The sequence below is a fragment of the Protopterus annectens genome, chromosome 4.part1 (assembly GCF_019279795.1).
Source record: "Protopterus annectens isolate FY-2018-M chromosome 4.part1, PAN1.0, whole genome shotgun sequence".
In the NCBI taxonomy this organism is placed as follows: domain Eukaryota; kingdom Metazoa; phylum Chordata; order Ceratodontiformes; family Protopteridae; genus Protopterus; species Protopterus annectens.
The window spans coordinates 575,950,497-576,022,585 of record NC_056734.1 but is presented as its reverse complement, the minus strand read 5'-3'; positions in this window follow the sequence as shown (position 1 = coordinate 576,022,585).

The following is a 72,089-nucleotide window of genomic DNA, read 5'->3' as shown; positions in this document are numbered from 1 at the left end:
GAGCGTATAAGGGAACATCTGAATGCAGTTAGAAACAGCGATCTTGATAGAATGCTTTAGCTAAACATGTCATTGAAAAAGGAGATGAACATGTGTTTGGTTTTATGGTGATTGAAACACTGGAAAATAATCCACAATTAGGTGATTTTAATAATCTATTAGAAAGACATGAGGTTAGGTGGATCATAAGGTTATGTGCAGATAGGTTTCCTGGATTAAATGATGATAGTGTCGCACTCAAGCTACACTTGCAAGCACATCCATTTAGATAAAAAAAATGTTATATATTTTTTATTTTTATTATTATGGCTTATGCTTGTTGGCGTTACATTATTTTAAATACAATCATATTTTATATAACCTATATAGTCATATCTTTGTGTATCAATAGTGATGTAATGGTGTATTACTAGATATTAATGATGTGTTTAAGCTGATTGGTCTGCTGGATGATTTACCTGCTGATGTATTCTATTTATGGTGATTGAAGTGTTTCTAAAATGGTCTGATGAAGAACCTTTGTACTGGTGCAAGAGCACTTACCAATAAAGTGTATTTATGGTTTATTCTATGCCATGTTTAGTCCTTTGCACTATTTTTTCATTTTATTGTCATTGAGACTTTGGAAGTGCTATAGGATGGTTATTCACAGAGGTATACCTTGTATTTTGTTTAGAGTTCAGTATTTGGTCATAGAATCATAAATGAGTATAATACTACTGATCAACAATGCAAGGCAATCAATCATAAAATATAATAGAATATAATCACTGATTAATTATAATAAAAAAAATCCACAAAATAATTGCAAATGTAAATAATACATATACAGATGTGATCATTATTTATCTCAAAATCTCTAACAAAAATGGCAATCACAATAAAAATAAAACATTTAAAATGACTACTTATACTACCTTAACATGGGAAGTTCTGCCCTCTCACACCACCCTTCCCAAACCTTTTTATATGTATTCCAGAGTCATTCAAATATAAAAAGAAAACATTTCAATATAATGTAATTCCATGAGCTGTACCACCAATGATTTGTCTCACTCAAAAAAAAAAAAAAAAAAAAAAAATATATATATATATATATATATATATATATATATACAGCTTAATGGTTCCACTACAAAATATACTGTAACTATAGATGGGAATGTAATTGTGTGTGTGTGTTTAGAAGAGCAATAAATTAAGCATCTCAGTTATTAAATGGAATTTAATTTCTTAGTTACTTTTATTTGAAGAGTAAATTATGTACAATACTAAACCTGACATTCAAACTTGCATCTTTATTAGCCTACAGTTTGCATGCTGTATTGACAGGAGGGATGCTGAGTATATTGGGGAAAAAATGCTAAGGATGAAGCTACCAGGTAACAGTGAAAGAGGAAGGCCTAATATAAGGTTTATGGATGTGGTGAGAGAGGACATGCGCGTGGTTGGTGTGACAGAGCAAGATGCAGAGGACAGGAATAAATGGAAACAGATGATCCACTGTGGCAACCCCTAATGGGAACAGCCGAAAGAAGATGATGATTATTATTATTATTATTATGCAAGGTGTCTTCAAAATACTACACACGATGTTATGTATCACAGCCTCTGGCCATGGATGTCTCCACAAGCTGTGGTCCTACTCTTTTATAAATTCTTCTAAGGTGTTTAATAGCTTTGCCCTCTTAAATTTTCTTTAAAATATTCCTAATAGTGTATGCCAGGTAAATAAGGGCATGATGCACTGAATTAGTATCACTAGCCTGGTGTATATGGGGGTAATCAAACTGCCATTACATTTAAATTTAACTTTCTGAAAATTAAACATGTGATTAAATTCCATAGCATCACACATATAATCCATGCACTTCACAAAAGCCAGTATTTCATTAAGTTTTCCCCTCTGAAAACAATTTATAAACCACAATATATTAATTAGCTATATTGTGCAAAATAAATTGAATTCATCCCCAGTGTAAGGTATAAATATATGGGCATTGGCCCCATTTACTGTACGACATGTTTGATGATAGATTTCCATTATTCATTTTAGTCAGGTCCATTTTCATTAAATTTAAACAAATCTATTAACAAATCCAAAATAAAAACAAATATTTTGATAACAAGTGTCTTAAATAGAAGACACCCAGAGAATGTGGGATGCAGGTATATAAATAAATCCTCCCTGTAAAACAAATATCTTACAAGAGGATCTAACACAGACAAATGAATAGTGCTGAACTCACAGAATAGAACTCAATGCCAAGAAATGCATTATAGTGCCTTTTGGGAGCACTACCACCCAGGCTAATTACGCCATCGATTAGACACCCCTAAGATTTGACCCGGTAGTCAGGGATCTGGGAACACATGTAGACAGTAATCTGGCATTTGACCAGCATGTGGCCAAGATAGTAAGGAAATCATTCTATATCTCCCAACTTATAAGTAATGGCATGGCATCCAGGCCCAGGGAAGTCATAGTGCCAATTTATTCAGCTCTTATCAGACCCATCATAGAGTATAATGCTTCCTTAGTCATGTATCTGACCAGCCATATAAAGGAGTTGGAATACCTGCAAAGGTTCCTTACCAGGAAAATCCAGGCTATATACACACTGTCTTATATGGATCATCTTAAAACCCTATTTCTGTACTCGGTCTCCTACTGGTTACTGAGCGACGATCTATGCCTGGCATACAAGGCATCATCTGATCCAGCTCTGATGGGTCTTTTGCACATCCACAAAATGAACCGCAAGATCTAAGAATTTAAATTTTTCTTGTGACATAAATAAGACATGTTAGCCAGACAAATATGTATCTCAGAAAATTCCCATGCTCTGGAGCAGACTTCCCATCCATGTGAAGCAGAGTCCAACCCTAACCCTATTTAGGTGTAACCTTGATCAGTGGATGGGAAATCAGAAATGTATCTTGGATATGGCCCCTCCATGCCTTTGACAGACAGAAGCAGACAGTAATTATGAAAGTAACACCCCCCCCCACATAAACTCTAGAAACATCCTAGCTAACATGCCCCTTCTAAGAAATGCCCATGATACATAAGGACACAATTGGTTTGAATCGCACGGCCAAGCTTATAAAGACATTGATGGTCATTAGCCTAGTATATACCTACAAACCTATAAGGCTCTAACATTGATACCTCAGAAATGTGATTATATGACCCCTATATTATTACTCAGTGCAGCAATATTAATGTATAAACTTAAAAAAAAAACTTACCTAAAACTTCGACTACTTTATAGAAATAAAAAATTCCTGAGTAATGAATCCAAATGCACCCTGGCTCAAGCTTGCTTACTACCCACCCTTCTATATGCAGCTGCTAACCTAATTAACCTTCAAACTAACCTATTGACTAAGTTGGAACTTACATATAGTAAAATTGCTAGGTTTGCTGCCAATTTACCATATCACTCATACCACTGCCTTTCATTAAAAAACTTACAGAGGCTTGAATTTCACAATCAACTGCTTTTGCCTCAACTTCACCTCACCCCACTTCATTCTTAACCAGCCCTACACCTGCCTGGTTTTCTTCCCTCATCACTCCCTGTGTCCCTAACTGTAAACTTCACAGCTCAGACCAACACCTCCTCCACATTTACAAACCTAACAGATTGATTGCAAACATCTTTCTAGCCACTCGGTGGCAACTGCCTTGAATAAACTGACCCAACATATAAGATTAATTTCTAACACAAATTGTTTTAAACAAACATTAAAAGACATTCTACTAAACTCTTGGACGTCCTCTTGTCTTGACCCAGCTTAATCTTCTGCTTTTCCCCTACTATGCTATTCACTAACCCCCCTTTCAAATGCTCCCCTTTACTCACTATTAACCCTTCTCTTATACTGTATCTTATCTCTGTTTACATCTCAGTGCTGATGCCTTCTGTCAATAAGAAAATATTACTGAACTCTGTACAGGATGAAATCTATATGTGCTTAGTATTTACAGTGTGTGTTATCTTATGTCAGTTTCACCACGTGTGTATTATAACTGTATGAAATCACTGTTTCACTGTATTGTGATTTCAAATATCATTTTCTTATGTCTACTTTATGGAGCTTTTCTTGTTGGGTCTCTGCTGAAAAAGAGCACATGCCCAGTCAGACCAACCCGGCCAACAAATGTCAAATAAATCAAATAAATTATATTAACAAGTTCATTTATTTAATTTTGTAAAGTGGACAGAGCTTACTAAAGCTAAAATCTTTCTACTGGGTCAACATAGGAAATCCTGGACTAAATACCAAAGGAGCAATTTAAAGGTCCTAATGCCCTACAGAGGATACATGAGGAGCAAAACATAAAAAAATAAATAAATCTTTTCTTCATTATAGTTCTGGGCTGCACTGCCCCACCCCACTCCACAGACTACAGCAGAATAAATACAGCATCCAGCCTTCCAAACATCTGAAGACTTGTATTTTATTCCGTGCAAGGAGAATTTACTTGTTCGTTCTGCTATCTTAGTTACGCTCCATTGAAAATGGTACCAGGTTTAGTGTCTCTTATCTGCTTGACCAGTATTTAGTGGTCTGCTTTTTGTCTGTTTTAACTAGAATCAAAAGTAGCCTCTACTGCACCTTAATTTTTCCCCTCCCCTTTCCTCTAATTAATAAAGTACACCCTACTCTTACTGGCAGCCTGCACTTTCTTAATTGCTCTTTCTAGATACTAGCTTTGTGACTCTCTCTCTCTCTCTCTCTCTCTCTCTCTCTCTTTGCCTGTCTAGGCAGTTCTGTGTTGGTTTGCTTCTTTCTTTTTTCCATGTCCTTAAGTTTTTTCACTCTAACTAATGAACAAATAGCTTCCACTTTTACCATTAAATGTGGTTACCTTTAAAAAATGTCCTTTTGCTAACTACCTCATTATACTGCCTATCTCACATACTTTTGTAATTCGCATAATCATAATACACTTAAAGCTCTTCTTTCACCTTAATAATTCAATACAATTTTATAGCCTATTCCTATATAACTTTCAGACTTACAGTTTTTTCCACCCATAGCAGCTGTACCACCTTTTCAGCCTGCTTTGTTCACATTCTCTATGCTTCAGCCACTCCTCTACCCCTATTCCCACTCAACACCATTTCATATAAACTTATACCATTCTATCCCCCACCCTCTGCAAAAAAAAATAAAAAAAAAAAAAACAACCAACCAACCAAATTTTCTGAGGCATCGAACTGGCCTAACTCCTTTGCTTGCAAACTCATATCACAGGCCCACCTAACTCATTTCTCTCAAGCTGCTCTAACAAAATACATGTAACTCTATCTGCCAGTAATATATCAGTAACAGACCTATGAGATAAATATAAACAATGGTACAACTTTTGTCACTACACTTCCACTTCCACACTGTATAGAGACATCCACACAAACCTTGGATCATCCCTTCAAACCAACCAAAATCCATCTAACCCATCAGCTCTCACCATTACCATGAGACAACCCACTAATTCTAACCACAACCTGTTATTAATGCACATAAACCTCAGAAGCATCTGTGATGTCCCCTCTCTGGGCCAGTAATAAAGGAGTCTGAATCCTCACCACTGACACTGGAGAAGGATATTCACTTGTAACAAAAAATATACAGTATCTCCAGATGCAGCTCTCTACATCAAGCACATTTTCCCTTAAGAACACACTTAGTCTGGGGTCTAGATTTCTCTCTCTGTCTCCCTCCAAGTTGCCAATAAGAATCCTCACTGACACAGCTATAGAGTTGAGTCCTCAGACGAGTGTCCAAGCCAAGTCATCCAGCACCCTCTCTGGGAAACCAGTGCTTCATGTCCCTGCGCCAAACAGCTGACGCACACTCTGAGATTTGATTTTCACACAAACACGCACACACACACACACAGACACACACACACACACACACACACATACACACACACACACACACACACACACACACACACACACCTGGAAAAGGTTAGCACATATTTGCTGGCTATGCTCCCTTCTGCCCTGACTATAAGGTAGTTATTGCCACCAGACTCCAAAGCCAGCTACACTAAGGCTCTTACAAAAATACCCAATTATACTGAGTTAAATTAATATTAGTACAAACACTAGTATTTTGACCAATGCAGTAAGGTTTCAGGAGAGACCACAGAGTCACCAAATAGATATGAGTGCTCTCAAAGGTTAAAATTTTCTTTTAAGGACTAGCCACAATGAACAGTTTAAATATATTTAGTAATAACACAGATGAATAGATTCACACAGATACAGAAAAAACAGTACTTAACTAATCTCACTATAATTTCCTGAGTGATCAAAATAATTACTATTCCCTGATCAATTACTACAGCTAGACAAGATGAAGTAGATGAGGGGGTCTTCCTTCTATGCTAGGTTTCAAAAACACACTGCTCTGAGACTTCTCTCTCATCTGTTATTAAATCATCATTTTTGTTCTAGATTACAGAATATCACACACATCTGGTCATCTGACTTCTGGTTCTCATCCTACTCCCATTGCAAGAAACTCCACCAGAATTTAGCACATATGTCTTACCATGTACTCAGCCAGAGCTTTGCTGAGATGCGTTATAGCATCTGGAACCTATAAAACACTTCCACACTTCCTACAGGAGCTAGTAAACCACTCTCTGGCACAGACATTTAGTCTATTACTGCAATCAGACTACAATCTTTATGGCCTAAGCCAGATAATTTAATTTCAGGATATTTTTCTAAAAGGTAGTTAGGGCTGAGCTTATCCTCTTCTCTTCCAGCATCCTCTGTTAAAACATATACATTTAATCAGTTACAATATAGTCAGGACCCACTGTTTGTACATTTTTAACACAAGCAGCTTTACAAATACATTTTTCAACACAAGCATCTGTACAAGTCAGTTTGATATAAAAAAGACATATAATTATTTACAAAATTCCAGCTAGCTATGCTGGCATATGTTACACATCCACTGCCCTACGTCTTCAGGCATAGCTGTCAGTACCTCACATCATCACAGCATCTATAACATAATTACATCTCCATGCATGCACTGCAGCACACAACACAGACATTCTATTCATCACTTACACTTGGCTAAAACCAAACACTAAAGATAAAGAAATTCTTCCACAGGATACAATATAACAAGAAATGATATAGTACACAAAAAAGCTGGAGGAGTTGAAATACTTTTTAAACACAGAGATCAATAGACACCCCACTGAGTCCCACCATTTATTCAAGCACAAAAATATCTGTTACTGTCCTACACCCAAAAAGCACAAAATTGTTTGCATTGCAGCCTTATAAATTCCCCCAGCCAACAACATCCCCATTATCAAAGACCTCCTTCAATGGTTTTCCACTAATATGAATAAAGAAACTATTACACTTGAAGATGTGAATAGAGACTATTTACTTGGACACACTGACTTTCCCACTCTCTCTATTAACCTGTTCAGTTTCACTCAAATAATAACCTCACCCACTAGAATCAACAAACACAGCAACAGGCACTCTCTGCTAGACTGGATCCTTACCATCTCACCCTTAAACATAAACACCTTTGGCTGTCTCCCAGGCGACATCATTGACCATCTCCCCACATTTATTACAAAAAAACTAATCACACCACAGAACATACAGTATTAAAATAAGCATATAGACTCTTTTAACATACACCTTTTTAAACTACCTTACCCATTACAACTGGAATACTCTGAAAACCTACCACATGAAAATGCTGTTGTCCATTTCAATAAAACATTCCTTGGCCTGCTAAATGACTTAGCTGCCATAAGAACAAAATGAACCAAAAGTATCACTGCTCCATTGTTCAACAAAGAAACTAAACCACTCATGCTAACTAGAGACAAAGCCTGGAAGACATGGTATAAACACAGAACACAACAAAAGTGGCAGTTTCTTAGACACTTAGAAATCAAAGTAAACAAGAGGTCACACTAGACAAAATTGCATTCTTTCACTCACTTCAAGGCAAACATCACCACACCCCCAAGTAAGTCTGGACAACCATAAAAACCTTAATATACCCTGGTCAAACAACCACCTCATCTGCTGCTACAAACAATGACACAGAGCCCATAGCCATCCAATCCAACACACACTTCATTCAATCTTTCCTTTCTCTGCTAGAATCTAATCCACCCTCCCATCTCTCCGTCCCCACCAACAATATTCACAGTACCCCTCCCTTTTCTTTCCACCAAATATCTACCTCAAATATCAAAAATTTACCTTCAAAACTGAAAACCACTACACTAGATGCAGACAAACTCCCACCCAAGTAATTTACTTTAGGTGCTGATGTCCTGGCATACCTCCTCTCAATACTCATAGATCTATCACATATTATACCACTTCACAAAGGTGAATTAGCCACAGACCTTTTCAACTAACTTCCCATAGCAATTCTCTCTCCTCTACCCAAACCCTTAGAAAGATGCATACACTCCTAACTTCAAACTATCTCATAAACAACAAACTACTCCCCACCACACAACATAGCTTTTGACCATACTACAGCACAACAACAGCTCTGCTTAGCTTCTCAGAAATCATAACCTGGATCTTTCAAAAACATTTGACACAGCATCCCAATAACTGCTGCTCAATGAACTGTCTTCCCTATCACTGTCACATTCAGCTCTTAATTGGTACTGTAGCTCTCTCTCCAACAGACAACATGCTGTAAATTGGAATCAGACCCTCTCCCCTTCCTTCCTGTTTCCATTAGTGCACCATAAGGATCAGTTCTAGGTCCAGTACTTTTCAATATTTTCACAAACAAGCTGAACAAAGCCAGCAAACCTGCAACCTTCATACAATATGCTGATGATGCCACCATCATTTGCACAGCCTTAGCCCTTCTGCTACTGCAACAAATGACTCAGGAGCCCTTCACTTCCATAGAATTATGGCTAACAGCTCATCAGCTAGTCCTAAATGCCAAAAAAAAATGAAGGCTTTTCACACCCAGATCTATTGAAACAGTATGTACACCCGTTAATATTACTGCAAAATACACCAGCACCATAGAAGCTGTAACAAATATCAAACTACTAGGAGTCATAATAGAAAACAAACAAAATGTTGACCTTCATATCACCCAGGCCATCAAGAAAATCCATCAAAAACTGGACTTCCTCTACCAAAACAGACCCTATCCCACAGACTCCTCAAGAAAATCCTTAGCATCATCCTACCTTCTCCCCTTCCTTCTCTATCCATCACCAATATTAAATGACATTCAATCCACCCTACTAAATAAATGAAAGGCATGCTTTAACAAAATAGTCAAGTCTTCAGCTAACACATCCTACAGTACACATTACTGCTTAACAGTAAAAAAGCTCAATGGACTAGAACTACCTATTCACCTTACATTCACTCAGCTTCAAATTGTCCACAAAATAATACACAAACTACACACATGACCTTCTCTACAAAACATTCTCAAGCACAGCTCTGCATCACATCACCTTCATTCAGGCAGTCAGAGCCTACTAATAGCTTCCAAATCCTGGAGACTCACTACACTTGTCCTATGTCACCAGACAGTGGAACTCCCTGCCTACATCACTAAAACAGGATAGCTGTGCATCTAGCTTTAAGCACAACCTAAAAGAACACGTAAACACCTGGATCTGTTCTTGCTCACACCCTGCCTGACTCTCTCTCTTTCTCAGATCTCTAGACTGTCACCAACTCCTAACTTTCCAGCTCTCCTACCTTATCCAGTAAATGTAAATAAATCATGTCTATATTTATATTTCATCTCTGCTTTGAAAACAAAATGAGTGTATTGATGTTTATGTAAATATGACCCGTGTGTTATTGCCACACATCTACAGAAATCAAATTGTATTAACCTCTACCTTGATTGTCCTACCCATTGGATGAGTCTAAAACTGCATTTCTACTGTTAAGAAACTGATTCTTTTTCTGTGTAAATTCCTGTAATTTCTGTAACTTTTTGTAACTCTAATGGAGCTTTTCTCCCCATGCCTCCTCTGAAAATGGGCCTGAGTGCCTAGTCGGACCAACCTGGTAAACAAAAAGCAATAGATAAATAAATAAACAAATGGATCTGCCGATTATGTCTCAAACACTTTGAGCCTAGGGCAGCTACCCACTTCTCTCCACCCTAGCCACACATTTATCCAGGTGCTAACTGATGCCCTATTCCAGGCCTTAAAATTCCAGTCTAAGGAAAACAATTGATAGGAACTTTCATAACTGCTTGCTTTAATAAGGAATGGACCAGCTGTTGATGTGTTTAGAAGCAGCCTTTGCTATTTTCTGTTATCATGATCAGTTTTTTTTCACCTTTTTACATTGGTTGGAAATCAAACTTTCCTAGAATGCTGTACATTAAAATAAATGTATCATGTCTTTTGAAAGCACTAACTGCTGAAGAAAGCTGTATTGTTAGTGAATCAGAGTCCTATGTATAGTCTTCATATGCTTTGTACTCAACAGGACCATAGGGTATTGGGAGCTGTAAAGCTTCCACACTCCTATACTCCTCCCCTTTCCTGGGGCTAAGACAAATTCCCACTTTTTTGTACTCATTTTTTGCTGTGCATATCCTAAATATGAACTTGAGATGCAGCGCATATACTGGAACTGTTAGATTAAAAGCTGTTAGATATAATATTAAAATTATGGCTATATCACTGACAGCACTGATCTGTCAATAAAACTATGTGCATATCTCTTTATAAGCAGCTAACTGTATAGTTTATATATGAGAATTTTCTTTTTGATACTGCTGATGCAGCCATGGCAACCAAGGATTTTGTTTAAGGACAGCTGACTCTTATAACCCAGATGTATATTTAACTTGACAGGTGTAGGTACAGCAGACAGATATGACTGGTATCAAACAGTATTTTTAGGAGTTGCCATAAAACACTAGTATCCTAAAAAGGAAGAAATAAAGTATTTTTTTAAATATTTGAAGTGTGCTGAATATATGATTACTGAAAGTAATTCTGTAAATGTTCTGAGGTAAATGCGTTTAACAGATAACTGCATTTTTTGTGAAGCAGAACACTTGATTTATCTGGTATATGGACTCACATTTCTAAAGAGCAAACAGCTACATTGACAGACTCACCTGATCTGTTTGCTGTTCTGCTGTGGAACAACACAGCTGAGGAGGTTTACATTGTTAGATCAACTTAATGGAGAGTTGCAAGGTTATGCTGAAAGGGTAGTTGGCAAGAAGTTGTATATCCATTGAGAAGTCAGACCAACAAGAAGGTTTCAAGGGCTAGTGGAACTGATGATGTTTGCAGAAGTTGAATGCAAAAAAAAAAAAAAAAAAAAAAGCTAATGGACAGTGCAGTCTGGAAAAAAGAATCCTACTGAAGAATGTGATGACGAAAAAAATACCACTTTTGCAAAGATGATGCAGGGAAATATTGACCCAAGGATTTATTAAATTGCTAACAAATTAACTTAAGGGTCACACTTTGTTAATGTTATGCAGTATTTTGCGATGTCCTTACATTCATCACTGCAGTATTCATCAAATATAGGATTGCTGGCCATGGAAGCCTGACATCCGTCCAGTCTACCATTGCTTTAAGATACATTGAACATCACCCATATGCTCTTCGCGTAGCGTAGGGAAGAAAGATGATGTTCAGGCGTACCATCCTCCAAACTTCTTTGCTGCCAGTCTGAATGCTGTTTCCAACCATCTGTCTTTTTGCCTATGTCCGTTTTCTGACATTTTTACTATATTTTTTTATTCCAATGATTACTCCTGTTTGCTGAAGTCCTCACCATTGCAGATAAGAAACCAGTTGGGGTTTTGCTCATTTCTTGATTTTTTTGTGCTCTTTGGGGTTAATGTCATCCAGGAAGGGTAAATGCCAGTGTGGGTGACAGATTTCCCATAAAGACTGCCACGATAAGTGCCTTTTTTGCCTTGGAGCTTCTCACAACCATACGTCTTGTTCAATTTGTCAGGTGTTCACCCCAAAAAACCCTTCATAGTAGTTTTTCTTCCCTTTCATTGCATTTTGAGAACCAGTGTCAAGCTTCTTGCTAAAGATACAATTGAAGGAACTTCCCACCCTAAGGGTCAGCCATCAGGGATGAAGAAGGTGAAAAAGGTAAGACCAGAATCTTCCACTGTCCAGCCTCTTCCAGGTGTTTCTCCTAGGATTGTTACAAACCCAGAAGCTCACCTGGCTGTGTTGTCAAATTTCTCTGCAGAGACCAGGTTGGAGGCCGGCAAGGATCTGATGAGCAGCATGTCTGACGAGGCTTTGCAGGTGTCCATTTAGGATGTTCAGGGGGAGCCATGGTTGATTGTTTCTGAGGGGTCAAGGGGGGGGGGGGTCCCACAGATTCTTCTTAATGAAGAAGTTCATACTACCTTTGTCGAATGCCATCCTGAGTCAGACCCTTCTCAGTTTTCTAGTGTGGATGTTCCCTTAAAAATGAAACAGAAAACTAAACATGTTACTTCTGATGCTAGGGATCCACAAAGCGAGTGGTAGGCCTTTACTCAGGGATATCCATAAGAGGTATTATGAGTTACTGTAGATGGAATCTCCTAATCCTGTGGCCATTCCTCCTGTTTTGGCTGCTTTACTGGATGTTTTTTCCAATGTTTCTAAAGCACCTGATTCTCTGCCCTCTGCTCCAAGAAGCCTGGTTTTATAGGGTGCCTGAGGATCGTACCTTTTTATTTAAATATCCTACTGCTGACCCCTCGATGGTGTCTGTAGCCTCTGATATGCCATCTCAATTGCTTTCTTTGTCCAAGTTACTGCCTTCTAACAAGGACAGCAGAACCATGGACAGCTTGGGTAAGAAGGTTTGTACTTCTGCTACCCTAGCTTTTAAGGCAATTAATTATCAGAACCATATGTATAGGTATGTGTTGGCTCTTCTTTCTCAGGCTTGTCAGCTTTTTACTGATGTTCCAGATGCCAAGAGTTAATCTTCTGCTTGTTCCTTGCTAGAGACTTCCTCTCAAGTAGTTTGTCATTCTATCAAATGTAGTTATGATGCAGCAGATGCCTTTTTTATGGCTGCTGCTTTTGGTTCAGTTCTGAGGAGATATTCTTGGCTTAGGCTTCAACCTTTACCTGATGATATTAAGGCTAAGTTGATGGATGCTCCTTTGGATAATAAACTGTTGTTTGGAGAAGCAGCTGCTGGCTTGTTTAATTCTCTTTAGGACAAAGAGAAGGCCTTACATGAGCTTAAACATGTGTCTGTGCCTAAATTTCAGAGAAACTACCCTTCTAAGCCAGCATTTGTTCATAGGCAATCTCGTCATCCTGCTAAAGGTAAAAAGGGTGGTAAACGGGCTCCTACTGCTAAGGCCACTCAAACTTTAGGGATTCAGAAGCCTTCTTTTCCTGACTAACCAGGTGCTCTCTGACTATCCACCTGTTACCAGCCACATTTCTCTTTCTCTTCACCTTTCTCTTTCTCTTCCTATTTGACTTTGAATCACTCAGGATTCTTGGGTTCTGTCAGAGGTTCATAGGTGTGTACTAGGCTAATGGCCCTGGAGCCTTTACAAGCCTAGCCCATAGAAGTAGCCTGGCATCATGCTGTCCAATGTTAGTTCCCAGTACCTCTATCAAGTAGAGTCACTGGAGTGATCCCCAAGGTGAACTTTCTATTTCCCATCCACTCATCAAGATTTCTCTTGAAGAGGGCCGGTAAGGTGCTTTGCTTGACATGTATGGGATGTCTATCATTTAACAGGGGTGCTTCATGGTGTGGATATCCCATCCTCCTTTTATGGGCATTCCTTAGCCTCCTTAGGAACAACTTCCTTTTTTTTCCCCATAGGTTCTTCAAGATCTCTTGTCTCAGGGTACTTTTCAAGAGGTGCCTGTGTCCCAAAGGGGGAAGGAGTTTTATTCAAGAATGTTTCTAGTGCCAACAAAAGAGAGTACTTGGAGACTGACTCTACACCTCTCTCATCTAAACACTTTTCTGAAGGTGCCTTCCTTTCAGATGTTGTCCTTTCAGACTCTGTTTCCTTTCTTGCTCCCTCAGGCCTTTCTGGTATCTCTGGATCTCAAGAATGCTTATTTCCATATTCTGATCCATCCTCTTTTTAGGAAGTTTTTGCATTTCTCTGTTGTTTCCTAACATTTTCAGTTCTGTGCTATGCCCTTTGGTCTTTTTACTGTCTCAAGGGTGTTCACTAAATGCATTGCTCCTGTGATTGCTTTTTGCAGTCTTCAAGGGATCCAAATATTTCCTTACTTGGATGACCTGCTGATTCAGGTATCGTCTCTGGAGATCCTTTTTCAAAATCTTTGTTTTGCATTTCTCTTCTTCAGAGTCTGGGGCTCATGATAAACTGCAAAAAGTCTTCTCTGACTCCTTCTCAGGATCACGTCTTTCTGGGTTGCAGGATTCAGACAGTGCCAATACTGACATCCCTGCCTCCTCCAAAGGCCTTAACTCTCATTTCTTACTTTCAAACTCTTCTTCGCCTGGCCTCCATTACAGCCAGGGAGTTCCTGAGGGTTCTGGGTTTCATGGCTTCCACCATTCTGATGCTTCCTCTGGCCAAACATTGAGGATGTTCCAGCGGTTTCTGAAGTCAGTGTGACTTCAACATGCGCATCCCCTAGACTTTGCAGTTCCTATTCTCCCTCCTTGTCTCAAGAAGGACTTCTCTGGTGGATTCAGCAGACTTCTCTGGTGGATTCAGGTTTTCATACCCCTCTTCCCTCTCAGGATCTGTTCACAGATGCTTAAGATGTTGGATGGGAAGCAACTTTTGGCTACTTGAAGGTACAGGGAGTGTGGTCGCCTCCTCAGCAGAAAGAGCACATCAGCATCAAAGAGATGAGAGCTCTTATGCAGGCTCTTCAGGCCTTTCATCCTCTTTTCTCTCCAGGGCCTCTCAAGGTATTCAAAGACAATACCACAGTTATGTGGTATATCAACAATCAGGGGGAACAAGCTCTTACCTTCTTTGCTTGTTGATACTTCTGGTATGGGATCTGGCTGTCAAGTATCAAGTGACTCTTCAGGCAGTTTATATCCCTTCAGATCAGAACATTGTGGCAGACACTTTGAGCAGGTCCTTCACTCAATCCCACAGATGAATGCTTCACAGGGATATGTTTCTGGACATTGCTCACCAGTGGGGTACTCCTCAAGTAGATCTCTATGCCTCCCCTCTGAACAGACAACTTCTTCTGTTTTGTGCCAGAGTCCCAGGTCCTTTGGTATGGAAGGTGGATGCCATCTCATTTTCTTGGAAGGGGAGGTTTCTTTATGCATTCCCTCCCCTTCCTCTCATTCAGAGAGAGCCCTCTTCAAGGTTCAACAGGATGCTCCCAAAACCTTGTTGGTGACTCCCTTTTGACCGCAATAGCACTGGTTCCCTCTATTTCTGCATCTAGCCAAGTGCAATCATCACAAGTTACCTCACAGGGTGGATCTCCTCACACAAGACAAGGGGTCTTATCCATCCCCACCTGTCCACGCTTCAAATGACACTGTGGGTGATAGGATTTTTATTCCTCATAACACCTTTTTTCTGAGGATATGCTGCTGGTCCTGCAGGAGGCCAGGAAACCTACTACTAGGAAATCTTACTTATCTAAATGGAAGAGGTTTTCTGTTTGGTGTCTGTCATGTAACCTGTACCCACTTACTATGGCTGTTCCTTTGGTTCTCTCTTATTTGTATGAGTTACTCAATGCTGGTTTGGCCTATTCTTCTATTAAGGCCCACTTATCAGCTCTTTCTGGTTGTCTTCTTTTAACTCCTCCTTTAGCTTCTAGATTTGAGGCTAAGTAATTTCTTAAAGGCATCCTTAATATTAGACCTCCCAAGAAGCCGGTCCATCCTCCCTGGGATCTTAATTTTGTTCTGGACAAATTGACTCAGGCTCCTTTTGAGCCTGCTGTTTCAGCTTCCTTGCAACATTGTTCTTGGAAGACAGTTCTTTTGTTAGCTCTTAGTTCTGCCAGATGGCTTGTCCACCTTTTTTTGATATTCCATGAGGACAGGGTGTCCTTGCATACTAATCCTTCTTTTATGCCTAAGGTGCTTAATGAGTTGTCACTTAATCAGTCTATTCATTGGCCTTCTTTTTCCCCTCTCCACAGTCTGACAGTGAGAGGGTGCTGAATACTTTGAACATGCATAGACAGCTCAGATTTTATTTGGGTAAGACTAAAGATTTCAGAAAATCTGATCAATTGTTTGTTTCCTTTCATCCTAGTTATTTTATTACCAAGCAAAAAATTTCTACTTAGATTTCAAAGGCCATTTCTTTTTATTGCACTTTTCATGGCAAGAGCCTTCCTTCTTCTGTGAAGACACACACACACACACACACACACACACACACACACACACACACACACACACACACACACACACACTTTGAGATAAGAGTTTATACAACAACACAGGCACTCTTGAGGAAGGCTGGCACAGGCTCTACAGCTGTGCCCCTTTTACCCAGACTATATGGTAGAAATCACTGCCACCACCCAGCTAATATTCATCAGCTACTCAAAGGCCTTTAAAAGGGTGTCCATTTATTACTGTGCAATATTATTATCCAAATGGTAAGTGCAACCTTACAGTCAAGACTTATTTGGAGTGACTTGGTACAGTCTCCCTATATACATGCAATGTACTCTTAGAACCTAAATTATCTCTACACAAAACAGCCACAGTTGAAAGGTTTAAAAATATTTAATAATAAATAATAAGACTCTAGACATTTCGGCTCCGAATTTTAACATCAAAGACAGTCATGAAATTCTTGACTTAGCTTTCTTACAGAAGAATGCACTGCTGTTACATTTTTGCAGTTCAATATCCAATGCAGTCTTGTCACATTTAAGAGAACAATCCTGTGGCTTACATTAATATTTACAAATGACAGACTTATCTACAAAAATTCTATCTGGCTATACCTATCTTCACAGTAGGATTTGGTAGACTGGCTGGACGTCGGGCTTCCATAGCAGGGAACCCCATATGTGATGAATACTGCAGCAGTGAAGGCAAGGACATCAACGGTTAGGTAAGATTTTACAAAACTGTACTATTCATAGACACATTAGCTGCAGTGAGGGAAGCCCTCATTATAGGCTCATTTGCATGGTTGTGATTTGCAGTTAATTATCACAAAGTGCAGATCAGCACTTTCTGCTATAGTTAACCATGGGGCCATATCGTGTAAGCACAAACGCCCACCCCCAGTCACTATCATACACTCACAAGCATATATTAAATTACACACATGCGTAGACACCATATACCATATACCTGTCCCTGTTGTAAGAATGTTCACAATTTCTCCTTTTCCCTGCCCAGATAATTAATGGATGATAAATAAAATAAAGAAATGCATAAGCTGCAGTCAGCCCTTATTGCCAGACATTCGAGTTTCATGCTTCATATCCTTCGGTAAATGCATACTAGGGTAAACATTGTTTAGAAATTTGAGAGACATGTGTAACATTTCCTGTCCCTCTCCTTGTATGTCACAACATGTTGCAGGCATTGCATGATGCCCAAGATTTTCCTTATATAACAAAAAAAAAAATGCCTGCTACACTAATTTCTTAGCCAGTTAAATGGGCTATTGTAGGGTTATATTGTGTTAAGGATATATTTATTGTTTTTTTTTTACTTACTCTGTATATGTCATTTGTTTATTATACTCTCAAGCAAACTATGATATTCACTTTGTATGTAATATATTTATGTATTGCCTTTTTTCAGTAACTCTGTATATAATGTTATGTAACTTTTATGTTTTCCCAGGGATGAAACTAAAACTGGTCTAATGGGATCAGTGCTCTACACCAGTTCACAAATTCAAAATAAATAAAATAAATGCATGGTTTCAATCCCTTTTTCCCACTATGCTTTTTTCATGCACGCATGTCTTAAATACGTCCCTGGTGTCTGGGGGTGTCAAAGTGGTGTAGCATGTTGCACTCTCACCTTACAGCAAGAGGCCCTTCAGTTCGATTCCTGGCTTGGGTGTCTTCTGTGTGGAGTCTGCATGTCCTGCCTGCATTTGTGTGTGTTTCCTCTGGGTGATCCAGTTCCTGCCACATTCCAAAGACATGCAGTAGGTGGACTGAACACACTAAATTTGCAGTAGGTGTGAGAGTGCATTCATATATGTGGTATGCAGGAACAGCTGTGGCAGGAGCTAGCCATCCGGCAGTGTAAACATTGACTCCAGTTGATTGTCACTTGTGATTTGACACCCTGACTACATGTGCAAAAATAGGAAAAAGGGATTGCAAATAGATGAATGATTCTAGTGCTGGTGGTAGTGCAGAATACTAATATCCTCTGTGGGATGTGCGGGGTCCAGTTTTTGAAGCTGGTGCAGTGCCTTTTTATGGTATCCACCATATCCCTGGTGTCTAGTAGCTCCCAGCATCTTTTTTCTCAATATGTGCCTTTAAGGCATTCATATTTAGAATCCCTGGTGACTAGTGTTCCCTTACACCCCCAATCCAAGTAGTAGTTAAATGTCACTCAGATATGAGTTTTCTGTGGTGACTAGTGTTTTCCAAGGATAACTGTACCCCTAAAAGTTATAAGTACATGCAACATCCAGGTAGTAAATGAATCACGTTGGGGTAATAAGGATAGGCAGAATGAAGGAAGTAATGTTTGTCTCTAGGAGGTGCATAGCACTACAGGAGGAGATATGGCTTTCCAAATTTGCACACACCTTTTCAAGCTGTGTTCTCCGGTTTACCTTTATAATCTCGAATCACACTTGTGCGGGTATTCATATATTTGCATCAAAAAAATGAAACTGGAAACAGCGACAGTTGTTAATGTTCAGAAAGCAGCAAATCAAACAGCCGATTCACTGAGTTTCGAACATAAATGTCGACAACAAAATTAGATAAAGTGTAATGCAGAGGGGCAAGCCCCCTGCACCCCCATGTGGGGGGCTGCACCCCCCACACCCCCCTACTTTATTATTCTAACTCTGAGATCGCACTACAGTGGGGAAAGGAACCATTTCCAACTCCCCACTATAGTGCAATCTGCCCCAGAATGTCGAATGTGCAATGAGTGAATCTCACTGTACATTCGCTCATTGCATATTCGAACCTTCTTCTGTTCAACGTTTGCAAACCTTGCAAACTGTCTTTCGAACAATTGTCGGCCGCCTGTGTGCAATACGCACATGTAAAGGTAAACCGTGTTCTCCACCATGTTAGTAGCATAGGCAGCAGACAGGGAGGGGAGGAGTAATTTTAGGTTTGTACACAGCACTGCATGTAATGCTGCCTCACATATTATAAGTCAGAATCCAGAGAAGATACATATTTAAACAACAGTGTAAGCTGTGCCCCCCCATGTTTTACATACAGGTAGCACCCAGGGAGGGGAATGTGTCATTATAAGTTTAAACATAGCACAGCAGGCTTGGTCCTCATATCATAAATACAAGCAGCATGGAGGGGGGCTCATTCCAGGTTTGTGTACAGCAGTGAAAATTTAGCTCTCCACTTGCCGTGAAAGAGGTTTGGGTTTTTTTTGTCGTCCCTACCTGGCTTGTTGGAAATCTGGCAACCCTGTCCCCAAGAGAACATGAGACAGTAGGCATTATGGTAGGCATCAGCAGCAGGTTGGCCAGAGGGCATGTCAGTGGCAGTAAAAATACAGTGCCCAATGAGCAGTCCCTTTATAATTGGAGTGTGTGGACCACTAACCCCTTCACAGTGTCTAGGGAACATTACCTAAAATGCATACTGGAGAATAAATGTGACTACAGTAGCCTGCAGGATTTCCTTCATGCTGTAGCACACTTCTACATGTTTTAGTTATATAAGTATATACTATACACTGAGCACAACACTCATTACTTCTTCTGTCTCCATGCATTTGGCTATTAAAGCTGTGAGCATGGCAGTGTGTGCTTCTCTTTTCCCACAGGGAATTTGCAAACAGCCATATTTCTCTACAGCTGAATGTCACTTCAGCCATGTGTCACCAGTCAAATGTACCACAGGGAAATGTATCGCTGTCTAGGTGCCTGAACCCCCTCACAGGTTTGTTCACAACAACTCAGCCTCTGTCTCCCATGTTTTAAGTACAGGTAGCTTTTTGGGTTTGTCATTCAAGGTTTACATACACACCAGTGCAAGCTTCCTCCACATGTTATAAGTGTATACAGGCAATGTTGAGAGAGTGTAATTCCATCTACACATGTTATAAATGTATACAGGCAATGCTGAGAGAGTGTAATTCCATCTACACATGTTATAAGTGTATACAGGCAATGTTGAGGGAGTGGAATTCCAGCTACACATTATAAGTGTATACAGGCAATGTTGAGGGAGTGTAATTCCAGCTACACATGTTAGAAGTGTATACAGGCAATGCTGAGTGAGTGTAATTCAGGTTCCTGTCAGAAGAACGAAGACACATTATGTGGAATGTGTCTTCGTCAAACTGTAAATGTCAAAAACGCAAAATGACAAAGCGGCTTTTAAGCAAATTCTTTCCCTGGGAAAGAAGTCACTTGACCGCTTCTGTCACTTTGCCGTTTTCGGCACTGTAGTACGATCTCGAAGTTGGTATATTTAAGTGGGGAGGGGTGGGGGCACAGCCCCCCAGTTAAAATAGTGTTTAGTGTGTTTTTTTTGTTTTTGTTTTTTTTTTTGGGGAACAGCAAATGTTTTTCCCTGGGAAAAAATTTGCTGTTCTAGCTGTTCGCTCTTTTTTGTTTTCATTATTTTGTTGTTGATATAACAGCGCTCGATCTTTTGATCATTCACTGTTATAATATAGATCTTGTAATTCCAGGTTTGTACACAGTAGTACTGATGGGCCCTCTACATATTATAGGTACAAGCAGCTGTCTGCAGAGTGGTTGTCATTACAAGCAATGCACAGTAGTCTATGTTATCTGTCAAGGGGGAGGGGGTTGCATCCAGGGAGGCATCCTGTCATTTCCAGTTGTACCATCTGCATAGTTCTGCTTCAACAGATATAACATGCAGGCAGACCTCTCAGCTGCCCCTATTTTGTAGGGGCACCCATTGATGTTTCTCAACGTTTTACTCCATTCCTCTGAAAATTGGAAATCATTTTGAGAATTTCTAAGATAATTATGCCAATGTTTAAAATGTATCCCTAACTGGGGGCCTTTTCCTTAGCTATTTTTCACTTATTAAAGGTGAACAGTGAGTGCCCTGGGAAGTATGAGAACTATGTATATGGAACAGAGCAAAACAAAGCTGTCCATTCCTGCCCCAAAGTGGCATAAGAAGTGATTAGTAGGGAGTCCACTCAACAGATAAGGTGCCACAACTGCTTTCTGTGAGAGACACTAGCATCTGTGCATGGTATCTGATCCCCAGACTGAATTAAATGTAAACAACACTCCTAGACTGATACTTCCTTAACTGTCTGTGGTCATATGCTTCATTGACTATCATAGATACATTGTTGCAGCATAACTGTATGAGGCCATTGGAGAGTGGGGTTACACCTGTGTACTATAGGTGCACAACAGGGATGTACTATTCTGCCTTTTTCATGCACATACCTGTATTCATTTCATTCTCCACTAATGTATAAATGCTTTTAGTGCATAAACATCATGGCGGCATATGGCTGGATGATTCACACATGTCACTTCTGCTATTTGAAATGCATATACATTTCATCAGGATGATCAGGTCTTTGATAGGAAATAGACAAGCTGTGTGCACACCACACTTACAGACTTACACACAGATGTGCATAATATATAATGTGGCACAGAAACTGCTAAGCCATTAATTGAGCTGCAGAAGCCCACTGCTGAGGAAGGTGTGTGAACAGGCAGACGAGGCACTTCTGTAGCAATTAATAAGCAGCATCTTCTGGGTAACTACAGCAGAGCTAGTAAGGGAGATGGCTAGAAAGGTGCTTGGTATGACATCTGGACAGAGGAAGGATGACAAGGAGACATGGTGGTGGAATGAGGAAGTACAGGAGAGTATACAGAGAAAGAGGCTGGCAAAGAAGAAGTGAGATTGTCAGAGAGATGAAGAAAGTAGACAGGAGAATATGGAGATGAGGTGCATGGCAAAAAGAGAGGTGGTGAAGGCTAAGGATAGGGCATAAGAAGAGTTGTATGAAAGGTTGGACACTATGGAGGGAGAAAAGGACCTGTACCGATTGGCTAGACACCAGGACCGAGCTAGGAAAGATGTGCAGCAGGTAAAGGTGATAAAGGATAATGAGGGAAACATACTCACAAGTGAGCAGAGTGTGTTGAGCAGATGGAAAAAGTACTTTGAGGGGGCTGATGAATGAAGAGTATGAGAGGGAGAGAAGGTTGGATGATGTGAGGATAGTGAATCATGAAGTGCAATGGATTAGCAAGGAGGAAGTAAGCATAGCTATGAAGAGGATGAAGAATGGAAAGGCTGTTGGTCCAGATGACATACCTGTGGAAGCATGGAGGTGTTTAGGTGAAATGGCAGTGGAGTTTTTAACCAGATTGTTTAATGAGATCTTGGAAAGTGAGAGGATGCCTGAGGAATGGAGAAAAAGTGTTTTGGTACTGATTTTTAAGAATAAAGGTGATGTGCAGAGCTGTAGTAACTACAGAGGGATTAAATTGATCAGTCACAGCATGAAGTTATAGGAAAGAGTAAGGGAAGCTAGGTTAAGAAGGGACATGATGATTAGTGATCAGCAGTATGGTTTCATGCCGGGAAAGAGCACTACAGATACAATGTTTGCTCTGAGAGTGTTGATGGAGAAGTACAGATAAGGTCAGAAGGAGTTGCACTGTGTTTTTATAAACTTAGAGAAAGCATATGACAGGGTGCCTAGAGAGGAGTTGTGGCATTGTATGAGGATGTCGGGAGTGTCAGAGAAGTATGTAAGAGTGGTGCAGGATATGTACGAGGGTAGTGTGACAGCAGTGTGGTCTGCGGTGGGAGTGATGGATGCGTTTAAGGTGGAGGTGGGATTACATCAAGGATCAGCTCTGAGCCCTTTCTTATTTGCAATTGTGATGGACAGGTTGACAGATGAGATCAGACAGGAGTCCCCGTGGACTATGATGTTTGCAGATGACATTGTGATCTGTAGTGAGAGTAGGGAACATGTGGAGGAGACCCTGGAGAGATGGAGATATGCTCTAGAGAGAAGAGGAATGAAGGTCAGCAGGACTAAGACAGAATATATGTGTGTGAATGAGAGGGAGGATAGAGAAATGGTGAGGATGCAAGGAGTAGAGGTGGCGAAGGTGGATGAGTTTAAATACTTGGGATTAATAGTTCAGAGTAATGGTGAGTGTGGAAGTGAGGTGAAGAAGAGAGTACAGGCAGGATGGAGTGGGTGGAGAAGAGTGTCAGGAGTGATTTGTGATGGACGAGTACCAGTAAGAGTGAAAGGGAAGGTCTACAAGAGGGTAGTGAGACCAGCTATGTTATATGGGTTGGAGACAGTGGCATTGACAAAAAGGCAGGAGTTAGAGCTGGATGTGGCAGAGTTAAAGAAGATTTGCACTGGGTGTGACAAGGGTAGACAGGATCAGGAGTAAGTATATTAGAGGGTCAGCCCAGGTTGGAAGGTTTGGTGACAAAGCCAGAGAGGCAAGATTACATTGGTTTGGACATGTGCTGAGGAGGGATGCAGAGGATATTGGGAAAAAGATGCTAAGGATGAAGCTACCAGGTAACAGGAAAAGAGAAAGGCCTAAGATAAGGTTTATGGATGTGGTGAGAGAGGACATGCAGGTGGTTGGTGTGACAGAGCAAGATGCAGAGGACAGGAAGAAATGGAAACAGATGATCCACTGTGGCGACCCCAAATGGGAGCAGCAGAAAGAAGAAGAAAAAGAAATATGCTAGCTTAATTAGGGGAGCTCAGGATTAGGTCCTATGAGTGGGTTAGTTGACACTGCTGCTTTTATAGCACTGATACCTATTTAATGTTTAATTCTGCTGATACTCATAACTTAAAAATGTAATGCTTTATTTTAATTCTGCTGATACTTAAAGAAGATGATGATCTTCCTCTAGTGAGTGAGATATCAATGTTACTGACCCTTGAGGATGTAGACCCCTGACATCTAGACTTAGAGAGGATTATCCAGAGGAGCTTTGAAGCAATTTGCAAATACAGTCAGGAGATTATGCTTGAAGTTTGAAATCTAGAAGGTATCCCTAAGATCTGAAAGGAAAATTAGCTATTTGGTGTTAACTCTGCTTGTGTTAAGGAAAGATGAATTGGAGTTATTCTACACACATCACAGACAGTAAAAACTCTTTCATATTGTAAGTAGTGTTGCTTTTACTAACCAAAATTAGGGAGAATCCTTGTATTAGAAATGCTGTACCTGAGTTTACTGAACAAAACCCACTGAGCTTTGAAATTATAGCCTGTGTGCAGACCTGTATTTCATATAAGCAATTACTGAAACAGACTTTGACAATATTTTTTCATATTACTCCCCATTTTGGAAAGAAGGCACTGTTTTCCATTAATTCCCATTAAATAAAGCTTATCTTGCACTGATAACTGATTTTCAAAGTCAGCTTTTGTTACAGAAGACACGAAGAAATGTTACATTGGTGGAGACCATTGACAGAACATTTTGTTTTTATAAGTGTGACTTTCTAGGCTACTTGACCTACCTGAATTTGATTTTTTTTTCCAACACCTAAAACAAATGCATGCCTTCAAAGTAACAGCTACCTCTGAATATGGCTGGGAAACCCCGATGAGCATGCGGAGTTGAGAAAATTGGAAAACTGTTACACCCTTGATTGATTGATTTAAGGAACTGTTAAAACCCTTGCAGTCATATGAGGATTTGTTCTGAAAGCATTATCCTTGTGCCAGTGAGAAGAGTTGTCTTGAAGAAAGTCTAGCTTATTATTTCCTGTTTGTGAACGTTTCCTTTGAAGCAAGCCAAAACATGTATGCACTAAATTACAGTTGCTAAGTTCTGTGCAAATTGAAAGAAAAAGTCATTGAAGCCTTAGTGAATTCTAATAAGAATTTAATGAGCTTAACTACAGCTGTTCAGGAGAAATGTTCAGCCACTAACATCTGCTTGGCCTGCAAAAACAGATATCCACAACAATGAACCAACCTCCCTAATGTGTATCCCAAATGCAAATGACCCTCTGCAGAAACTGGCAAAGCAAGACAATGTAGAGGCAAATATTGTCCTTTCTTTTAACCAGGACTGGCCAAAGGCATCCATAGACATGAATAATCCTGATGCACATGACTACCAGAATCTGAACCAATAAATTTTGGATAGTGTTTGACCTTCACAAAAATACATAATTCTTTAAAGAGAACCTCAGTTACTAACTGAGTTTACAAATCATATATGCATAGTCCAAGGGCTAATAATGCTTCACCGAAGTGTGTCTCTGACTGCAAAAGAATAAAATATATTATCTACTGAGTTTGTTTTGGATGTTCTACAAAAACACATATAGCCAAGTACTGCCCAGTTGGTGACAGTAACACTGTGACATTTAGAAATGGTTAATGTTGACCAACAAACTGTATCTGAAAACATGCTTCTGGAATTTGGTAACACAAATAAACTAAAGAATGAACCTGGATGTCACTGTTCAGCGAAACAATACAGCCACAGAGAGAAAAATAAAGCTGGGGAAAAAAATGTATCAGGAGTCTAAGTAATGAAGTGGATTGGTTTGTGACAGCCCACATCTGAGGAAGTGCTAGAAACGAAAACAAAGTGTTGAATATGTTTATGTGTTTTATTGTTTTGTGGCTTTTACTATTAAATGGAAGTCTGCCTACATTTCTCTCCATGGCTTTATTGTTTCGCTGAATAGTGGCATTCAGGTTCATTCCTTGGTTTATTTGTGCATTTTTTTCTTGTTTGCCTGCTGTTTGGATTTAATGTGGTAACACAGATATTTTACAATTTAGAACTGTAGAATCTGTGTTTTTACTGTGCATTTATTAAATTTATGAAATGTAATGTAGTGGCAAAGATAGAAAAAGGACTGTAATGATTATCAGACTGGTGGAGCATGATTACATTAGTCAGATCACAACATATGTGTAAGCATATAACAATTAGCAAACATAACATTAAAGTAGTGGTGTTTATGGAAACCAAAAGAAATGCCAAATAACACATATCAAAATATAGACTATGTTAGGCAAAGTGTTATACACACTAACTCTAGTGCCTGACTTCATAAGTGATGAGATAATTGGCCAAGACGTCCCCAGTAAAAAGCTATGGAAGTTATAAGGGTGGGGAAGTTCAACATGATACAGTGCCAGAAATACATCATTCCAGTAAAAGAAAGCCATAGGATTAGATGGCACAAAGAGAACAAAGATGTGACACTGGGTAAAAGGATTATACAAATCTGACACTCTTACCAAAAGATACCAGTTTGTTTGTTTATGCCTTTCGGCTTTTCCCAGTTAGGGGTCGCCACAGTGGAACTCCAGTCCACTAATGATTGGCAGTTGATTTTTACGTACCGGCTTGCCAGGCCTGATGCACAACCTTGAACGAAGGTACGCCCATTCATGCATGTCTCCACGCAGAAGACGCTCTAGCTGAGAATCGAACCGGACAGCGCCTTACTGTGAAGCGACAAAGCTACCGTAGCACCACCACTGAAATACCAGTAATTAAAGTAATAAATATCTGTGGGGAGATTGACAGGGAGGGCAATTCTTACCAGAAGACTCCAGCAGTTCTTCTTTCATCTTTTCACAGTTAGGGGTCACCACAGTGGATCACCTGTCCACTCATAATTGGCAGAGAAGTTTTTACGGTGTTGAGTTGCCAGCCCAACGCTCAACCTTCCACAGAAGGCACACACATGCACACTCTCACAGTCTCACACCTAGGGCCAATTTAGAGGGTCCAATCCACCTACAGCATGTCTTTGGGATATGGCAGGAAACCGGAGCACTCAGAGGAAACCCATGCGACCACAGGGAGGACATGCAGACTCTGCACAGAAGGCACCCCAGCTGAGGATTAAACAGAACCTCTTGCTGTGAGGCGGCAATGCTAACAGCTGCACTACCGTGGCTACCCCAGAAGACTCCAGCAGTTAAAGTAATAAAAGAGATCAGAGTATAAACTGACAGAGAACACCCCACAGTTAAGAATGCACTAAGGAACATTGGTGTAGAAATTCAAACTGAAGAACAATGGAAAATGAAACTTAAATATAGTCTTAAGCTTCTCTTTCTGTTACATCAAAGCAGAGAGTAATAAGAACAACAACCAGGAATTTACAAATAAAGCAAATCAAATTATTACTGAAGAAGAGAAAGAGAAACTACCAGTACCCTTTGTGGAGGAAAATTATTTTTGTGCGTTGGCTTTTTAGGAGGCTATAGTAGGTGAGGGGAGAGGGGTGCCTGTACCAGTGTTTATAAGAAACCAGTCTATAGCCTCCACTTCACCCCATAATACTGATTAAAGTGTATTGTCACACTTTTGTTGTGAAATGTAAATAACCAGTCCATAGTGAAGGGAGTAATCTCCTTATCATATGTTATCTCAAATTATTGTGTCTGAGGCATGTAGTGCGTATTTTCACAATTACTTTCACTCATAAGTAACACCCCTTGAAATTTTCTTGAAACTGAAAATGCCTAACATAACAACATGAAATACTATACCCACAATCCCTCACTTCCTACAATAGTGCATAAGCTACCATTTTTTGAATAAAGAAGTCTTGTATCCTAGTAAGACAATTTGTCAGCTATTTCTCACAGGTGTAACACCCACCATTGAAAACTGAATGCATTTGATGCACTGTTAGAGAAACCATAATGCAAATAAGTAGCTGTTCCTCTAAACAAGTATGGTGTTTTTGATTACCCAGGATGCTTTACATTATGTATGTAAATTACCAATATCCTGATATCATTTTGCGGGTGTGGTCATTAGGAAAATAGAGTCAGCAGCAAAAGTAAAATATCAAAAAAGTGGCACAATCTTTTTTTTTTGTTTGTTTTCAAACCACTTGCTGGTTAAACATATGGAGTAGATCCAGAAAGAAAATTAACTATAAAACACAAGTGTATGAAAGTGTCACAATATACTTTAAAATAATGCTGATTTGGCTGATGTCCAGATGAGTTACAACAATTTCAAGAAGGCTCTGTGGGAAGATGATACATGAATTAGAGTCGGAAAGAATATAGCAGGTATATATGGGTAAACCAAAGGAAAAGAACAGCCCCACTTCATACCCACACTTTGAACTAAAGAATAACCTGTTCTACAAGGTAATTAAAGAACAACAACAGATACCAAGACATTTCTTACTTACAAGGCCTTTTACAACATGTGTCATTGCACCTGAAGTTAAGGCAGTACCAGGCAGCATTTTGGGTGGTTATTTGGGAATGGAAGACAAACATTATGATTTTTGTTAGAATTTACTGACCTGGAGTTATTAAAGACAAGTGGGAATTTTTGTGCAGCTTACCCAGAATGTCAAAGAACAGCAGCCATCTCAGAACTCAAAACATCTTTGATGCCTTTCCCATTACGGATGTCATAGCTGAACAGATAAAAATGGCTGTTGAAGGTCCACTTGTAAAACAGAGAAAGGGCTGTCAGCATACCCTAATAATTATTGATTCTACAACAAAGTTTCCTGTGGCATTACCTCACCACTCTTGAGAAGCCTCCCTTATTATACATCTTCTCTGGTACATTTTAAACTGTTTAGCAATATGGTAGACTTGTGGTACCTTCTTTTACCTTGCAGTTCAGTTTACCTTAATATAAATTACCTTATTAGCAGTAACTAGCCAGCTGTTTAAATTACTGAGGTAGCACTGCACTAAGTACACTTTTGTGTTTTTTACATTAAGAGGGCCGAGTCTAGTAGCAGTAGGTGATAGCCTGGTCTATCCTAGTTGGGAAAAATAGGAAGGTCTGTCAGTGTAGTCATATATTACTGAGCTCATTCCCAAAGAGCTCAGCAAAGATTGGCAGCCTCGCCTGTGAATCCAAGGTGTTTTTACTGCATCCAGAGCCATCCAGGCTGAGAAATGGACCTTTACTATATTTGTTGCACTTGTGCTTGCTAATTTAAAGGATTTCCACTGTTTTACTATTTTTCTGAAGCATTTAAGCAACTGTTTACCTGAAAAAATGATTCTTCTTCTTGTCTGTTTATTGGTTTACTGATTTGACTTAATTTAAATCATCTTTCAGAAGGGTGATGTAGCTAGGAACTTAACTATTTGGTGTTTTTCTGCACTTGTGAGTTACTTTTGCTGTGCTTTTACATTAAGAATTTCCAAGGTCATCAATCTTGTGTCAGAAAGTGTTTGCCTGATTACTCTGACATGGAAAGCACTCCATGAAGCTCAGGGGGTAGTTGTCTAGTTGTCATAGGGCATAGGAGTTAGTTTTCTGCCTTTTTTCCTGTGGCTATAAAGTAGTTGCATTTGCACGACTCTTTGCTCATTCCCACAGAGTTCAGCAATGCTTGCTGACCTTGCCTGTGAATCCAAGATGTTTTTACTGCATCCAGAGCCATCCATACTGAGATAGAGATCTTAACTGCATTTTTTTCACTTGCACTTGCCAACTTAAAGGATCACTACTGTTTTACCATAGTTTCAAAGCTTTAAGGAACTGTTTACATGCAAAATTGCTCTTCTTGTCTGTTTGTTGGTTTACTGATCTTCCTTGATTTAAATCATCATATAGAAGCACAATCTAGCTAGGGACTTAGCTGTTTGGTGTTTGTCTGTGCTAAATAATTAAATATTTCAGCTTATTCCCCAACAATATAGCTATGGATTTTGTGGCCCTTCCTTTGTCTGTGATTAAATGATGGTTATGAAAATCATTATGTATCTTAGGCTGTCCAAACCGAACAATTATATTAATTCCACTGTAAATATTCATACAGATCATAATAAATGAATTCATTGAGAAACAGCTCACATAAGCACTATGGAAGGATTTATTTAAATGAGCAACATCAGGACATGCAATTTCTTTATATGTAATGAATTAATGTAACATTCTTAAGGCTGAGACCTGTGACTCCATAATATATCCCCTGTAGGTCTGTGAAAAGTGCCTGTAGCTAGTATATGTAATGCTACACATATCTTGATTTTCACTGGGATGGGTTTTCCCTGATTTCCATGGGACATCAGGTGAAGCCTGCAGAGGTTGCATATTTCCTTTGGGGTATCCCTGTCTGTCCTGTATTACTCACCAATTTCTGTATCATGAGATCCATGATAAGTCAAATGTTGTCTTAACACTCTTCTCCTTCTAGACCAAGGTCTGGCAACAGCAGTAACACCTTATATAAAAGTCCACTGCACAGAGAGATTAATGGTAACAGCAGCAACCCCTAGCATTTTTCTAAGTCTGTTCACGGCTGAATTCCAAAGGGAATTGAAGGTGAAGCCAAAAGGGAGCACCATATGTACATCCTACTTTATATGCTCCTGAATAGCTCCTCCATGCTGAATTGCTTAATTAGCACTTATTTCACATTATTGTTGCCCTCATTAGCATATTCTGCTGCTTACACTTGTTTTGAGGATGGGGACGGAGTGCAGAGTTATTTAATGAATATAAATCAGAAGCACAAAGTATATATGCATTCATAATGCTGACCAGTGATCAGTGAACTCATAGTATGTCAGCACTGCTTTATAACATCTACGAGAATAAATAGTCTGTTTCTTCCACAACCCAATAAAACAATTAGCATAACTGGGAATCCTTGTAGCCCTCATAGCAGTGACAGTCAACTGTTTAAAAATTTTGTAAAATGTAAATAGTTATTTTATTTTGATTTATTAGCCATTGCTGGGCATTTAAACTTGTTTCATGCTCAGTGTAGGCAATAGAGAGAAATAAAGCAGAAGCAGTCATTCCTAACAATGCAAATGTGATGGTTAATTGCTATCTAGAAAGCAAAATATTACTGCTATTATCATGAACATCAATAACAAGAAAATATTTTAACTTTGTAGTATCACTTATTTGCAATATTTACAACTGCACAGAGAAAAGATACATAGTATTTTAGATTCCATTTGTTAAATATTAGAGATCAAAAACGTTTTTCTTTTTTTTTTGGTTGGGGGTGCCTGACTTATTGTTTCTCCTATTTTTTAAGTTTTAAGTTTTAAGTAGAAGTCGGTGTAGGGAGCTGACTGCCTTGATATTGAATAGCACAGCTGTACAGAGTTGTAGGCTAAGAAACTAAATGCTATGGTCTGAGTAGTGCAGTTTGTTTCAAAGGATTGTAATGGATGTAATTGTAAGCCAGGAAACTGGGAATGTACCTGGAGCTCCTTAATGTAGGTGACTTCAGCTAGGAAGGGGTTTAAGAAGTTTACATACAGTGTTATATACCCAGGTATCAGTGCAGACCATTGTTTAATGGATAGCCTTAGCAAAAGTATTGAACAGTGCTGTTCTCTTATTGGTGCAATGGTGAAAACTCGCTTATATTACTTGAGGTGGTTATAGGGAACCTTTTCTGAAGCTGTTGATATTATGGGGATACTATATTCCAGTTAGGCAAGCTATATTCCTTTCCCAATCACTATTGTCTTTTCTAGGGTGAGGAATGAGCACAATTTCTTTTGCTAAGAATAGGAGCTTATTTATCTTTGACTTAGTAATCCCTGTGTCATGCAGGAAGATTCATTGCTGGTTCGTTTGGATCCCCATGCAGCAAAAGTGTTTATTTGCTGCCGGTGAGTCTTGCTTGTTGTAAGCCATGTGCCAATCTTATGGAAATATGTGAGAAATAATTCTGTAGTATTAACTCTAATAATAAGCAGATGGTATTTATATATTTATTTTCAAGCCTCATGCAATGACACAAAAACGCTGTCAGTATTTCATCCATCCATACCCAACAGGATGCATTTGTCTAGGACTTCAATGTAAATAGCTATAAAGAAATAATTACCCAGTGTAATGTGGGTGTCTCTAATATTATTATTTATTTAATTTATGAAGAAAATTCACTTGTGACTAATATATATGAGTTAGTTTTCCTTTACTTTTGTATCAAGAATTTCCAGGGTCATCCATCTTGTGCCAAAAAGGTGTTTTCCCAGTTTCCCTGAGAAGAGAAGCACTCCAGGGAACTCAAACTATAATTGTTTATTGGCCAGAGGGTAAAGTAGTTAGTTTTCAACTTTCTTCCAGTTGCTATAAAATAGGTGAATTTGCGCAGAGCTAATCACCATGTAGTGGCAGTTAGCAGTGCCCTGAATAGTAGCAAATACTTAAATTGTACAATTTACTTAAAGCTAGTACTTAGGTAACACAGTAAGGCTTTGTATGGAGCTAAACTTGGGTAACTAGCTTAGTGAGTTGAATAGCACTAATAACAAATCATAGCACTACCTAACAGCTACCCTTAGTCCTAGACACCCCACAGGTGACCCCCTCTAAAACCAAGTCCCCAAACCCTAACAGACTAACCCTAATACTAATCTTCACAATATGGGCATGCACTTTCTTAATGTCTCTGTGGCTAGCTTGGTAGATATGAGCATACTGAAGCAATATAGCAACTGTCTTATGTACTCTGAAAACCTTACAATCCTTAAAGAAATTTATACAGTATGTGAGAGATGTAAATGCATAACTTCCTTGGAGGCTAACATAGCGCATACTAAAAAGGTTATCAAGAACACACACTCTGCATCCCTCACAGACCTTCTTACTCTGAGGCACTTAAAATAAACTTTCCAAACCTCAAAGACCTCATGAGGCAACTAACAGCATCCTAACACTGCACATAAGCCTACATCTAGTAGTCCCTAAAAAACAAAGCCCAGAAGGCAAGCAAACACTTTACTGAAAACGTTTCTGATATGATATTATATTATATGACACAAATGATGCCCCTCACACCAGGCTGGACAAGGAAAACATAATAGTTAGTTGCCTGTCTGGAATGTGGATCTGTAATAAAACACACAAACTGAAGTCACTCCACCACAAGTACCAATATGATTATGTAATAGTCCGTGTGGGTGTGAATGACCTGAGATGTACCTCAATAGAATATATGAAAAGAGACATTATGGATATGTCTGAATATGTGTCTCAAACAGGTACATGACTTGCATTGAGCAGCATTCTACCTTTACCTAGGATGATGCCACAGTATGAGCAGAAATTGATTTTAGCAATTGACTATTTTCTGGTGTCACTCCAAGGGGATCCAATACCAATCAGCATGGGAGAACATGGTTAGTAGACAACATTCCTTTGTCAAGGATGGTCTGTATGTCTCCCCCCTGGGCTTTCAGATATTGGCTAAAACTTTTTCCACCCCATAGAGCCTGTTTTAGGTAATGTCAAAATAACAAAATGACAAAACTACCAACATAGCAAAAAAAGAAAAAAACTCAAAGCAATCTTATGTCTTAAGGTGTTACAGCTCAATGCTAGGAGCCTAAACAAGAAACACCACACCCTACAAGCTCTCCTCATTCTGGAGAATGTAAACATCTGTGCTTTTACTGAGACTCGGTTTAAAGCTGCAGAAAGTACTCCAGCAGTGCAATGCTACAGTGCTTTCCACCTTTAGACCAATAAAAAAAAAAAAACCAGGAACTAAAGGCGGAGTTGTCTCGTTCTACATTAGCAACAAATACAACTCTAAGTTAGTTACAAATGGTGATTCCCTAGAGATCACCCACATCCAGGTCTCCAAAGACAAGGATCTGTACCATGTCCTGGCCAGCTACAGGTGCCCCCCTATGACCAATTAGCTCACAATTAATACCTGGACCTACTAGAAGTGCTCAACGTCCATCCAAACACCCTTTTCATTGAAGACTTTAACTGCCCATCTGTAGACTGGGAAACATGCATCTAACTCACAAGCACAGTGTTTTTTGGACTTTATCAACACAAACAGCCTGGACCAGTTAATGCATACTCCAACCAGGTGGTTGGTGAGGTTGTATCACAAAGCTGTCTGCCTCAAAATAAAAATCAACCCAGAAAACCAAACTAAAAAAGCAACAGTTAGGAACTACTCTAAAGCTAACTACATCATGTTAAGTGACAGTTTGTCAAAATTAAATGCTCACACAAACTCCAAGAGCACAGCTAGCTACCTATACAAAAAAATTCACAAAAACTCTGTACAAACATGTAAATAGCTGCATTAAGGCTGCCATATTTACCAGAAGCAAACCCAGATCTAAAACCAAACACACTGTGGAATGCTAACCTTAACAATGTATATAACAATAGAAAAAAAAGTTGTGACCAAAATCAGAAAAAGCAACTCTTACAGAGACAAGAGCCCTCTGATTCAACTACACAAAATATTACAAGGTCTAATAAGTTCCAGAAAGGCCAGTTATGAAGTCAGGATTGGCTCTCATTCTAAGGATAATCACAAGGCCTTCTTCAGCGGTGTCAGGAATCTTAAAGGTTACACATAGCAGTGTGCAGAACCAATGGTAAATGGCACAACCTTCACTGACCACAGTAACATAGCCCAACTTCTACCTGATAAATTTAGTTCTAACTTCACCCCAACTCACCTCTCACCACTTATGAAATTGTTTCTAGCATATCCCCCCAACTATCAACAGGCAGCAAGTCCTGGTTGTGCTCACTAAGGCCAGAAATACTGCTTCAGTGGGCCCCGACAAAATCCCCAGTTGTCTCCTTAATAGCATCAAACATAACCTAGCAGGACCACTAGAGGGACTCTTCAACTACAACCTCAAAATAGGTTATTTAGTGAGTGAATATAGGGCTGCAACAGTCACCCCTCTCCACAAGGGTGGACATCAGATGACCCCAGGAACTTCACACCCATCCATTTGACATGTCTAATATGCAAAGCCATGGAACAAATTATCATGGATCAGCAAGGAGATTTTCAATCTTCAGACACTGGACCAGTCACAGTTTGGCGTTGTCAAGGGAAGTTCTTACCTACTCATCCTGGTAGATTACTTCAAGAGGGTCACCAAGGCTATGGATGAGGGAATAATGGTGCTTACCATGTACCTTGACCTGGCCAAGGTGTTCAGTATAATACCCCCTTTGGTATTGTTGACAAAGTCTCAGTACTAGGCATAACCCCCTACATAACTAACTGCATTGCTGGCTAGCTCACAAATAAAACCCAAGAAGTGAGAACTGGTGAGACCACTTCCACAAATAGACAGGTCATCATTAGAGTACCCCAGGGTTCTGTGTTGGGCCTGCTTCTTGTTTGGCATCTACTTCCCTTAAAGCAAGGCTAATGTTGAAGGCCTCTGGCTCACCAAGTTCACAGATGACTGTAAATTGGGAGCTATCATAGATTCCCCCCACTACACCAAAATCCTACAAGAGGGTCTGACACAAACACATGATTGATGCCAGAGCTAAGGATTAAAATGCAAAGAGAAGAAATGCATCATAGTGCCCTTTCAGAAGTCATCTGCTCAAGCTAATTACCCCACTGATAAACACCTCTAAGTGCTAATCTAGTAGTTAGCAATTTGGGAACATATGCAGCAGTAATTTAGCCTTTGACCACGACATAGCGCAGATAAGAAAATCATTCTATGTCATCTAACTCATAAGCAAGGGTATGGCATCCAGGTCCAAGGAAGTAATAGTACCACTCTACTCAGCCTTTATCAGACCCATGATCAAATACAATGCACCCTTTAGCATGCACCTAAACATGCACTTGCAACAATTAGAACACCCACATAGGTTTCTCACCAGGATAATCCAGGGTATGAATACCCTGTCCTACACAGACTGCCTTAAGGCCCTATCTCTTTACTCAGTCTCCTACAGGTTACTGAGAGGTGGTCTTTGCCTGGCATATAAGGCATCCTCAGACCCAGCTCTGATGGACCTGTTGCACATCCACAAAACAAACCACAAAAGGAGCACTACATTCAAAGACCTGAACTTTGCCTGCAACATGAATAAAATATGCTGGAGAGACCAATATGTGTCTCAAAGGATCCCAGCACTATGAAACAGGCTTCTCATTCATGTGAAGTGGAGCTCATCCCTGATCCTTCTCAAGCAAAACCTTGATTATTTGATGGATAATCTTAAAATCACCTCCTGACTGACCCCATGTCTCTGAAGGATAACACCTGACAGTAAGTTAACTAGTCCAAATTAACATACCCCCCCCCCCACAATAACAAACTAAGGTACCCAACACAACTCTTTGCTATCTGTTTACATACATATCCCTATCATATAGATGTCCAATGTACTCAAGGACAAAACTGGGCTGGGTTGCACAGCTAAGATTATAAAGACCTTGGTGGTCAATAGCCTAGTAAAAATCTATGAACCTCTAAGAATCAATGTAATGTTGAAAGTAAAAGAACTAACAATGTTTTTTTCCTAGGGTAAGCCCCCCATTAATGTCCAGAATAATGCATGTGTTAATTTGAAAAACAAGACAGTTATGAACACATTTACATCGACATCAAACAGATGGACTAGTTAAGCATTTTATACACCTTTAAAAGTCTATGTCTGGGCTATCTGCTTCCACGTCTACTTTTTGCTGCAAAAAGTATCTCCAAATCTCAGATGGATTTACACTATTTGAACATTTGTATGGCAGACATTCCCAAGGCTTGCCATATACAGCAAGAGGAACTCATCAAAAGGACAAAACTGTTTTGTCCTGTTTTATTGACAGGTAAAAGGAATAATTCTAGTTATCGAAAACTGTTCACCTTTCTTTGTCTTAGTATAATCTCAGATGTAGTATATGCAAATAGAAGAAGAAACATCATATGTGATGCAGGTTGGCTTGACACCATGCAATGATGTCAACTTTTTTGTTACTTGTGTATGTCTCAGATATTGACTAATAAGTGTCTATGGTATATTTCTTTATTAGGTTACGAATAACTTATTGCTGTTGACAGGTTCAACTTGACAAGCACGTGCTCATTAGGTTCAGTGTTGCAGTTATGGAGCAGATGTAAAAAGTAACTACATTAAAGCCACATTCACATGCAACATTCTGGAATTAACAGGCTTGTGTACAATCATAGGTGATGTAATGGAAATCCAAATTTGTGCTGCTATACTCATGCCATTCTCCAGGGAACTGCAGCCAGATGTTACCAACAGCTTTAAGGCTGAAACACTCTCTAAATTGTGCGTAACATTGATTCCCTTTGTGCGTAACATTGATTCCCTGACAGGTGGAGGGGGGGTGACAGTAGATGACTGCCATGGGCAGTTTGCTGATCATCTGCTTGTGGTTTTGGTTCATCTGACTGGTCACCATTCTGCTTAATTTCTGTTTGATGTAAAGTCTGCAAGTTTACACCAATTACAAATGCACTTTAGGACATGTCAGAATTGTTGGATTTAACAACCTGCTTGCTTTCAGCCTGAGGATTAGAATGTTGAACTATTTGGTCATTGCATGATGTTTAATCTGATGCATTATTGTCCTTTAAACTGGTTAACTTACCTAACAAACAAACATTATTTGGCCTCACAGATTGCTATGAGAAGTAGAATACAGTTTTTTTTTTTCAAACAACAACTTTAAAGGCTGTTTCAAACCTTGGTCTGCCAAGGTTTGCATCAGTGTTGTTTGTTTATGGTGTTCAATTGTATATAATATGCATTACTTTCAGGTGGTGGGTATCTACTGTGTTATCAAAGTTGTTTTCTTTTATTTTGAATATCTCTTCAGTTTTAGGCTTTGATTAAAGATCTGTGTATAAAGACCTACCAGTGATAGTTTCAGGGCTGTGACTGTTTTTATCCTTAAACATTTATATTTGTTGCTTTAAGGGTGAGCATCTAGATATCTAAAATATATCATATATTGCATACAGTTTTTGTGGCTTATTTATTGACTTATGATTTGTGAATCCTGTATTTACTTTTTTTGAAAATCTTTTATCACTTGACTGATCATATGTTTTTACTATACTTAAACCAGACCTGCTAATGGTAGTTAGATCTAGCACTGAAGAAGCCCATAATGGCAAAACCAGGGTCTTTTTTTTGTCTTTATAATCAATAAAGGAGATCTAATTTTTAGTGGTGATGATTTGTTTGGAATAGTTATATTTTCGCACCATTAAATCTCTTTTTGACCTTAGCAGACTTCTGCGGTTTTATGGTATTTGTAGATACATATCTATAACCATATATATATATATATATATATATATATATATATATATATATATATATATATATATATATATTATACATACACTTACATACACAGATATATATACATACGCATACACATAAACACACACTGAACTGAATAGCTGAAGAGTACAGTTATGAACACTGTCTTCCTAAGAATTCACCCACATTATTCTCTGCCCAGTGACTTCATCATTGACTTAACAGTGAATGTATCATGCCTAAAATTACATTACACTGATATACACACAAACATAAATACATATGTGCATATGCACACTATGTTCCAGGAGGGACAAATAATACACTTTTCCATTCTACTCCTCTTTCTTGCTTTTAAAATACCATGCTGCCATTCACTAGACCAATCTGGCACAAGAAGATCAGAATTACGGCATGCTCTTAATGTGAGCCAAACACATTATTACGTTGCAGTAGATATAGCAGTATATCTCCTTTTATTCCAAAATGTGGAAGCCACAGTTACAATTTATGAGTTTGCACAATTAACTTTATATGCACAAAAAGGTGTTAGTCTAAAGCATTTGATAAAGAATAATGAATGTCATTACTTGAATAGTTTACATATAGTTTAACAGTTAAATATATAAAGAGGTATGTTGTTTCATTGAGAAATGTCAAACCAAACATTCTGAACAGACACATGGCATGTGAAAGTACTGCCATTAATAAAAATAATGACAATCTAGCAACACCTGTCTTTTACAACCATTTAGCAATAGCAAGAAATAAAAGGCAAGATTTATAGGCATAAGCAGACTATCACTCTTCTTATCTGCAGTCCATGTCATGATTTAAATTCACTGATCCATGTCTTACTGAAAGTTTTCCAAGCACTCAAAGAAAAGAAAAGAAAAAAAAAAACAGACAAACACAGACTGAAAAGAGCAATTGCTGAGCTGATTTTTAAAAGAGGTGGTCACTGTGTTTAAAAACACACTAGAGAGATGCTCCAGAAAGGAAATATTTAGATAGTATAGTCATTATAGACAGTCTCCAAATATTTAGTCAGTATTTTCCTTATAAGGAACCTCCCTTTATGTTTTAGGTAATGTTCTGATCCTTTATTTCCTGCTGGGGATTTTTCTTCTAATACCAGTAACTCACCAAAGCATAGTTGCTTATATATCTAGAAAGTTCCAACCCCAAATAAGGAAACTTAGATTTTAGCATGAAGCAGCAGTCTAAGGACCTCTGCCCTATGTGTGTGTGTATGTGTGTGTGTGTGTGTGTGTGTGTGTGTGTGTGTGTGTGTGTGTGTGTGTAATGTTTAGTTTTCAAAGTTATATGCCATTTCTACAAAAAATGCATGTTTTATACAGCATTTTACATTTCTCATGTTTGCTACATCTTTGCTAGAAAAAAATTGAGGTGTTGTACTGTTTTTCACATTTTTGTTATCTTAACTGCATCTTTACATTAAAAAAGTATATGTTTTATACATTTTTAAAGAGCAGTAATACTTCCAGCTTATCCTGTATTATCGCATAGTTTTCTAATCAGTGCAATGTATCTAGTGGAACTCCAATGGGTACATCCACAGGTACCCTAACTAGGTATTCAGTCTACTTTAACTAGATATTCTTAAGTTAAAGGAGAAAAGAGTCTCCACCATAGGCATCTATAGATGAAATAACTCCTCATCCTATTAAATAAAACATAAACCAACCAGCAGAAGGAGACTGTGGGTTTACCAAATCTACATGGGGAGCAGCTAGCCTAAGGCAGCTGCTCCTACTCCAGCCTTTCAGAACAGGGGGCAGCTAGCCTAAGGCAGATACTCCCACCCCATCCTTTCAGAATGGGGGCAGTTAGCTTAAGGCAGCTGCTCCTACCCCATCCTTTCAGAACAGGGGGCAGCTAGCCTAAGGCAGCTACTCCCACCCCATCCTTTCAGAATGGGGGCAGCTAGCCTAAGGCAGCTGCTCCTACCCCATCCATTCAGTACAGGGGGCAACTAGCTGCTCCTACCTTATCCTTTCAGAACAGGGGGAAGCTAGTCTAAGGCAGCTGCTCCTACCCCATCCTTTCAGAACACTGAGCAGCTAGCCTATGCCAGCTGCTCCTACCCCATCCTTTCATAAATCCCAACCTGCTTTATATGTCTCCTCCTATAGCTCTTCCAGTAAATGAACCCTCCTTTCAACTGCTCCCTGTGTAAAAATCTATTTTTCTCCATCACATTTAAAGTGCATAACCTTTCTCTGCTGGTTCTGCCTTATCATATTAGCTGCATACTTCATTATGTGAGTAATCTCATTACATTTTCCCCTTCAGACCATTTGTACACTCTTCATAACCACTCTGTCTCGTTTCATTCAGTGCAAAAAGTGATCTCCCTTAACTTTGCCTCATATGTTAGACCCTTCCTTCTCGTCTCTGTCATTTGTACTTGATTCATCATTATGACATTCCTTACTTTTTAAGCCCCCAGATCTACAAACAGTACTTGAACTGAGCATACCTCTCAACTGTCCCTGATTTTCAGGGACGTCCCTGATTTTGACTCATATTTTAACTATGTCCCTCTTAATCCCTCCTAAAACTAATGACTTTTGGAGGAAAGGTGGTGAATTACACTTAATGAATAATGACAATAATTAAGAGTTCTAAACTTCTTTTACTTCAGAAAATGTGTATTAATTCATATGCTCTGATTCTGTCATTGTTTGAAGTTAATAGCACTAATATTTTAAAAGTGTCCCTGATTTTTTTCTTGACTTGTCCCTGATTCTGTTGAAATTTGTTCCCAATTGGTTGAGAGGTCTGGAACTGAGACCTTATTAGTGTATAATAATGGGCCATTGTTATCCTCCTATTTCTTGTTATGTGAAAGTGTAGTTATGTTACAGGAATTGTTTAGTAAATAAAAAGGGATTTCATTTATCTGCCTTTATACTTAAGGTCTTAGGATAACTACTTTGAAAATAATATTTGGCACAGTAGTTATAAGAGAGATGTATGCATTGGATGTCGTTCAGATACATTTGAAGACACGGCACAGTAATCAGCAAATTTTTAGACCAAAATAAATATATGCTGATACAAGTTGCTGTTTGGTTTCCTTATGACCTCATAATCATAATCTTTAAATGTACATTTAAAGGACACCCCAGTATTATAGTCTTTAATAACATGACTAAAGTTCTTGATTTGGTAGATCACCATTTCTTAACTTAGATTCATCACCTCCAGCAGTTGGTTGGCCCACTGCTTTGACAGCCATCCTTAAAAGGCACTCTCAGCCGTTAGTACTGTGCATTCAGTCTGAAAGGGAATATGCCTTTTTTGTGTCCCACAAGAACCTTCAGCTTATTTCTACCTGTCTTCCTAATTCAGTAACCAAGACTGGGGTGTACATGATACCTTCCCAGTCCTTTACTTGATTGTTTTAATATCCACCCATAACTCCTCTTCATAAAAAGGCCGCCTAATGAATCTGATGAGATTTTTCCAGAAGCTGGCCAGTAAGAGAATCAGTTAATGCACGTCCTTCAGAAGTGGCAGATCTTGGGGTATGCCCCCTCCCCACACTGAAACATTACTCTTATTCAGCTAGCAGCAGTTCTGACTAACCTGTCTGACTTTTAACATTCTTCACACCATGTTTGTAAAACAGATATGTGCCAATTAATTGCTTAAGAATATATCTGAGAAGGTGTTTTATAAATCCTTTGCAAAGCAGTGTCCATGTCCCAGTGCACTGTTGTCAGATTCTTCTCAAAAAGAAGCCTTTTAATCTTGTGAATATATTAATTGTTTTGCAAGAAAAGTCCTGCAGTCAGTACAAGACATAGTACTTCAGTCCCCTACATGGATGTTTACTTGGTCAAAGAAAACATAGCCTGGGTTCTAATTGCTCCCTTCGCAGTCATTTACTTAGATTACTTAATGTTCATGCATGCCATTCCCCATATAAAATAAATCTAAACATGTAAGATATTGTGTCTAACTGTAAGATATTTAAAATCTTTTAACACAGACAGCACAGAGCAGCACTAGAACATTTCTACAAGAATGCCATTGTTCCCAGAGGGTTAAGAGTATACAGTCTGATTTGTGCTAATGTATTTACAAATAGTATTTAATGAATTACTGCCTGTTTCTTAAACTCTGATGGTACATTATGAACGTTCCTACCTTATACCATCAACCCTCTGTATTCACTGACTATTCCACTGCTGGAATGACTGTTAGGACAGGTGACATGCAGGTTTGAGTATGGAGCTTACTGTTCTCCTAACCTCAAAGTCAGGAAGCATCAGGAATCACTCTTGTGAAATATTTGCAATTTAAGTATCCTGCCATGATGGTATTACCTGAAAGGAGATAGTAATTCTAATGCTGCATATGAATTTGTATTCCAGACATTGTCAACATTTCCAGTAACAATATTTGCTTTCACGCATCCCAAATGAATTATGCAAAAGTACAGATAACATAGCTATCATTTCTCTTTTTTTGAGTTATGCTTTGCATAGCTTATAAAATATCCTTATTTTTCAGCATGTGAGCAAGACCGTAAAAAAATCTATTTCCTGAAAAAAGACCCATAGGGAGCTTTTATCAAAATACTATACAACACATAAGAATTGGTCTGTAAAATGATTTCATTGAGATACATTTTAACTCAGGACACATCAGTAAAGACGCTGATGTTGAAATGAAGTGTAATGCACCACATCTATCATCAAATAAAATGCTTTGGTACTCTAACAGTGTAACTAGCACTGGCATGAATTAAAAGTACTTAGCCATCTGTCAGCACTGACCATAGCTGGCACTTTCTCACAAACATTTAGCATATCTATTAAATGATGTATTTGAAATAAAAATATGGCACATGTGAGTATGGAATTACAGCACAAAGATTTCAGGCTAACATTGTGACTATCCAGACAGTTGCTTCATTTGAAGCATTTACAATTAAATTCTTATGCAAGTCAAGTAGAAAAGTATAGAGAAAACATTTTTCATGAAGTATAAAGGTTCTATTAAGGTTTATGTCAGCCCCAGAAAATGTCAACGTACATCTATTATTTTAAATAAAGGAATTAGCCAAAACTATCAAATTGGCATTCATGTCGTACATATCACTACTTTTATGACAATGCCACCACAGACACGTATGTTCTTTTGATTTTTTTTTCTGTCTAAAATGTCAACTTTATTGTGCATTCTTAGCTGATTTTGTCTTGAATATTGCTGAAAGATTCCCAAGAACTAGCATGTTAACTGTACTTCCCTTGTTTGTGATGTAAGATATTTTTTTTTAGTTGAAAACTGTATGTTGCATGATGTCTTTTGATCCACAGTAAGTGCATTTCTTTCTGGAATAATCTGTATTAAGACCATTACATACCACATATTAAAGATGCACTATGCGACCCTTGTCAGAAAAATAACTACGAAAGTTGTGCAGAATTTTGGCCTTAACTTTGAATTCATTTATACACCATAACTGCAGTTTATTTAAACAGGCTAATTTGCAAGGCAAGGACAGTGTTGTACAACATTTTTTGCAGCTGTTGCATAGCTTACTAAAACTTATTCTGTTTCCAGTGTAAGACTGTACTGTATTTATAAATTCACTCTCTTAACTATCAGAATTTTACAAACTTTATAAACCATTCTGAAAAACAGTTCCCAAAGCTTTGCTGTGTTAACTGCTGGCAGCTTCACAGGTAGTCCTCTATAAGATGCAGGAAAGTCTCATTTATGATTAATTATAGTTTTGCAGTTTTATTATATCTATCTTCTTAGTTTGTGTTTTTGTGTGTGTCTGTGTGTGTGCTATCTGTCTGTATGTCTATCTCTCTCTCTCTCTCCCTCTCTTTCCATCTATGTCTCTCCATCTATAGAGATAGAAAGATAGAATGATAGCTAGATACATGTTATTTGATTGAACGTTGAGCTGACTGAAGGAGAAATAAGTGACTACAAATGACCAAAACCACATTTGACAATCACAAATGAGAGAAAACAGTAGATGTCTATAGACATTATATGATGGTGCCATTTCTGATAGTAGGTGTTGTTAGGGAGGTAAGTCAAGAAGATCATGCATGGACTGGCAATTCCCACCATCGTATGGTATTTCTAAATATGCAGATGCTTGTGCTTGTGTTTGTGCATGAGTACTGACTCACTGTGTGTTGTCTTTTTCTTTCCTACACAGTTGTGTAACTGTGGATTTAGTATGTAGATGTAAGGGGCTACGGATGGTTCAGTGGAGGGGGGATTGCCTCCCTGCAGAAAGGATTTTTACTATATATTTTCTGTGTAGAATGTTAGAATGTTTTCAATCAACTGTGACTCAGTCAAATAAGCTTTCAATCAAATATGTTTGCAATCATTTCTGGTCATTGATTTCATATCTCTATAATGCCATCCAGAGATATGTTTTACTTTCATTTTATAGAAACTGTCAACAAACAAGACTTGTTGCAAATGATCTATTTACCGCTCTTTTACCATTCTTTTGACTAATATAATTTATAGACAATGTATTTTACCTTCTTTGGGAATCTCAACCAAATTCAGAAATAGCATCTGCACTACATAGCAAGCCCAACACTGCAGTTGTCTTGTCTGCATTGCATGCATATGCGTGGTTCACTAATAGAACTGTAAATCTATTTAGCAGTATTCAGTATGTTTTATGTTGGAATGAAGGTCACAAACAGCTGACAAGCCTTTCACCAGAGTGCCCCATTGAGGACTTTAGAGGCTGAAGAATGGAAGAGGTGATGATCACAGCAGAGTGACAGCACTTGTCTGATGCTCTTAGTTATGTCTGCAGGTATGGAGGGAGGATACAAACTAGGAAAGTTCACATTTATGGCATTGTTCATTGATGTGGCACAGAGCTGACTGTGAAGGGATGGGACATTGTTCATTTGTTGGAGTGCAGAACATTGCAACATTTGTACTCTAAGATGCAGAGAATACAAGTGGTGTCCAGAAAGGGAGACCATTATTTTGTTTGCTGTGCATGTCATTATAAGTGGACAGCAATATATATACAAGTTACTAAAGATATTTAGCATGTTATTAACAGGATAAAACAGAATATGAAGTCTCAAAGAGATCATGGCAGGTGTGAGTTATCCAGAGCTAGAATCTCCATTTGAAATAGGTACATGTTATGGCAAAGTTTGCTATGTACTACTATAGGTCCAGCCAACTATGCATGTGATTGTGGTAACAGCATTTCTCTTAGGATATAGCATTGCAACCTGTATACTATCAACAAGATGAGACACCTTTTAACTGCTGTGTGTGTGTGTGTGTGTGTGTGTGTGTGTGTGTGTGTGTGTGTGTGTGTGTGTGTGTCTGTGTGTGTATGTGTGTGTGTCCAATGTAATACACCTGGTGGCTAGAAGTACTCAGGCTCAAACCCTGTACCTTGGGTACAAGGTAAAAAGAGCCTAAAATCCCTAGCCACCACTTGTGAATTTATGCCTCATGTATTTGACCTGTTCCTCATAAAATCTGTGGTTTTAAGGATTTTTCCGACAAATCACTGAAGGATTAAATTCACTAAATAATGACAGGCATTTGAATTTCAGACTTCATATTCTTCAGAAAATGAATGGTAACAAAAAACCTTTTATTCTAGCAATTTTCTAAGTTAATAAGATTAGCATTTGAAATTTGTCCCTATTGTAGGGTTCTATTCTCTCATTATTGGGTTTGTCCAGGTTTTTGTGCTAAAAGGTTGAGGGCTATGGTAAGAAGTGAGAACTGAATTCATAAATGATAGCCATTTAAGTTTCAGTCTTCCTATCTTTTAGGAAACTGCTGATATGGCATAGTGCTATGTTGCTCTGACTGTAGCGCACACAGTCCTGGTTTCAAGACTTGGCAGTGAAATGCATCATGGTAACACAACATTTTATTTTAGCAACTTTCCAAAATGCTTGCCCCCCCCCCCAAAAAAAAAAAACTGAAATTGAAAATAAGTGCGAGAAGCTATGCAAAATGCCTATGGGTTAGAGTACTGTCATTCTATTTATATATATATATATATATATATATATATATATATATGTTGTGTGGGTGTGGAAGTAGACTTTTATGATGGAAATGTTCTGAACTGTGCAGTGTTGTCATTATTGATTCATCCATTTTGTTTCATTGCCTACTGGACAAATTTTCAAACAATAAATTTAAAATGTGCTCTGTCATAAGGCCTTCTTTAGCTATGTTAGAAACCTGGGAGGAAACTCCCAGATATGCTCAGAATTAGTTCAAAATGATGTAAAAATTACTGAACCTACAGACATTGCCAACATACTGGTTGACAGGTTCAGTGCAAACACCCCCCCCCCCCAAAAGGTGAGATATCTATACCAGAGAATTATAGCCCCCCAAACATCTCAAACGCTCAGGTGAGAACTGCTCTCTCGAAGGCAAAAAACACAGCATCCATGGGACCAGATGGTGTCCCCGGATGTGTGCTCCACGAACTCAATGAGGAATTAAACCCGCAGTTAGGGCAGCTGTTTAATCTTAGCCTCACCTCAGGATACGTGCCTAAGGAGTGGCGTACGGCAACTGTGGTCCCACTTCACAAAGGAGGTGCCTCCACCGACCCGGGAAATTACCATCCCATCAGCTTGACAAGCTTGATCTGCAAAGCTATGGAGAGGATCATAATGGAACTCATAAATAAAGACATAGGAGACTTGCAGACTTTGGATCCAACCCAGTTTGGCTTTGTCAAGGGCAGATCATGCCTTTTAAACCTGGTGGACTTTTTCGAAACAGTCACCAAGGCCATTGATGAGGGAAAGGCAGTCCACACAGCCTACCTCGACCTGGCAACGGCTTTCGACACAATACCCCACTCAGGTATCATTGAAAAATTCATCAGCTTAAATGTAAACCCATATGTCACAAGATGGGTTGCAAATTGTCTAAGTGACAGAACCCACAGGGTCAGAGTTGCTGGCACCATGTCAGACTCAAAGCCTGTCACAAGTGGTGTCCCACAGGGCTCAGTCCTGGGCCCTCTCCTGTTCGGCATCTACTTTTCAGAAGTACAAGCAAACACAGGAGGATTATGGCTGACAAAATTAGCAGATGACTGCAAACTGGGCGCCATAGTTGAGAACACATCTGACACAGATATCCTTCAGAAGGGTCTTATAGAAATGGAAAACTTGTGCCAGAACCATGGCCTAAAGTTAAACGCCAAAAAATGCATAGTCATACCCTTCGGGAAAAACAAGGTTACCCCTAGCTACCATATAGGCGGTAACCCACTAAACACAGAAGAGGTTATCAGGGATCTGGGTACCCAGGTTGACAGTAACCTTTCATTTGATACTCACATGGCCAAAGTAGTTAGAAAGACCTTCTACATTGCCCACCTGATCATGAAGGGATTCGCATCTAGATCAAAGGAAGTCATCGTCCCCCTGTACTCATCACTCATCAGGCCAATGATTGAGTACAATGCCCCATTCAGAATGTATCTGACACGACACCTGCAGCAACTGGAAAGGCCCCAAAAGTTCCTCACCAAAAGGATAAAGGGTCTCAAAAATATGTCCTATGCTGCCCGACTGAAGGAACTTCAGCTCTACTCAGTCGCCACCGTCTGCTCAGAGGTGACCTGTGCCTGACATACAAGGCCATGTCCAACCCAGAATTGATGAACATGCTTCACCTCAAAAAATCTAGATCCCTCAGAACTACAAGGGCGGGAGACTTAAACCTTGACACGATTATTAATAGGATGTGCTGGAGGGACAGATTCATCACCCAGAGACTCCCTATGCTGTGGAACAAAATCCCGGTACACGTGAGGCAGAGCACCTCGCTGGCTTTGTTCAAGAGAAATCTTGACCAATGGATGGGAGATCGCAGATATACCCCAGGGATTATCTCAGTGTCTCTGCTCGACAGAGGCACAGCAAAATAATGGGCATAGTATCTTCCAAACTAAAGGGGTGGCGAAAGCCACAAAACTCTGGCTAGGCTTATAAATGCCCTTGTGCAGATAGTCTAGTATGAACCTATGAACCTAAGAAGTGTGCTGTATTATACAAGGAAAATAATTTAATAAAGTCAGGAAGGTGTATCAAAGAACACATGTATGTTTCTTGTTTTGCATGCAAGGGGCCAGTGATTTGAAAACAGCCCAAAAGAAATCTTTATCCACCACTGGCCAGATGCATTTTCTTTGGATGTGGTGTGGGTTTCAATGCTGCTTCAATGAATGTGAGTTTCAAGGGTATAGAAGTTTTAATGCCAAGTCTATTTTCATTGTGCGACAGTATTGCTTTGTTTAACAGATATCTATTAGTGTTTGTGCATTGTGCTATAAAATATGAAAATGAAATCCAAATAATCATTGTAGAAGTAAAGCAATATGCACACATTAGTGTTTATGGTAAATAAGGTGAAATAGACAGGTAATGGGACATTGGAATGGCTGCAGGGGGACTCTGGTAACATATTTTGGTTGTATTTTCTTCAGTTTGCCTTTGAAAGTTGGTGTCCCACAATTCTATTGGAGTGGGTGGGGTTACATAATTATGTATACAAATTTGATGTTAATCAGTGTACAGATTTGTACCTACTTTTCATGAGCCTTGTCCAGATTTTTGATGTTTCCAGGTTGAGAGGTATGCTGTAGATGGCTAGAAAACAACAAAGTATGAAGACTTCTTATCTTTTTTGTGGATGATTTAAAACTGCATAGCTCATCATATGAGGAACTGAAATTACAACTGCAAGTTGTCAAAACTTTCTCAGATAATTTAAGAATATCATTTGGTCTTGATGAATGTGCAAATGCAACATTTAAAGCAGTAAAGCTGTAGCACCAAGAAAACATCAATTTGGGATAGGAATGTAATATAAAAGAACTTGAGCAAGAGGGAGTGTATAAATATTTAGGAAATGATGAAGTATCATCAATAAAACATGAACAAATGCGAATAAAACTTAGGAATATTTTAAATAACTAAAATTAATCTTGAAAACAGCTCTGACATCTAGGATCAAAGTCCAAGCTATAAACCAATTTGCTCTTTCTGTCCTGACTTACAGTTTTGGAGTGACTGACTGGCCCCAAAAAGGTACTGGATCAGCTGGACAGGAAAACCAGAAAAATGTTTCATACTTATCATATGATTTATAAAAATCAGTGTGTACTAAGAGTGTGCTGTTGTGATTGGCCATTGGGATATTTTGCTTGTTTGTTGAATTGTTCTGCCTATATAAAGTTATCACATTTGAACAACACTCCTTATCATACAGTAGATATTGGCAGTGCCCCGTATAGATGCAGGCACTTAGAATCCAATTTTCTCTATAAGAAACAACCTCAGGTATTTCATGAGTACACGGTCCTGTGATGAGCACCTGGTTTGCATGTGGAGGAGCATTGCTGTGTGAGATTACACTAAGATTCTAGTGCTAAGTCAAATAAAACACAAGCAAACCAGCCATAACCCCCCTATATTACCCCATTACTGATGTTACTACACACGCAAGCATTGCTCCACCAGTCTTGTCTTAAACATTGTAGTTTCAAATAAATAAGAGACAAGTTAACCTATCCTAGAGTCCCTGGTACAACTTTCGTTACAATCCATGGATTAAAAATCTGAAACCATGCATGTAGCAATTGTCTCATATTGACTGACAACCACCTAATTCTTAAACAATCAGATACAGTGCATGAAAGATGTAATTATATATTATTACCAGAGGCAAGGCTCTCACATCTGGCTACTACAGTTGTTAACAAGGTTGTCAGCAACACACAATACAACATTCTTCTTACCTCTCCCACTGAAGACCAAGCATAAAGACTCACGAGTGTGGTGGCACTGAAGAGTTCTCTATCAATGCTTCCTATGTCATGTAGATACAGCTAGAATAGCAAGAATTCTCAGTAATCCCACAAGCATTTTGCCAAAGTAACATCTACTACGACACATTCAGCTTCATCTCATGGTGGCTCAAGTCATAAGCCCATAAGGTAAACTTCCACAAAATGAAATGTTCTAATCATAAGTGATTTCATTATGAAACATCAAGCTAAACAAGGCAAAAGTCACAAACAGCTACTTTGTCAGGGGCCAGGATCCACCATCTAACACACTGTCTCAGGTCACTGAAACAAAGTACCATTATGAGTCTGTCATTACACATATCGTTGTAAATGACCTGAGATGTATCTGTCTGGATTATATATGAAGAGGTAAATGATGGATCTCTCAGACTATGTGTCCCATGCTGCTATGAGCCCAGCACTGAGCAGCATTCTAACTTCTCTGAGGATGCCACAATATTAGCAGATAATAATTGACAGCTTAGTTTTTTATGTCATTCAAGGGGCGAGGGATACAATATTTGTCGGCCTCAAAGGATGTGGTTGATAGACTATGCTGCTTTACCAGGGATGGTTTGCATCTATTCCTTTTAGGCTTCTGAATATTTCCTAAAAGTTTGTCCACCCCACATTGCCTTTTTTAGGCAATGCCAACTTGATAAACCTTCCAGTAAACTAAAACCAATCCAGGATAGTCTAAAGGTATTACTGTTCAATGCCTGGCATCTAAACAAAACACTCCACTCCTTGCAAGCTCTCCTCATCCTGGAAAATATAGATGTCTGTGTAGTTATGGAGACATGGTTTAAAGTCACTGAGAGCACCACAGGAGTACAAGGCTATAATGCCTTCCACTTATTTAGACCAGCTACTGCACTGGAAGGTGCAAAAGGTAGAGGTGTCTCAATATTCATGAAAAACAGTCACACAACAAGACTTGTCAAGCAGTATGAAACAGTTGAGTTTCTCCATGTCCAACTCACCATAACCAAAGTTTCATACATACAAGTTACAAGCTATAGGCCCCCTTCTATGACCCAGGACACACATACCACAAACCTAAATGAACTATAGTCACTCTGCATTGAACGTGACACTATATTCCTGGGTTACTTCAACTATCCCACTATTAACTGGAAAACATACACAACTTCCAATATGCAGGCCCAGAGATTCTTGGACTTTGTTAACACAAATGCTTTGGACCAGCTAGTCTGTTCACCCTACTGATCCTCACAAACATGGGGGATCTTTGTACCCACCCATATGTCATGTCTTTGCTTGTCAGGTTGGGACCATAAAGCTGCATCCTTTAAAATTAAACTAAAACATATGACTCCACTCAAACCCTTGAACAGGTAGGCATTATTTCAAAGCAATGACTACAGAATCACACACTGGCAGAATTTCATCCCTCCCTCCAAATCATGTGAACTCAATTGCCTATGCAGAATTGCTCACATAGACCCTATACCATTAGGTAAACATTGCATTGTGGCATACACAAAATAAGCACAGGACTGACTCGAAGAACAAGCCACCCTGATGGAATCCCAACATCAACAATTTCTATAAAAAAGGGAAGAAAACCATGACCAAAACTATGAAATGCAATGCAGTGCAAGGCAAGAAACATCTCATCAAACTAAATAAACAACTAGTCTTATCAAGTGTAGCACAGCCAACTTTGAGGTAAAGATCACCTCACAGGGAAAGGATAACAACGAGGCCTTCAGCAATATCCACAACCTGAGAGGTACTACACAACAGTCTGCTGAAGTAATTGTAAATGGAACTACTTATATAGAAATATGGGATATAGCAAACCCACTGGCTGATACATTTACTACCAATTTCACCCTGTTTTCCCCTAATACCTTTCAAGAGATACCCTTGACCATCCTCATAACACCCTTAATGCTAAGGCAAAAGTACTGCATCTATGGCCCTAGTTAAAATCCTAGGATGACTCCTAAATAGCATGAAACATGACCTATTAAGCACTCTAAAGTCACTGTTCAATGTCAGCTCCTAACTAGCTTGTGCCTAACAAAGAAGGACTACATCAGTTATCACTCTGCACAAGGATGTCTCATCTACTGAGCTAGGTAACTACAGACCCATAAGTCAGACTAGTCTCATATGTAAAAATGTAAAAACAAACCTCTGAAATAGACAGAGGAACCAGATGCAAAAATGAGTAAAATGCAAAACAAAATAAAGCACAATGGTTCCACGTGGCAGACTAATTCACACAATAAATGTTTTATTCTAGTAATGGGGTAAGCGCTTTCATGGATATCATCCACTTCATCAGACCAAACTGAGAGGTATCATTGAGGTACTTCCTTTTAAGCATTCAAATGAACCAATCAAAATGACAGATGAATAGAATTCACAATTAACCTATGTAGTGCTGAACATCTGTGAAGAGCTTACTTTAAATATACAAATACTAAACAGCTAAAATCTTGTATAAGATATTACAAACATGTAACTAATATACATATTTGAAAAATTGTAAATGCTAATAAAACTCTTAATAAATATATAGCAGAATGTAAAAACTCATGCAAAAATATAAACAGTATATTGGTAAATATTGCAATTGATAAAAATTGATTATTAATTCTAAATTTGGTCTTAACTCTGTAAATAAGGAAAACAGGTATTTATCTTCAGCATTTGCTATCTGCTCCATTATGTCACCAGCCATTCTAGCTGTTTTATTATATTGTTTCCTTACTTTTAGTTTGTATGGTAAATGGACCACCATGTCCATTTCTACTTTGTTGTTGCTGAATCCTTTCCAGCTCTACACAAATTTCCAGGGCTATTGTTTTCTGTTATATACTTTGAATGAACTCACATGGAGAGCAGTGAATGGGTATGAAGATGTTTTATTTCCAGCACCAAAAGATCATTCACTGAGCAAAACCTGAGCATAGACTGGACTCGTGAGCACATGTGTAATCATTTTTTGTGAGAGTGTATGCATTGTTTTACAGAACACTGCGCTCTGTTCAGTATATCATATGACTTCCCTTTTATCAAACATCACTTTAGATACAAAGTCCATAGACAGTGAAGCCTGTATACTGGTACACAGCAAGCGCAAAAGACCTCACTAAAAAGGCATTAAGGTGGTTTTCCAAAGTTCTGCAATTTTCTCATTTCTGACACTCATTCTTGATCAAAAACAAATCATACCCAGCATTCCATACAACAGTCTGTTATTCAGATTCAGAAAGGTAGCACTCGAAGGATATCAACAGCTTCTTCATTTAACAGCATCATCACTGAGCATGAACACTCAAGTAACTGGGAACACAGAGTCAGTGTAGTATGGAATACATCGTTTCATTACAGCAGTACTATACATATTCACAGTACTTAAAAGAGCAGAGAAGCTATACATTTCTTACCATCACACCTGCACTGAAGGTCTTTATAACTTTCTCAGCTAACCTATTTCTTCCACAATGACCATGTTCCTTAGTAGAATATATTATGCTGCAGTATTTGCCTAAACCAATGGTAAAATTGATGCAAACTAAACTTCATTGTCACAGTACTACATTCAGTCAAACTGTAAGTAGTGAAAAGGCTTTTTAAATAACTAATGGTAGCTAGAGACATGATGTCACTCATAAAAAATGTGTCTTTTCATTTTATATATGCATCCAACACCATCATGAATCTATTGTTCATAAATAGTCCTGTCAAATCAAGATATAATTTGTTTCCATATCCGAATGAAAATCCCATTATTGTAGTGGTGCCTGTCTTGGCATCATGTACTATACCTGATAAGACACACAGGCTTTGCACAAATTCTCCAACTACTTCACCTTCTTTGGTCACCAGAGTACTAGTCTAACTAATGCTTACATTTTAGCAATATCATGGAGAACTTTCCGCAGCTTATAAGGAGGTTGCAACTCAAGTGTCCATAAAATATAACCATTTTACACTATAAGCGTGTTATCTTCTTCTAGAAAACATTTTCAAACTTACATCAGCATTTGTACTATTGAGTCTGTATAACAGAATTATCCTGTAAATGACTCTCACTCAAGGCATAAACATTATGTGAATCCTTTTGTTGGATTACCCAGTATTTCTGGTAACAAAACTTAAAGAAACTCTGCATTTGATAACCATGCACTAATAATATTACAACCCATCTCTGAATTCTTGCTACTGCCATGGTAGGTACACTCTGGTGCTTAACTAGTAATATTTATAAATGTCTGTAGTCAGCTGCAGATTTGAATAGTCTACACAAGAGATGATAACAGAATTTCTTTACTCCAAAATTAGAGTATGTACCACCTCCTTATTTGCAAATGTTTCCTTTCTAGAGGATGAAGAGTTTCTGATACATAAACCATTGATTTTTTTATCCCCTGAAGGTTTGACATGTTGAATCATTGCTCCCATGCCACAGGCTAAGGCATTACAAGTAATATTAATAACATATCATAGTATACCACTACCTTGTTGTGATACTGATGACTTATCATAGTATATGACTACCCTGTCATGATACTGATGGCTTATCATAATATACCACCACCTTGATACAATGCTAATGACTTATAATATACTACCACCTTGACACAATTCTGATGACTTATCATAATATATCACCATCACATTCTTTATTTGCATTATTTAATAAATCACCTACATGTAGAATTATCTCCAAATCTTGAAGTATTCTTTGAAAAATAAATGGTGTTAGTGTAGCTGACAAGACAAAATGGCAGTCTATTGTAAACAGAGAGAACTTTGGAGTTTCCAATAGCAGATATCTTTTGGAGTTATCAAGTATTACTTGCCAGTAAGCAATAGCTACATGGAATTTAGGGGGCTTATTTCTACCACTCATTATGGCAGGGACACAGTTCTACCACTCAACATGGCCATTAACTCTTTTACTTGAGGGTGTAAATATGCCTGCATACTTGCAGCCTACTAAAGGATCAGTTTACAATCACAAAATGTATGTCTGAGCAATTGGAGCTGCCTGTTTGCTATGCTTCAGTATACTAAAATGCCTCATCCTTCAAACTCTAGCCACTCTTTTTTTCATTGGAAATTATAGCAGCCTATTTTTGCAAAGCTTTATTTTTCATTTTATTTATTTATTTACGTTTTGTTGACCAGGGTTATTCCCACTAAACTAGTAACCTCTATTTAGAGGACACCAAAGTTCATATTTATACTACTCAAAGAAATCTGAGACTGCATCAGAGAACTTTGCCTACTCTTATCAATAGGTGCCATGGAAGTTTTTGCATCTATCTGAGCTATGACCAATTCAGGCAGATGTGGCTTGGTTTAATGTTTCATCCAGTGGATGGCATACTCAGGAGTGCAGCAGTTCTTTCTGCTGCACTGCTTTGTCAGCAATTTATCTACATGGTATGAGAGTAGAACCCACGGCATTCTGCACCAAAGGTGATTGTGCTACCTTTTCCACTACTGACACTACTAAACCTTTAGCACCATACAAAGTTGTATTTTCCAATCAGAGTAATTTCTCTTGCAAATCTAGCGCTTATTGTGTTGATTTAAATTCATGCAGCATACTTTGACTGATTTATTTTGAGCTTAACAGTGAAACAACAGCCAGTGATATTGTCAGCTTGAGTAAAATTCAATTACTGGCTAGTAAGTTCACTCTCTGGATACTTGCAAAGGAGAAACTACGAGAGCCTGAAAGAAAAATCAACTAGAAAAGCAAAGAGAGACTACTGACTGGGAAGAATTCTGCAGCTGTTCAGCAAAAAGCAGTTCAAGTTGTAGCTTTGGTGTTAAGACATGGCTTCCAATAATCTAGAAGAAAAGAAATAAGTCAAATGAGCTCAGAGCTGATTAAAATAAACAAATCGCTGAAGGAGTATATCAACTCAAATAACAAAAGACAGGGAAAATGGAAGAAGCTTTTAACAGAAATTCAGATAAGCTTATAAAGCTGCAAAAATGACATGGCAAAATGAAAAAAAGGCTGGCTGAGTATGAGACTGCTCAAGAAGAGATGTTTCAAAAAATGGTAGAACTAGGGGACAGAGCACACAGGGGAAATTCTGAGATTGTTTGCTAGAAGGAACAGACTTATTAATTTTATGAAGGTACAAGTAAGCAACTGGACTGGTATTCCCCAGCAGGAACTGTTAATTGAAAGGGCACACAATGTGTATGCTACAAATATGGCTAAGACCTTTATTAGTAAAGATGGACCTTTATTAATAAAGATGCAAATACTTGTGAGAGATGCAGCTATTTAGCCAAACTGGAGGCTGAGCTCTCTCAACTCAGGACTGGCAAGACCAGACAGGAGGAGAAGGCAACTACACACACCACAAAACCAGCCTCACATAATGCTACCACTCCACTGAATCAAACACATAAACACACAAAGACATACTCGGAGGCTCTGAGTAAAAATTTACCTAAACAGCAGAGGCCTCCAAAGCAGACACCCAAACAACTGCTACCTCAAGACACCCCACAAGCAACACATAAACCACAAAAGCAGTGTGCAAAGCAGTCACAGCCCTTAAGGCCAAATACAACACCAAACATACTTGTCATAGGTGACTCCATAGTCAGACACACTGACGTCCCACTCACCAGGCTGAACAAGGAGAGGGTCACAGTAAGCTGCCTATCGGGCTAGAATCCGCCACATAACACAAGCACTGGTCACTCCACGGCAAGTACAAATATGACACAGTCATTGTCCATGCTGGTGTGAGCGACCTGAGACGTACCTCCCTGGACTACATGAAAAGAGACATAGAGGAGCTCTCTGATTATGTAGCCCAGGCAGGTATGACCCTAACCCTGAGCAGTATCCTTCCTTCACCAAGAATGATGCCACAATATAGAGACAAGATGATCAGCTTTAACAATTGGCTTAATGTCTGGTGTCATTCAAAGGGGATCCAGTGTCTGTCTGCCTGGGATGACATGCTTGACAAGCCACGCTGCTTCGCAAGGGACGGCTTGCACCTGTCACTCCTGGGATTCCGGATATTGGCTAAGGCTCTTGCCACCCCCATAGTGCCTTTTTTAGGCAAGGCTCAAATTCTAAACCTACCACCCTAGAAAACAAAAATGGGAAGAAACTGAGGGTAATGCTGCTCAATGCCAGAAGTCTAAATCTCAAAATGCACGCACTCGAGGCCCTTCTCAGTATGGAGAACATCGATGTCTGTGCTGTAACTGAAACCTGGTTCAAGGCTCCTGAGAGCACCCCGGCACTATTAGGTTTTACCTCATATCATGCGTTCCGTCCCAAAACCCGGACCACACCACAAAAAGAGGGTGTATCCATATTCATAAAGGATACCCACACCTCCAGGTTGGTGGCAACGCACAAGCTTCGAAACCATCCAGGCGCAACTAACCATAGGCAAAACTGCTCTACAAATTGTAGCATGCTACAGGCCACCCTCTCAAACTCAGGAACCCCACACAGCCTTCCTGAAGACACTGGAGGGTATAAATGTATCTCCAAACACCATCATATTGGGTGACTTCAACTACCCGAATATAGACTGGGAACATTACTCAAGCCCTAACTTTCTAGCCCAACGGTTCCTGGAGTTCATAAATTCAAATGCCATGGAACAGCTAGTCACTGTTCCCACAAGAGGAGAAAATATACTAGATCTCATTGTCACAAACATGGGGACAAAATGCTCCACACCGGAAGTATATCCCTCATTGGTGAGATCTGATCATAAACTAATCTCACTGGAAATCCACATCCCGCCCCCCCCCCCAACAAAAAAAACCATAGTGAAGAACTTCTCTAAAGCAAACTTCACACTACTCAAGACTGGTGTTGTATCCTTCAAGGCCCCTGAGCCAGAGGAAACCACAACCCAAGCTGCGGAAGCCCTTACAAATGCCTTCTATGAACACCTCCAGGACTGCATGGATCAGGCAATCCCAAATAAAACCAAGACTCTTTCCACAAAGGGCAAACGTCCAGTCTGGTGGACCCCAGCCATTAACAAACTTTACAATAAGAGGAGAAAGCTATTACATGATAGAACAAAATCCATAAAAGGGAAATCACCCCTGATCATTATTAGTAAAAAAATACGAGCTCTCATAAAATCAACTAAGGCCAATTTTGAGAGAAAAATTGCCATGGATTCAAAGGAAAATCATAAGGCCTTTTTCAGCTATGTTAGGAACCTGGGTGGAAACTCCCAGATATGCTCAGAATTAGTCCAAAATGATACAAAAATCACTGAACCCACAGACATTGCCAACATACTGGCAGACAGGTTCAGTGCAAACTTCACCCCCCTAAAGGAGAGATAACTATCCCAGCCGAGTGTAGCCTCCCGGACATCTCAAATGCGCAGGTGAAAGCTGCTCTCTCTAAAGCTAAAAACACAGCATCAATGGGACCGGATGGTGTCCCCGGCTGTGTGCTACACGAGCTAAATGAGGAATTAAACCCGCACATAAGGCAGCTGTTTAATCTCAGCCTTACCACAGGATACGTGCCCAAGGAGTGGCGACGGCAACTGTGGTCCCACTCCACAAAGGCGGCACCTCACGGACCCTGGTAATTACCGCCCCATAAGCTTAACAAGTCTAGTCTGCAAAGCTATGGAGAGGATCATAATGGAGCTCATAAACAAAGATATAGGGGACTTGCAGACATTGGACCCGACCCAGTTTGGCTTTGTCAAGGGAAGATCATGCCTTTTGAACTTGGTCAACTTCTTGAAACAGTCACCAAGGCCATTGATGAGGGAAAGGCAGTCCATACAGCCTACCTTGACCTTGCAAAGGCTTTCGACACAATACCCCACTCGGGTATTGTAGAAAAACTTACCAGCTTAAATGTAAACCCATATGTCACAAGATGGGTTGCAAACTGGCTTAAGGACAGAACCCACAGGGTTAGAGTTGCTGGCGCTGTGTCAGACTCCAAGCCGGTCACAAGTGGTGTCCCACAGGGCTCGGTCCTTGGCCCCTATTGTTTGGCATCTACTTCTCAGAAGTACAGGCCAACATGGGAGGACTTTGGCTGACAAAGTTTGCAGACGACTGCAAACTGGGCGCCATAGTGGAAAGTGCATCGGACATGGATATCCTTCAGAAGGGACTCACGGAAACAGATAGCTGGTGCCAGAGCCATGGCCTGAAGTTAAACGCCAAAAATGTATAGTCATACCCTTCGGGAAAAACAAGGTAACCCCAAGCTACCATATAGGTGGCAATCCACTAAGCACAGAAGAGGTTATCAGGGATCTGGGGACCCAGGTTGACAGTGGCCTTTCTTTTGACACTCACATTGCTAAAGTGGTTAGAAAGACCTTCTACATTGCCCACCTGATCATGAAGGGATTCACATCCAGATCTAGTGAGGTCATTGTTCCCTGTACTCTTCACTTATCAGACCAATGATCGAGTACAATGCCCCATTCGGGATGTATCTCACCCGACATCTGCAGCAATTGGAGAGACCCCAAAAGTTCCTCACCAAAAGGATAAAGGGACTCCAAAATCTGTCATATGCTGCCAGATTGAAGAAACTCCAGCTCTATTCAGTCGCATACCGTCTGCTCAGAGGTGACATGTGCCTGACATACAAGGCCATGTCCAACCCGAATTAATGGACATGCTCCACCTCAAAAAATCCAAATCCACCAAAACCACTAGAGCAAGTGACTTAAACCTTAGCACGGCTATAAATAGGACGTGCTGGAGGGATAGATTTATCACTCAGAGACTCCCTATGCTGTGGAATAAAATCCCGGTCCATGTGAGGCAGAGCACCTCGCTGACTCTGTTCAAGAGAAATCTAGACCTGTGGATGGGAGATCGTAGGTTTACCCCGGGAATCATATCTGTGTCACTGCTGGACAGAGGCACAACAAACTAATGGGCACAGTATTTTTTCATATAAGGGGTGGCGTAAGCCACAAAAATTTGGGCTAGGCTTATAAATGCCTTAGGGCAGATAGCCTAGTATAAACCTATGAACCTATGAACCTATGAACCAGCAGAAAGAGATGATAACTGCAGCAAAAGGGCAAATAATTAAAAGTTGGAGACAGTAGAGAGTTTGTGGAAAATGATTATTCACTGTACACCAGGCAGAAGAGAAACAAATGTATTCCAGTAATCAGGGAACGTCAAGAAGCAGGTGTGAGATTCAAGGTTAAGAGTAATAAGAATTATTTAGAGGGACTGACAAAGGTTAAGTTATTACAAAATAACAGGAATCTCACAGAACAAGAAGAGGCACAATGGCAGAGGGTTAAAGAGAAAATACAGGAGTACCTGGGTAATATGCATGAGTTTCGAAAGGTTGTTGTTAAGCAACTGTTTTTTTATTAATAACTCCAGAGCAGAAAAACCTTTGGCACAATGACTTGGACAACAGAAAGTAGAAAAGGTTGTCACTAGACGTAGGAGGCCTATAAAAAGAAAAATAACCAGAGGGCCTGTATACGTATTAAAGATATTTCAGAACATTTACGAAAATTTGCATAAAGCAGAGAAGAGGGGAAATCAAAAAAAGCACAAATGGAAATATTTATGGAAGACTTAAATATGCCAAGGTTAGAGAAGATAAAGCTCAACACCAAATCTTTAAGATAGGATGAGATGAGATAAAAATGGTGACATAATCAATCTACAGGAAATTCTTCAGGAATAGATGGTATTCTGGTATACATCTGGATGCTAAGAGGGAAGAGAATGATAAAGATCTGGAAGGTTTTAACAGTATTTAAAAAGGAGCGGAGGCACCACCATCCTTGAAAAAAGGTATGGTGGCTCTAATACCTAAAGACCGTAAAGACCCATCAGATCCAGCTTCATATAGGCTCATTTCAATTATAAGCCATGATTATAAGGTGTTTATGTCTATAATGGCTAAAAGAATGGCAACGGTGATGCCAAAATTGATAGATATGGACCTGTGTGGTTTTGTAGAGGTAAGACAGACATTTGACAACATTAATAGCACAGTGATGATACAGAAGGAAGCGGAATATAAGAAATGTACCTCTGTTATTTGTGGGTCTTGATGCAGAGAAAGCATTCAGAGTAAGGCCAATAGAAGCATTTGCATTTCCCGATACAATAATAAGATTAATTAGAAGGATATATGAGAGATCAGAGGCTAAAATCAGAGAGGGAGGGGTCCTGTTGGTTAAGTTGCGTCTGAGCAAAGGAACCAGGCAGGGGTGTTCTTTTCCCCATTGTTATTTGTGTTGTATTTAGAACCATTGCCAAACAACATAAAGAACCCAGACATTTTAGGATACAATTGGTTTAGTATTCAAGAATAGTTTGCATTTATTTGCAGATGATATTATTTTGTACCTGATGGAACCAGAAAAGGGCATCTCAGTGTTTCAGAATATTCTGAGGCAGTTTCTGTTTTTTTTAGGATATAAAATTAATAAAGATAAAACAAAGGCTATAGCTATAAGCTATATCCACACACATGAAATGGTCCAACAATACCCATATGTATGAGGACATGATGACATGAAGTATTTAGTGGTATGGATAAAAAAAGGATCTGCCATACCACTCAACTGTCCAAATTTTTGGAGAATGTCCAGATTTTTGCCTCATATGTTTGGTTTGTTCCTCATCAAATATGTGATTTTCTGGATGCTTGTGGCAAATCAGGGAGGACTGAATTCACTAAATGATGACAAGCATTTGAGCTTCAGACGTCATATCATTCAGAAAATGCACGGTAACACAAAACCTATTTTTTATAGCAACTTTCAACGTTTATAAGAGCAAAATTTAAAATGTGTCCCTATTTTTGGGGCTTTGTCCTTCCATTGTTTTTGACTTTGTCCAGATTTTTTGTGCTGAGATGTTGAGAGCTATTGTTATAACAGCTAAGGATATGTGGGAAGGGACTAAACAAAAGGCAACACAAAAACTGAGAAACCTGAAGCTCTTAACTATGGATATAGACAACAAGATACAAGTTGTAAAAATGTTTTTAGTCCTTTTAATTTTTATACACAGGTCAGGCATATTTTTATCAACCAGAGGTGAAGTTTTGGATAGTAATTAATAAAGAGTTGATGTATTTTATTTGGAAGGGAAGAGGGCAAGAGTTAACTTGGGCAAGCTGATCCTCCCAATACACCAAGGCGGTTTAGAATTACCTGATTTGAAGGGATATTTTGGAGCTACACAGTTAAGACTCTTATACATACCACAAGCAGAAAGCTACAATTCAAAGTGGAAAGGGATGATGATGAAGCAGGGCAATAATTTAGGAAATAAGGAAAGAATGCGATTTTGGACACAGATCCTTAAGGAGAATAACAACAGTCATACAGACTATCATATTCATAAAGTAGAAGAAAGTATACTAAGAATTAAGCCAATACAGGAGTGGAGAAATGAGATTCTGCTGATAGAGATGACTAAAACTAGGGGTACAGAGAATAGACAAGAGGGAGGTGGAATTTCCTGGAGGAAGATGGCAAAGTAATAAAGGTACTGGTATCAAATAATTAGAGAGAGAAAGGTAATGGAATGGGAAGAGGCCAAGGAGACATTTGGACTGCAGGCTAGTGATTGCCTTCCCTATCAGAGATTGATATCAGGGTATAGGCAAAGAGAAAGGAATGGGGGGAGGCTAAATGAAAAACCTGCACTTGTTCAGATTTTAATTGAGTCTAGAGCAGAAGCTGCGGTTAAAAAAGAGCTAGTAAGGCATAAAATATTGCATCTCAACTATAGAAATCAATTAGAAGAGAGACTGGATAAGCAATTCACAAAAAACAATGTGAGGTCATGTGTATGGCTCCCAAGTATGCAACAAAAATCTAGAATATTTAGGACATGTTTGCATAGATATTTTATACCTCAAGCAGACCTCAACGAATTTTTCCTCAGGTAGATGGCAACTACTGGATGTGTGATGGGAAAGAAAGAGATAACTGGGAACATATGTTTTCAGAGTGTAATGAGCTGGCATATGTCTTTGGAGTGTACTGAGTTGGCAGAATTTAAAAATTCCATACAGAGTACTCTCTCAGAACTACTAGGCGAGCAAATGAGTGTGACTAAGGAATTTTTTTTTTTCTGAGCGGATACACAATCTAAATTGTCTGGTATAGTTAAGGCCTTGTTACATTTAATTCTGTTGGCTACCAAAAAAGCAACTACTAGAAAATGGAAATCAAACTCTAAACCAACTCTACTTGAAGTAGTGAATATTGTAACAGAGATAAAAGAACAGGAAGTGGGGTCTTTAGCAAAGGGTAGGAGTAAATTAGATAGAAAAAATGGAAACTGTGGGGACCATGCAGGCAGAAAAATGGTTTGGAGAAGAATTGATTTTAAGAGAAAGTAGGAATTGAATATTTTATGTAATAGTGTTTAGATTATAGGATATATATATATATATATATATATATATATATATATATATATATATATAAAATGTATAATGTTTGTAAATGTGAACTTGTTAATATGGTTATTACTTTTATATGAATGTAAGTTTGCCTGTGTCTCAAGTAATAATTCAATAACTGTGTTTTAAAAAAAACAATAATTTTGGCTACCAGATCTTCCCAGACAAAGCTGGCCCTTCACCTTTTACTGCAACTAAATGCAAACATTCCTCCAACATTTGGTAGCAAACTGTAGAAGTTGCTTCACCAACCACATACACACTCCTCTAGGTAAATTTATACATTCTAAATATGGAAAACATTCCCACAGGTATCATCCTCCTGAAGCACCTTAATAATGCCTCCTAACCCTAACCCATCCCCTTTTGTTAGCAAATTCCTTGTCATAACACTATCACTATTACTATCACTGTATAAGACAGGCTCAAAGGCACACCACAGAAAACAACCACAACATGTAACCCACATGCCTAACCTCTAATGCCAAAACTGTTAATAGAGTTGAAAGATTTTGCATTCATAAATGAAATATCGCTTACACTCTTAAAAATGGTCCTCCTCTCTTTGCTAAATCCACAGTTTGACAAATGCAATAATTGAACAATTATTCAGTCGTCCGCATTCATAACCACAGCACACTTTTGGCAAACAGTATTTTGATATCATCACTGTATGCTTACTGTACTACATGTGTTTCAGTGCTATATTACAGTGGTTTAGTCCATTCTTGTCATACCTGAGGTGTGCTTGTCAGAAAAAGTACATAAACGAAGGATATTATTGTTTGTAGTGTTGAAAATATGATGCAGGAAATGCTAATATCAGTGAACTAGCTGGAGGCTTGACGTGCTAATACAACCAATTTTAGTAATGGCTGTAAATAATTTTATTGGAGCTGCTTCAGCTGATATTTGATTAAACATCTTATTTACACACTATCTAATCTGATCAGTTTTCTTTTGTAGACTTTGTATAACATGGTGCTTAGCTATTCTGTTTACTTGCATCTATTTATATGTGTTATTGACAGACATACATCTAAGGGAATTGAAAGTTACCAGATAAGGGTTTAGAAACGGCACAAGTATAGAATTGTAGGTTCAAGATATCATAGGTTCATAGATTAGTACTAGGCTAACTGCCACAAATAGCTATTTATAATGTAAACATGTGGAGTTAAGAGTACAGTTATGGTTGTTTCTCTGTAGAACTGTATGACCAAACTGTATCAAACATATATCATTTGGGAGGAATGTTGAGGCCAGACGTCAGTATAATTAATTACCAAGAGGAAGTTAAAAATTTTCTGTCCTGCAAGTATTTACCTTTCTCTCAGTCAGAAAGAGGCAAGACAGAAGTAACATATTTATCTGACTGTGCAAGTGTTATATTTCAGGAATATATTAAATAAATACTAATACTTCAATAACGCATTATTTTCTTCTGTTCATATAACTGGAGACAGGAGACTCAGAGATGCTTAATTGTAGCTAATTGTTTAAATCACTGCAGACTGCCAGTAAGATAACATAGACCCTCTGCAATGATATGAGAGTTCCATGTGCAAAATAAATAATGTGAGTATCGAAAAACACTCTCACCATATAAGCACAGCGCTTTAACTTCTTAAGATTCCAGGGACCTGTAAGTTCTAGTAAAGTGCAAGACAAATTATATTGTAAACCTCAAATCAGACCATTCCTGTCTTCTGACGTGACTGCAAATATTTAAAAAGAGCTAGATCTGACCTCTTGTTGCTCTTACCATCCTTGTCTTTTGTGTGTCCTCTTTTCACTGATTCTCTCTCTCTCTCTTAGATAGCCCAAATGCCCTCATACAAATTACTGCACCTGAAAGCTCAGCAGCTGCAGTAATTGTTCTATGTACTTCTAGCGGGACAAGATCAGCAGGATGTTCAAGACGTATATAGCATCAGTCTCAAGGGATATCTTGGAAGTGGGCTAGACTATTATGGATAGAAAGTGACCATCATTATGAATGTACTTTTATAATAATTGCTAGACAGGGGCAATGTGGCTGCAGCTTGCTTTCTTTCTGTATGGCACCCTTCCCTTGAGGCCTGGGCTGATGCTGCAAATCGATATCCAAACTAAAATTAAAAACAAGAAATACATTAAATAAATATAAATATATATATATATATATATATATATATATATATATATATATATATATATATATATATATACATATATATTCACTAAATAACATGTACACTTATGACATCTTTGTAAAGCAGCTTGAGATAATCTGGATATTGCACATTTCAGATTTCCTCACATCTTTCCCACTGCCTACTCCTGCATTTTGAGAGCCAGCCTCTGCCACCTAATCAACCGCTAGTTTTGTTTCTTCCCATCAGCATAATATGATAATGTTTACCATTTATCTATGATTAGAAGGAGCAGATTATTGTTGTAATATAGCCCCTGTCCTGTCTCCTGGTTTTAAAGGACCATCAAACTTGATAATGAACATCTGACTGCAATAAACAGTTCAAGGTGCTATTTGCTTTAGCTTATTAATTAATATTTCAAAACCAGATATGACCTATTAGGAACAGTTGCTATATTTTTAATGAACTCCAGAAGCTTGTATTGACTTGCTCAATTACACAGTGTATACATTATCAGACCTAGTCTTGCTGTAACTCATTCATTCACATGTCATTAAATCAATTACTAGGATGCAACAATTTGTGCAACATCTTCATTCAGATGGCAAAATCCCACTGCACTGAAGAAAACCTTATTTTTGTGCAGTTATGGTTAGGAAATTGCCCTCTTTCTATCTTTGCCAGAAACCATCACCATGAACAGGCATTATACTGACTAAAACTATTACATGTTCTTGTCAATAAATGTTGTAGTTTGTTTAGCTTTGATTGATCTGAATGCTTAGAAAGTTTATTTTGTGGTATTTGGTCTGACTTTATTTCTCTTTTTTCTTTGATACGTATGGTCTTTAAAGGATAGTGTAGCACAAATATACTGTATATAAAATGCAAAACAGCTGAAACCCTTGAATCGACTTCCAATGGTTATTGCATATAAAGATATTTCTTGGCATCATACGTTTTTAGTGCTTAACACATCTTGATAGGTGCACTTTGAATTGTATGCAAGAATCAACACTTTGTATGTATATATCAAAATGCTGGCATTATATTTTTTCTTATGGATAGTAAGTAAAATTAAGAATTAGTGAAGACATTTGAAAGTTTGACTGTCGTTAAGAAGACTGTGGACTAATTCCATTTGTAATAGCCATTATCTCATTAGATCTGTAATGACAGTGGTATCATACCCTATATGGGTTAGATGAGTACGTACATTATCACATACATGTACACACGTGCATGTGCTCACACACACACACACACACACACACACACACACACACACACACACACACACACACATACGCATGCGTGCACACTCACAAAAGGATGTGAGGCATGGCTCATTGCTCTTGATATACAGCAGCAGTCCTCTGAGATCAGTCACCTGTTTGTGCTACTAAATGCTATTCTTCATCTCTCAGCCAACAATGGTATGCACTAGAAGATTTTTTTCTTTTCCGGAAACAATAGAACAATCACCACTTTTACAACAGCTGACAGTACAGAAGAGCAGTAAAAGAGGAACTTTATTTCTAACTCGACCAGTTCACGCCCATAAGGTGTTTGGGTAAGTAAAGATTTGGCTGTGTATCTACCTGCAGAGGTATACCAGAGACAATAATAACAAACTGAAAGAGACCAATACAGAGTTAATTTTATAAAATACAAGCAAAGGAATCTGCATCTTTAACTGTGTAATATGCTGATTCTTGAGCCTCAAAAACACAGTGCTCATTTGGAGTCTTATGTGTGTGTCTGCTTTTACCAGAGGATATATCATGAAAGTGAAACACAGAGTAGGTAGACAAACCAGGGAAAGGATCCCCATGAGAAAGAATAAGGATTAAGGCATCTCACAGTATATTATTGTCATTACCCCTTTACCCCTTACTAAAGGCAGATTCTTATACTCTGGGCATAGAGAGAAAGTTCTGAAGAGTAATTGCCAAGGAGCTACATGTGAGGAATGAAGGCAGTCTGAAAAATGTCCTCACTTAGAAACAGAGTTAAGAAGAGGCAGCGAAAGTACCTAATTTTTGGGGTTTTAAGTGAGATATAAGTCTCCAAAGTGTGAAATCTGAAGGGAGAACACAGTCTCCACTGGGCATGACTCGTATAAATAGTCTGCAAATTACTTGTTGATAGATGGAATGATAGATGCACTTAGAAAAGGCTACCTGCTCCAACTTTACTTGTGAAGTATGTACTAAATAAGGTAATCTATTACTATGTTACAGGGAATATAGAAACAAGCAAAGACTGTAGCTTTGGTTAGCATTTGTCATTTATTTGTGGGCAGCAAATGTAAGCCAGACACTGGTGTTCTATTTCATTGTGCTGTTATTCGAAATAGCATTTATAAATCACATTGTATGCATTTTTGTTAAAAGAAAAAGAAGCATCCTTGTGTTGGTATGACCTGAAATCCAAACCTCTAGTTTTTCTATGTTTAAAAGAATAAACTGTTGATCCAGTTCTCTTTGGGATATGTTATTGGTGGCTAGATCAGCCAAAATAATATTTTCTATAAACTGAAGTTTATAAGCAACCTGACTGCAAATGCTCTACCTGAATTGTTTTTCCCCAGAAAGAAATAAAATGCAATAACCTATATGCTAATTACAGATTTCTAAAATGACACATGTACTCTGCACACAAGCTGTTGTACATGTATGGGATTACACTGCATGCACACTCTTGTGCGTGTATGGGAATATGGTGCAAACACACTATTGTGCATGTATGGGATTATGCTGCATACCCACTCATGTGCATGTATGGGATTATGGTGCGAATACACTCTTGTACATGTATGGGATTATGCTGCACATACTCTTGTACATGTATGGGATTATGATGCACATACTCTTGTACATGTATGGGATTATGCTGCACATACTCTTGTGCATGTATGGGATTATGGTGCAAATACACTCTTGTACATGTATGGGATTATACTGCACATACTCTTGTACATGTATGGGATTATGCTGCACATACTCTTGTACATGTATGGGATTATGCTTCACATACTCTTGTACATGTATGGAATTATGCTGCACACACTCTTGTATATGTATGGGATTATGCTGCACATACTCTTGTACATGTATGGGATTATGCTGCACATACTCTTGTACATGTATGGGATTATGCTTCACATACTCTTGTACATGTATGGGATTATGCTGCACATACTCTTGTACATGTATGGGATTATGCTGCACATACTCTTGTACATGTATGGGATTATGCTGCACATACTCTTGTGCATGTATGGGATTATGGTGCAAATACACTCTTGTACATGTATGGGATTATGCTGCACATACTCTTGTACATGTATGGGATTATGCTGCACATACTCTTGTACATGTATGGGACTATGCTGCACACACTCTTGTACATGTATGGGATTATGCTGCACATACTCTTGTACATGTATGGGATTATGCTGCACATACTCTTGTACATATATGGGATTTGCTCTGTCAAGAGTGATACTCATGGCTGTAAAGAATTGCTTTCAGAAGACATGTTTTCTAACTGAAATGCTTCTATGAATGCAAAAAAATGTGAGTCTACTGAAACTGTAGCTGCTATTTTAGTTCAGGATAGGAATATAATCGAGGCTTTAGTGAATGCTAATTAAGCATTAATTAACTTTTCTACAGCTCTGCAAGAAAGATGTGCAGCCACTGACCAGCATCTACTCAGCCACCCACAACAGATGTTAAATATAATAACCCAACCATCCACCTCACTGAGAGTAGTCAAAAAACAGCAGACATCTTAAATAAACTGGAGTGTAAGACAATGTGACCCCATGCTGAGGGAGCCACGATACTGTTCTGACACCTGTTCAAGGACTCATTAAATGTGCACATAGACCATGAAACAGAAATAGGAAATTATGTTTTTCTGCTGCTTTACCCAAGGCTAAGTCACTTTTTAAATCTTACAAATGAAACTCAATATGGACTGAGTGATGTGGTCAGAAATGGCTAATTTAATATTTAGTTTGACATCATGGCTAGAATCACTTCTAAATAATAAGTATAGTTCTAGAAATCTTGGTTGTAGGTGCATTTAAAAGTGCAGTCCCTAGCAACTTAAGAAAATGTGGATCCAAGAGTGATCTTAAGTCTTAAATAGCCAGTTGTTTTAATACACAACCTGTTTTTAAGTGAAATTGCAAACACCAAGTCAGACCTGCATATAACAAAAGCTAGTAATAAACCTTTGCTTATGTATGTTTATTTGCCTGCAAAGAAGAAACAATGTTACACATGGGCTTGTTTGTTGTAAATGTTCTAGAAATAGGCATGAAGCAACTAACAACAATACCTTGTCTATGAAAACTGGTGATGCTACTCAGCAACCTGTACTTGAAAACATACTAATGGAATGTGATAATACTAAATGTTTAACTTACAAAATTATACAGTCATCTTGTTGCCATCGTGTTGTAACTAACCTCATTGAATGTACTGTTGTGGTTGGAGTGAAAGTGTTGCAAGAGTTGTTGGACTTGGGGCATGATTAAATTGATTAGATCACAATATATCTTTGAGTATAAAGCAACTGATAAACATTAACTTAAAGTAATATATGTACATGGAGACAAAGGTGAGTGCTGAATAACACAAGTAGAAATACAAGCCATTCGAGAAAATTCCAAAAAACAGACGTCCAAAAGGCTGAAGTTGAGTAAAAACAGTTTTAATAACAATAATAAATGTACACAAAACAAACTGGTGAGTGCTTTCGTGGCTTCAGACCATAAAGTTCTTGACACCATTACAACTGTGTTAAAGGATACCAAGAAATTTCTACAAGACCTATATCAATGGTCAATAAACCTGGATGATTTGAATGACATTTTGTTTGTAACATTAGATGTTAATTCACTTTTTCTGGTCATTCCAAATGATGTAGGACTAGATAGTGTAAGGCTTTTTTTGACATCTAATAAAGTTTTTTCTAACTCTAAGGTAGAGCTACTGCGTGCACTACCATATCTAATACAAGAGAATAATGTTTTCATCTTTGAATCGGAATATTTTCTGCAAAAACTGGGGGCTGCAGTGGGCAAGGCATGTGCCAACTCTAATGCCAACATTGTCTTGGCATATTGGGAAAAGCAGTCAGTTTTTACAGATGTTAGCTTTACTTCACGTGAAATTTTATAAACGATTTTTGGGCGATGTCTTTTTTGTTTGGCAAGGACCAGCTAATCTACTATTGGAGTTTGTAGATTATCTACAAAATACAACTACATTTCTTTCATTTACTATGCATTACTCTGCCTATGATATATACTTTCTTGACACTGTAGTTAAGAAGGATGAGCTAGGCAGTTTTGCACTAGTATGTATAGGAAACCCTATAGGAATAACAACATCTTACACAACACTAGCATGCACCCTAGGCACATTCCAAGGAATGTGGTTAAAAAACAGGTGCCCAGAGTAATGAGACTGCACACAAATGAAACTAAGCTGGAAGAAGCTCTGGATACTTTACGTATAGAATTATTAGTGCATGGTTACAAAATAGGGGTCATTGAAAGGGCTATTAATGAGGTTACATATGCCACAGGGAATAAGATTAGACCCTATTTCTCTGACCCCCTGGACCAATGAGCTAAGGAGAAACATTTACCTGAAGGCAATTCAAGTAGGGTAACTTTAACATATTCAGATAACATTAACGTCATTTGTTATGTGGTGAAAAAGAACTGGCCAATACTTATGATGGACCCAAGTGTAGGTAATGTGGTTGGACTCCATCCACGATTCTCTTTTAAAAACAATAAAACCCTGAAGCAATGTCTATTTTAAGGACAGAGCTATATTGACAGGTTACATTCTGAAAGGAGAGGTATGTATGCATGTAGATCATGTAGTGCCTGTAGGTATGTGTGGACGGTTACTTCTGTTACACATCCTAGAACTATGAGAAAGACTGAGTTTAGTTTTTATGCTGACTGCACAGATAAGAACATAGTTTATTGGGCACAGTGCATTGTATGTGAAGGGTTCTATATTGGGAAAACCAATCGAACGTTGAAAGAAAGAGTACTTGAGCGTAATAATGATATACGCAATAGGAAAGAAAGTAATGCGCTAGCCAAACATGTGATGGAAACTGATGATGCCCATCGATTTAAGTTTTTGGCTCTGCATAAAGTTGGTACTAATATAAGAGGAGGTGATATAGCTAATGAAACAGAATATATTGAGTTAAGATGGATTCTTGACCTGAGGGCTACTGTATACCCGGGTCTGAATAATGCTGTGTCTTTAAAACCTGCTCTGAAGAGGAGAGGATTACATCATTAATTGCACCATGTGACTTGACATCCCTTAATTGTATGGCT